The following is a 55462-nucleotide window of genomic DNA, read 5'->3' on the forward strand; positions in this document are numbered from 1 at the left end:
TCGGGGCCGTTCTGGATCCGGCCCCAATTTACAGCCACGGCCTGACCTTAAACCGGCCCGGTTTATCCCTAAAAGCATCGGAGCTGCGGGGTGCGGGTACCGGACACCTATCCCGAGAAGAAACCGGTGCCTTCGTCCCCGCAGCCCCTGTGTGGACCCGGCGCTCGGTTTTCCCGGGGAGAACCGGCCCCCACGACCGGGAAACCAGTGCCCGACGCTGCCCGGTGCCTGCGGCCGTGGGGTGGCGGTGAGCCCCGGTGGTGCGGTCGGTAAATAAACCGACGGTCGTTAAGAAACCAGGGAGCCCATTCAGCACCGCCGCAGCGGACAGCTCCGGGCACCGGCCCCGCGCTGCCAGGGCTCCACCGGGCACCGGGCAGGGGTACCGGCATTGGCACCGGGTACCGGGAACGGCAACGGACATCGGGCACCGGCACCGCATCGGGAGTCCCGGGGCTCCCATGTGCACCGGCTCCCTGAACCGGCGCGGGAGCTCCCGGGGCTCCAACAGCGCCAGCGCCAGGAACCGGCACAAGCATCGGCGCTGGCACCGGCACTGGCACCGGGCACCGAGCCGAGGCTCCATCGGGAAGCAGCACCGGCAACCGGCACTAGCCCCGGGCACGGCGCCGGGAGCCGACCGGCTTCTCGGGGCCGCCGCCGAGGAACCGGCCTTGGCTGCCACCGCCGCGCAGCCTTCCCGAGGCCACCGGCGCCGCGGCCCGGTGCCAGGCCCGGGCACCAAGCCCCGAGCTCCCGCTCCCAGGGGACCGCAGCGGTGTCACCGCCGGTGGACCGAGCCGGGCAGCCGCACCGGATCCCGGTGCCTTTATTGGTGAGGGGGGGACACCGCCTCCCCGGTCCCGGGGGGGACACCCGTGGGGCAGAGCCGCGTTATATCAGCGCCGCCGCCCCGCGGGCCGCGCATTCGGGCGGCGGGAGCGGCGCTGGCACCGCCGGGGGCGGGAGGGGGGCCTCGGCCCGGTGCCCCCGGTGCCCCCGGGGCGGAAGGAAAGCGGCGAAGGCGGCGGAGTCAACATTGAATATTTATTAATCGCCGTCGAAGGACGCTCGGTAATTACAGCCTCGCCGCGATCGCACCGGCGGCAGCTCGTCACGGCCGACGAGTCCTGGCGGGGCCGGGACCGGGCGGCGAGCGTCCAGCGGGGCCGGGGGGGGGGCGGCCCCGGGAGGGAGGGGAGGGGGCCGGTGCATGCAGAACGGCCGGGCCCCCGGCCCCGCGCCCCGCGCTCCGCCGCCGCCGAGCAGGGTCCGGGCGGCGGGGACGGGGACCGGGAACCGGGACCGGGGAGCGGGATCGGCGCCCGGCGCGGGGGGGGTCTTGCATATCGTTGGCCATAAATATTTATTAATCGAAATGAAACGGAACGGAAACACGAAAGCACTTCTGGTGTCGGGCAGCGGGTCCCCTTTGCTACAACGGTTTGTGGGTTTTTGTTTCTTTTTCCCTTTTTTTTTTTTTTTTTTTCCCGTTTTATTTTTTTTCCCCAAAACTTTTTTCTTTCCTTTTTTCCCCCCATTTTTTCTTTTTTTTTTTTTTCCTTTTTTTTTTTTTTTTTTTCGTTTTCAAAACATTTCTCAGAAATCCTCCTCCTCTCCTCCTCCCTGGTCTCTAAAAATGCTGGTTTTCTCGAAGGTGGTGCGGGCAGGTTCCGACAAAAAAATTCCCAAAAAACCAAAGAAAACCCAACCAAAAAAAAAGCATTATCGGCTTCCCGGCGTCTCCCGGCTGAAGGAATGCGACAAACCGGGACGGAGACCCCCGGGCCGGGCGCCGCGGGGGGGGGCGCAGCCCCGCCAGCCCCCCCGGAGCCCCGCTTGCATAGCTGCGGGCTGCGCTTCCCGGCTCCGCCAGCTCGGGAAAACCGGGGTGGCTCCGCTGGGGCGGGGGGGATTTTTATTTTTTTTAATTATTATCATTATTTTTTTCCTTTTTTTTTTTTTTTTCTCCTTTTTTTTTTTTTTTTTTTCCTTTTTTTCCGTTTCAAGTTTTTAAAACAGGTAAAAAACGTCCTGACACACGCGCTGCGAGGAGCTCCCGGGGCGGGGAGCGGGGCCGGGGCCCCCCCAAAGCAAAGTGCATCTCGGAGCGTCCGCCGGGCCGGGCCTCTTGCATAGATAGAAATTGGGGTTCGTTCCTCCCTGCGCCTCTTTATTGCTTCGGAAAGTTTCGCTCCGCGCCGAGCGCGGGCTCCTCTCGCTCCCACGGGCCGGGGCAGCGGGTGTCCAATGCCGGGGGGGTCCGGGGGGGTCGGGGGTCAGGGCTGGGGAGGGGAGAAACGGCCCAAAATGGGGGTGGGAGGTGGGAGAAAAAAATGTAAAAAGAAATGTATAAAATTTAATTAAAACGAATTAAAAACGAAACGAAGCGGCTCGACCCAGAGGGTCGTGCTGGGTAGCGGGGGGGCTTCGGTGGGCTGGATGGGGGGGTCGTCCCGTGCGGGGAGTCTCCCCCTGGAAAATAATAATAATAATAATAATAATAATAATAATAATAATAATAATAATAATAATAATAATAATAATAAATAATAATAGTTATTGTAATAATAGCGACGATAAAAGCGATAATAATAAAATAACTAAATAAATTACGTTAAATAATAAAGGAGTGGCAATAAATAATGAAAATTTTAAAAATAACGAAATCGAACAGAATAAAAAAATTAAGGAAAAGGGAAAATCCTCCCAAAAAAGCACTTTGTCCCCACGGGGCGCGGGGACCCGCCGCCGGGGCCGGGTCCCCATATTGCACCAAAGCCCACGGCGGAGCCCCGGGGGCCGGTCCGCGGGGCCGCCGCGGGTGGGGTGGGGGGGTGTGGGGGAGTCTCCCCCCCTCTCCGCCACCTCGGCGATGGGGAGGGGGTGTCGGGGGGGGGGTGGGGGGGGTCAGTTGTGGAAGAAGGCGTTGAGCTCCTCGTACATGGGGCCCCGCTCGTGCGGGAGGTGCATGTCGTAGGGGAAGATGTTCTCGGAGTGGACCCCCCCGCGCATCCCCGCCGACCCGAAGACCAGGTTATGGGCGGCGGGGCGGGAGCCGGGCAGCGCCGAGTAGTGCATAGAGTAGTGGTAGCTTTTCTCGTGGTCGGGGGATGAAGAGTCCTGCTTGAGGGAGAAGTTGCCGTTGATGCAGAGCGGGGGACTGAGCCCCCCGTCGTACTCCGAGCTGTTGTAGTCGGGGGAGGTGTTGCCGTAGAGGCTCTCGTAGGCGGAGGCGCAGTAGCCGTGTGTCCTCAGCCCGTGCGGCCCGGGGCCGGCGGCGGGCGGGCAGGGCGCCGCGGCCAGCCGCGAGCAAGGGTAGGGGTAGGGGTGCACGGCGAAGGAGGCGGCGTTGGGGCCGTGGAACCGACCCCCCTCCTGCCCCTGCTCCGTCAGGAAGTTGCGGGAGTTGAGCTGGAGGCAGCCGGCCACCAGGTTGGTGGTGGGCTGGGACAGCCCCTTGCACAGAGTCTGCACGTAGGAGACCAGGTCGGGCCGCTTGCCCGAGCGCAGGATCTCGGAGAGAGCCCAGATGTAGTTCTTGGCCAAGCGGAGGGTCTCGATTTTGGAGAGTTTTTGGGTTTTGGAGTAGCAGGGAACCACCTTGCGCAGGTTGTCCAGGGCCGCGTTCAGGTCGTGCATCCGGTTCCTCTCCCGGGCGTTCGCCTTTTGCCGCCGCAGCTTGGACCGCTCCAGCCGCGCCTTCGTCATCTTCCTCTTCTTGGGGCCGCGCTTCTTGGGCCGTTCGCCCTCCGCCTCCTCCAGGCCTTCCTCCTCCTCCTCCTCCTCCTCCTCGTCCCCTCCTAGCTCCCCTTCCTCCTTGCTCTCTCCCAGCGAACCCTCGGGCGGCTCCTCGGGGAGGGCGCAACCCTTCCCCGCCCGCTCCTCCTTCTCGCTCCGGGCATCCTCCTCGCACTCCTCGGCCCAACCGGGGAATTTCGGGACTTCGGGGACCAGGCTGGGCTCGCTGAAAAGTCGCGTCAACATGGTGGCTGCAGCGGGGGGCAAAGAGCCAGGCGTTACCGGCGGCCCCGCCGCCCGCCCCCCCCTTCCCCGCCCCGCTCCCACCCGCCGGGACCGGCGAAAACGAATTGGGCGCGGGGCCGCGAGCCGCCGCCCCCCGCCCCCGCTGCCCGACCTCGGGGCCACCGGGGCTCTCTCGGGATGCGGAGATTCCACCCCAACCCGACACCCGCCGGCCCCACCGCCGGGGTCCCCGCAGCCGCCGCCCGCGCCCCTCTCCCGCTCCTCCGCACACCCCCCGCGCCTCCCCCGCTCCCGGCCCGCCCGGTGCCCCCCCCCCGCGATGCCCCGAGGGCCAGGCCCGGTGTCGCCGGTCCCTCTTTGACGCCTCCAACTTTTCCCTGCCGCGGGCGCGGAGCGGCCCCGGTCGCGGCTCCGCCACAGCCTTCCCGGGGCCGGGGGGGTCAAGGCGAGACCGCCGCCCCCCCCCACATCCCCAGGTCCCCCCCGTACCTCCTCCGGCCCGGTCAGCCGCGCCCGGCTTCCCCTCCCCGCCCCGGGGCTCCCCGCGGCCGCCGGAGCGCGGCCCGTAAAATGCGGCGGCACCAACCGGGGGGCGGCGGGGGGCGGCGGGGGCGGCCGGGGCCCCCCCGGGTGGGCGCGGTGGCCGCGGGCGGCGGCGCTGCCGGGGGCGCCCCCGGGGCCGGGCGGCGCGGCGGGGCCGGGGCGGGGGGCACCGCCCGGGGCGAGGGCCGGGGGCGCCGCGGGGGAGCGGGGGGGCGGCTCCGCCAGGTCGGGCACCCCCGGGGCGGCGGCGCGGGGGCTCCGCGCTGATTTCGTTGATGCCGCTCGGCCGCCGCTGCCCGCTCCGTCCCACCGGGACCGCGGCGCCCCGGGCGCGCCCAGGCTTGTGGGGGGGGGCGGACACCGGGGGCCGTGAAACCCCAAGAACCCCCCTTGGGGGGCACTTCGGCGGGGGGGGAAAACCCCATCAGCGGGGCCCGCGGGGAACGGGAGAACCGAGGGCCGGGGGAGAACGAAAGATGGGGGGAAAAAAGGGCGAGACGTGGCGGAGAAACAAAATCAACATGGAAGTTGCCTTTTCTCCATTCAAGTTTCCTCCGCTGCCCTCCCAACCCTCCACTTCTTACATAACTCACCTTCGGGCGGACCGCAGGAATTCTTATTTCATTGTTCCCAGCATCTTCTGGGAGCGGGACGCGGCTCCTTGAGGTGCTCCAGCCTCCTGCAGTCCTCTATCCAAAAGGAGGCGAGAGTGGCATCTCTACCCAGCAAAGGGGGTACCAGCTCTGCTGCCAGTGCCATATGGTTGGCACGTCATGCGCGAGAGCTATCACATGAGAGCTAATGATTGACATGCGCTTGCATTCAGGGAGATTTGTCTCTCTGGGGAAGGAGGACTCGCCATCTGTCACTCTGTACTCTAAAAAAAAAAAAAAAAAAAAAAAGAAAAAAAAACCGAAAAAAAAAAAAAAACCTCTTCCAAATCTCCAGCTCTGCCTACACGCTGCAAAATGGGACCCGGGCGAGATGCAGGCGATGGCGGGGCCGGGAGGAACAATGGAGCCAGCGGGAAAAGCGGCCATCCCGGGCGGGCCGAGCGTGGCAGGGACACAGGCGGGAGCTGGGGTGAGGGGGGCGATGCCACGGGGACCCTCGCTGGGAGCTGGCATCTGCGGCTCGCCGCAAAACGCCGCCGCGGCCGCCCGGCTCCGTCCCCACCCTCAGCCGGCAGCCGAGAGGCGATGGCGAGGGCCTGGCACGGGCTGGGGCACGGCAGAGGTGCTGGCAGTGCCCGGTTTGGCCACGCCGCTGCTGGCAGGGGGCTGCAGGTGTGGCGTGGGCAGGGCCGAGTGTCCCCATGCGGGTGGCACCCCCACGGCCACACAGCCATGCCAAGGTCCCTCCACCCCGTGGCACAGCCCCACACGGCCCTTGGCACCCTCTGGGCACACACAGAGCTGCACACACCCCCTTGCACACTCACACCCTCCCTGGTGCACACGGGGGCTGAGCCCCCACGAGTGCCAATCCCATGGCGCTGGTGGCCAAGGCCCGGCCATGCCACGGTGCTGCCAACGAGGCCTTTGTCTGTCAGGAACCTCCTCAGTGCTCTGCCACCCTCCAGCCTCCAAATCTATCCCCACCACAGTGATTGGGCACCCAGAAATCGCTGCTGCCCTTTTGGTGGGCACCAGCTGGGCCACACAACCGCAGCGTCCCCAGAAGCCACTTCCCATCAGCCGGTGTCCCGGTCCTATCCCATGCCATGTCCTGGATGTCCTCTGTCCCCACAAACCCGCGGGTCAGGGCCTGCCTGGCTTGAGGGGTGGGGACAGGGGCTGGGTGCCACACACCAGCACGTGCAGGGCGAGGGTGGCACGGCCGTGACGTGGACACGGTGACAGTGGTGGCAGTGCCCACACGAAGACAAAGGGCCGGCCCTGCCCGGCCACCGGGGCTTTGCCAGGGCCATCAGCGGTGCCCTTTCCCCTGGTGCTGGTGCCGGGGCTGGATGTGACAGAGGGGCTCCTCCGGTGGTGAGCGTCCACCCGGCAGGAGCCCTCCCACTGTCACTCACGGCTGCGGCCGAGCAGATGGCACCTGGGCTGGGGCCGGCCCGCAGGGAGGCAGGGCCCACTCCAGCCCTGCCAGGGCCGGTGCCACGCTGGGCACCGACTCCCGGGCATCCTCCTGGCACAAGGCGTCCCTTCCCCGCGGCACCGTTCGGCTCCCTCTGCTGCCGCCGTCCTCGTTCTGCCGGTGGTGACCTGCGGGGATGGCGGAGCACCAGGAGCCCGCCTTCACCTGGTGCCCGTGGCACAGCCGAGCCGGCTCTGGGTGTGTCCCCACCGCCCTGCCATCGGTCCCCAGCCCTCGGAGGGTAGGCACAGCCCAGGTGTCAGGGCAGTGAAGCCACCGGTGCCCCGATTCCTGGCATCATAATTATGGCCCGTGGGGGACAAATGGGGGCCCTGATTGTGCCTGGGGATGAGAAGATACCACAGAGTGAGTGGCAGAGCTGGCCGGGGTGGGGATAAGGATGGGGACGGGGATGAAGCACACGCCCCTGGCCCAGGGTGCCCATTACAGCCTAATTAGCAGCCGGTGAGGGCGAGGGTGGGCTCATCAGCATGCGCAGTGCTTGGAGGGAGAAGAAAGTGGAGACATGAAACGGGGAGAGGAGATGAAAGGGGAGCAGGGAGATGAAAACCCAAAGCTCTGCCTCGGTGGGTACAGCGGGCAGTGCCAACGGCCCTGGGCTGGGCTGTGCCTGGACACGGCCCACAGAGAGGGCAGGAGTGCTGGGCACAGAGAGGGCATCCCAGTGCTGTCCCCTCCCTCGTGGCCAGTGGTGGCAGGGCCAGCCCCATCCCGGTCCTTGGGTGGCTTTGGGAAGGGCCTTCATCCACAGAGGTGAGCAGGGATCTGGAGCTCAGCGCCGGGGCTGGGTGAGCAGGATCCATCCCACGGGAATCGGGGCTGTCCTGTGGAGCAGGGGCAGCTGAGGCTGAGCTCAACACAGGGCCGGGCACGGATTGGGGGGCAGGGCTGGGTGCTGCCCTTTTGGCTGTGGAGGCTGGGGGGGATGGCCCAGTGACCCCAGGGCTCTGCTCCCCACCCCACTGGTGGTCCCCCTGTGCAGGGACCGGCTGTCCCAGCACTGCCACCTCCGGTCCCCGGCCTCTCCCTGGTGGCCACGGTGACGGGCAGGCACACTGAGGAGTTTGCCTGAGGCACGAAGCTCTTTCTTCCCCCAAATTCCACCCTCCACATCCCTTCCCTCCCTCCAGCAGGAAGCGCTGGGTGCAGGGGGGGACACTGCCTGCGACAGCGATGGCTCAGGGGACAAGTGCCACCAGGAGGGCCACGGAGAGGGCACGGAAGCAGGTCGGCACTGGCAGAGCCGGGTGCTGGGTGGTGCCGGGAGACGGCTGGGAGCCAGCTGGGCCCGGGTGGCTCCGGAGGCACCGCGTGGGGCCAGGCTCAGCCGCCTGCCACATCCCCTGCGTGCCGATGTCACCGCGGGCCAGGCCACGCTGTCCCCTCCCGGTGTGGCCATCCCGGCTGTCCCCCGTCACCGCTGCTGGCCCTCAGCGAGGCCCGGGCGATGGATCCGGCTTCGGCATCTCCCCGCGAGCGGTAGCGGGGGGGAGGCGGGGGCCGCTGCCAGATGGAGCCGGCTCCGCACTGCAATATTTCTGGGAGGTGAAGGCTGGGGAGAGATGGATGCGCTAACGTGCGGCGGAGCCACCGCCGGGAATGTCACTGAGGGGAGGAGAGCAGGAGCTGAGCCCATCCCTGTCCCCATCCCTGTCCCCGTCCTTGTCCCCGCTGCCTTCGGGCCGGGTCCCTGGAGCAGCTCCACCCTCGTAGGAGCCAAACCTGGGCATCCTCCAGTCCGCGGGTGAGCAGGGCCCCGGCTGCGGGGGGATGGGGAGGGGTGGGTGGTGCCCTGCCTGTCGCCGTGTCCCCAAATGTCCCCGCGGTGGTGACTGTGCAGGGTCATGGGAGGAGGAAGCTGATGGAGGAGGGAAGCTGAGGGAACAGAGGGGGGCTCTGGCTGGGCTGGCATCAGGAGGGTTTGGGGAACTCCTTCATCATCTCCAGAGGAGGATGAGGAGGTGCTGTGCCGGCCCTGGGGCTGTGGCATGGCTGCTTCACCCGCTGCTCCCAGGGCATCCAAATTCCTGCTCATATCCCCCACCTGTGTCCCCAATATGTCCCCTCAGCCTGTCCCATCAGCCTGTCCCCCACAGTCACACACACCCCAGGGACCTGACAAGTGCTTTTTAAGCCACACGTTGTTAATTAGGAAAGTGACGCCTGGGAATTGCCCGGTGGGAAACTGCCGGAGCTGCGGCTCCACCGGGGGCTGGGGACAGATCATCACGGGGAGGGGACAGAGAGGATTTGTCCCCCCTGCCCCACACTCCTTTGTCACCTGGTGTGTTTGCCCCTGCTGGGGTCAGATGTCCTTTGGGGACAGTGTGGCTGGGGACAGGGGACCCCAACCCAGGGCTGGAGGGAGTTGCTGTTGTGCCACCAGCAGAGCCGGCTGCTGCTGAGGTAACAAGGCCACCCTGGTGATGTCACAAAAGCCTGTGACATCACAGCTGGCCGGTGACATCACCAGGCTTCAGGTGTGGCCATGGGAGCCTCTCCATGGCCACTGTGGCCACACTGGCAGTGCCATCTATGTGGGCACAGCTGAGTGGGTGCTGCTGGCAGTGTCCCCAGCCCCCCTGGCAGGTGGCAGCTGCCTGGGCCCGTTTTGGGGGCTGCCAGGGCCCGGTGCTGGGGGGATGTGGCACACGGGGGTGGAGGGGGCTGCCCGTAGCCACGGCCCCCTCCATCACCCCCATCTCACTTGCCTGCCCTCCAAAACCAGGCACAGGCAGCCTGGAATTGCTCTGAGTGTGTCAGGCCTCAGCCAGAGGGGTGGGCACAGGGGAAGGGGCACCTGGGTGACACCAGGGACAAAGGCCAAGGGCTGGACTCGGAGCTGTGGGGCTGGGGGTGCCAAGCCCCACCCTGGGGAGTCTCAGGTCGCATCCCTTGGGCTGGGTCCAGCCCCGTGCTGCTGTCACAGAGCTCAGCTGCTCCCCCAAAGCACAGGGCACCCCAACATGGGGCACCCCGGGGTGCTCCCCCCAATCCCTGGGGACACCGGGCACCCCCATTCCCCCTCCCGACTGCTTTCGGGGACCCCCACTCCGAGGAGCAGCCCCCCCACCTCAACCCCGAGGTGGGGGGGCCCTGTCAGGGAGCGGATTTGGGGAGATGGGGAGGGTCTCCATGGCGACAGAGCGCGATGACGACAGTCGCCATGGCGAGGCTGCGTGGCCCGGCCCGTTGCCATGGCGATGCGCCTGGCACAGCCAGTCGCCATGGAGATGGCCGAGGGATGGAGCGGTCCCCATGGTTCAGGCTTGGGATGGGATGGGGGAAAGGGGGCGTCCCGCGGGCTGAGCCCCCCGACCCTCCACGCCGGGGCCTCGCCGGTGCCGCCGCCCGCCCGGCACCGCCTCGTGCCCGGTGCCGCCGCCGCCGCCCGGGATCGTTTTCACGAGGCTTTTCCACTCCAGTTCACACTCCCATCTGACAGGCCCAACTTCTCATTTTCAGAGTAATCACTCCACTGCACTAATTGCACATGCAAATATGCAAATTCGTATTAATTAATTACTATACTAATTAGTTCTGTGGTATTTGCGAGTAATAAATCATTCGGAGGGAGCGGGAAGCTGGAGACCTGGCCCATTTACACTTCGCATAAAAATTTAATAGGCGCTCCGGCTGATCCGGGACAGCCGTGCCATCGTGCTTAAAGGCACAGAGCTGGCCTGGCACGGCCTGGGAGGCACAAACCCCCCCGGCCCTGGCACAGTGAGGGCGTCAGGGCGTGCAAAGTGGGCAGGGAAAAGTGAAATTGGGGGGAAAGCGCCGGGGAGGAGGGATGGGGGATGGGAGGGGGTGATGGATGGGGTGGTGGTGGTGGTTTCCTTGTGGGGAAACTGAGGCAGGGAGGATAGGGTGGGGGTACCTACTGCTGGGAGGGGGCGGGGGTTCTCGCTTGTTCTCTCGCCCCTTCTGGCATCCAAGGATGGGAGTACCCAGGGGTGTCACCCTGCTTGGCAGCGGGGCTGGCTCTCAGCGGCCACCGCTGCTACACCGGCATGGTGACCATGCCTGAATGGTGGCACTGCCACCAGACAGGCACTGTGACCACAGTGACACTGTGACCACACTGGCACTGCCACCAGACAGGCACAGTGACCACACTGGCACAGTGACCACAGTGACACTGTGACCACACTGGCACTGTGACCACACTGACACTGACACCAGACAGGCACAGTGATCACACTGGCACCTTGACCATATTGGCACAGTGATAACGCTGGCACTGTGACCACACTGACACCGTGACCACACCATCAGACTGGCACAGTGACCACACTGGCACTGTGACCACACTGACACCGTGACCACACTGGCACAGTGAGAACAGCGACACTGTGACTACACTGGGACAGTGACCACAGTGACACTGTGACCACACTGGCACTGCCACCAGACAGGCGCACACTGACCACACTGGCACCTTGACCACACTGGCACTGTGACCACACTGACACTGTCAAAGACAGGCACAGTGACCACACTGGCACCTTGACCATACTGGCACAGTGACCACTCTGTCACCATGATCATGCCAGCACCACAACCACGACCCTGCTGGCACAGTGACCACATGCCAGCACATGCCAGCACGGTGACCACGCTGCCACACTGACCGCACTGGCACCATGACCACTCTGGCACTGCCACCACACCAGCACTGTGACCGTGCTGCCAGGGTGACCACATTGGCACCGGGACCAGGCTGGCACCGCCACCACCGCGCCAGCCTGGCGCAGCCGCTCCCCGCTGCCACCTTGGGGGATTTTGCGAGCCTTTAATTGTCGTAAGCACAGATTAATTAAGCAGCGATAAACACAAACCCATGCATTATTGATGAATAAGGGTGAGTTCAGGTTGGTGCGAGCGGTGTAATTAAATATAAACCTCAAGCTGCCCATTGTTAAGGGACAAATTACATTACTATTGTGACACGTGTCGGGGCGAGGGGCTCACGGCCTTGCACCTCCACCCACAGCCCCCAGAGAGGGGGTGGGGGGCAGCAGTGGGCACCCCACAATGCCAGGGCCGGGCCCTTTTCCGTCCTGGATCCGTGTGCAGCAAGGATGGTGCTCCACAGGGACACGTCACGGATCTGTGGGGACAGCAGCGGAGATGGGGTGTCCCCACTGGGGTGGGGGGACAGTGGGTGGCACAGCCCTGGATGCACACGCGTGAACACGCCTGGCACACACGTGCAGATGTGCACAGCCCTGGCACACACACGAACACACACGTGCCCATCCCTGGCGCACACACATCATCATCCACACCCCCCTCCCCAGACTCCTCCTTCCCTGCTCCCTCCTCCCCTACCCAAACCCCCCCCCCACAGCCCCGACCCCCCCTGCATGACCAGAGCCCCCTCGTGGGCACCACACTGTCCCCGTGGTCCCTCTGGGATCCCCCTGTGCCAGGCACCGTGGCCGTGTCCCCTCCCCGCCGGCACCGGGTTCTCCCCGTTAAATCCCCGGGGACACCCCCACACCCCCACGGGGACAAGTGACAATGACCCCGGGGGGTGCTGCGGGAGAGTGGCGAGCCCGGCTGTGCCCCCCTGGCCCCCCCTTGCCCGGCGCGGGGTGGGGGTGCCAGCTGGAAGCTATTTATTAACCAGTCATGGTTAAATTGGTTTATAAATTAACAGATGTTTTAACTTTATTCTTTCTTCTGGGAATGGAGGCAGCAAACTGGTCTGTGCTGGCGGCCGGGACCCCCTCGGGGGGGTCAGGGATGGGCTGGGGGGAGCGGGGCTGGGACCCCCCCCCCATGAGCCCACCCTGGCAGGGCTCCGTGGGGGCACCAGGAGGAGTTTTAGGATCCTTTGGGGGGTCCCACCTCGCAGGAAAGGGGGTGGGTGGGGCTTCAGGCGGTAGAGGACACGTGCTACAGGTGGGTAAACTGAGGCACATGGTGTGGCCCCCCCCCCCCCCCAGGCAGAGGAGACCCCCGGGCTGCCTCTCAGAGTCTCACCACTGCACCCCTTACCTGGAACCCCCCCAGATTTGTCCCCCCCCACATTCCCCCTTTTTCCTCCCTGGCTTCCCCCGCTAAGTTCCCCCATCAAGGTTTTGCCCGTTCAGCCCCTCCTGAGCCGGGCACACCCTGGCACCGGGCTCTGCGTGCATGACCCCCCCAAACCAGCACCCAAACCCTGCCTTGGTGGGTGCCCACCTCGGGGGTGCTGCCCCAAAACCCCCCAGTGCCCCTGATGCCACCCCGTGGTGTGGGTGTGAAGCTTGGCACGGGCCGGTGCCAACCAGGGCAGCTCCAGCCGCGGCTCCGCTCCGGCCACCCCGTGCCAAAGCCCTTGAGTCTCTGCCCAGCCCACGCGGCCGTGCCAGCCCCGGGTGGCCGTGCCAGCCTGGCCATGCCAGCGTCGGCAGTGACATCTGCCACCGCGTGCCGCCGACGGGCACACGGGGCCGGTGAGGGCACCAGGAGAGGGCACCGCCCGGGGGGCCGGGGGGATGCAGCCGCCTGCCCGCCCTCTCGGGGGTTCAATGGTGTGACTCCTTCTCCTGGAGCTGGGAACGTGGCCACCCCTGTGCTGCCAGGTGTGGGGACACAATGTCCCATCCTGCCGGGAATCCGGGGACACGGCCCCTCCTCATGTTCCTGCAGTTTTTGGGGGTAGGGGGGTGCAGACCACCCCACTTCATGCTACAAACATGGGGTTGGAGCCTCCCGATGGCGCTGGGTTATAGGGGTGCACGCCCCCAGTCCTGCCTCAGTTTCCCCATGGCACCCCCCGGTGCTGCCCAGTGTCCCTGAGCAGGGCAGGGGGTACCCCTTCCCCACCCCCCCATGAACCCCATTTAGGGACGGTCCCTAATGGTGGTCGCTGGGGGGGGTTCCCAGCAGTGAAGGGGTTAAGCCCCCTGCGCGCCCCCCCCCCCACCGCCCCCTCGGGCTCCCACGCGTGCTCTGCTCCCACGCGTGTTCCCACTCCCGGCACCCAGGGGAGCACCGGCCCCCACCCGCCGCCCCCGCTGCAGCTCCTGGGGGGCGGCTGCACCCACGGGGGGGTCTTGGGGTGCGGGGGGTCTCGGGGGGCTCAGCCCAGGGCGAGCTGGGAGGGGACACCCGGGAGGAGGGGAGGGACACCCCCGCAGGGCGGAGTGGGGGACACGGAGGGGGATACCGGGGTGAAGGGCGCTGAGGGGGGGTCCCGGTACCCCCGACCGGACCCCCGCCCATCCTGTGGCCACGCCCCCTCCGTGCACAGACCCCGCCCCCCCGGCACTCACCCTCGGACCGTGCGATCGTCCCCAAGATGCGCTGTCCCCGTAAGGCCCTGTCCCAGTAAGGTCCTGTCCCCGTGGCACCCTGTCCCTGATGTACCCCACCAACACTGTCCCCGGCACACCCTGTCCCCTCCACGCTCCATCCCTGGGGCACTTTATCTTCGTGGGACACTGTCCCCGTGCTGCTCCATCCCCAGCACACCTTGTCCCCACCGTGCCCCATCCCTAGGGCGCTTCGTCCCCATGGGACCCTGCTGGGCACGATGCTCCACCCCCAGCACACCGTGTCCCCGTGCTGTTCCACCCCCAGCACACCCTGTCCCCGTGGCACCCTGTCCCCACCGTGCCCCCCCACCACGACGCTCTGTCCCCATCTTGTCCCCTCCCCACGCCGGTCCATCCCCACACCCTCCGGTGCCACCGCGCCACGTCCGTGCCCAGGGCTCCGCGGTGGGCGCAGGCTCCTCGCCGGTGCCCGCTGGCGGGGGGCGAGCGCTTCTTCCCTCAACCTGCTGCTATTTTTACTCTCTCCGCGGGAGGATTCGCTGCTGCGCGGAGCTGCAGCCCCCGCGGCACCGCGGCACGGGCACGGGCACGGGCACGGGCACGGGCACGGCACGGGGTGCCCACGGTGTGCTTGTCCCGGCGACGAGGAGCGGGGCCATGTGTGCCACACGTGTGCCTGGAAGGTGCCCCCCGTGTTCCGGGCCCCCCCACCCCCCCGTGCCACTCTGCAGGTGCCACCCGCGGGTGACGGTGCGTGGGCGCGGGCGCGGGCGGCGCCTGCCGATCCCGGGGGGCTGCGGGTGCCGGCGCTGCCGCAGCGTCTTCGTGGGTGGGAGAAGCGGGAACAGCAGCGGGATGGAGCCCGGGAACCTGTTGCCATAACGACTCGGGTCCCGGGATGGGGACGGTGCTCAGAGCCTGGCAGGGGGACACCAGGCACACCCAGGGTGACAGAGGGACCCCTCACCTTGTCCCCAGATTTTGGTGTCTATGAAGACACCGGGCTCTGCTGGCGCCTGTCTCTGATTTGTCCCCATCCACGTGGTCACTCCGCTGTGCCACAGGCACAAGTTTGTCACCCAGAGCTGGGCTTTGTCACACAGAGCCAAGATTTGTCACGCAGATCCAAGATTTGTCTCCCAGAGCTGGACTTTGCCACCTAGAGTTGGCCCTCGCCACTCAGAGCCGAGATTTACCACCCAGAGCCGAGATTTGCCACCCAGAGCCAAGATTCGCCACCCAGAGCCAGGATTTGTCACCCAGGGCCGGGCTGTGCCGTGTTTTGCCGGGCTTTGCCGCGTGGTGCCGGGCGGGCGGGAGGCTGGTCCATGGCTCGGTGCCACTCGGGTAAATATTTTGCTGGAGCGGTGGCTGCTGGCCCAGGGCCACCCGCAGCCGTTGGAGCACCGGGAGATCCGGGGGACGGAGCCAGTTCCCAGCTCCCCCTTCCTCGTTCCTGCTCAGAGGCGGCTTCCATCGACACCGCCCCGGGACATCCCAGGAGGGGACGAGCCACGGCTGCGGCTGTGCCCCCTGCATGGGGACCCCCTGGTTGTGGCCCTGTGGGGCCGGGAGAGGTGCTCTCGATGTCCCCTGATCCCTGCCTGGCAGCTCTAGCGCCGAGCGTTGCCCTGGGGGATGAACCCCTCCCTTCCCCAGGGGAATATTTTGTGTCCCCTGGGATTTTCTGTGGGGAAAGTCTCCAAAAACTGGGCAAGAGCCAGGGCAGGTGGGCACAGCCCGGGGTGAAGACACAGCCCCCGCACCCCCGAAACTCTGGGGGCTGCAGCTGGGGGTGGGGGACCTCCGGCACACAGGGGATGGGATGTTTTGGAAGTCCCATGTCCCCAAGGGTAGGGACTCCCCACTTTCTCCAGAGCGGTGGCCCCGTCCCGTGTGGCACTGAGCAGCCGGGGGGGTTGGAATTTTGCCACTGCCCACACAGGGGTGGGAGAGGCTGTCCCTCTGTCCCTCTGTCCCCTGTCCCCCCATCTCTGGGGAGACTCAGGCATAAGGGACAGGGACACACACGGAGCCACCCGTCCCGGTCCCAACACAACCGCCCACCGCAGGCCGGGTCCCGCACGGCAGGGAAGGGGTTAAGGACCCCCCACAGGTTGGCTGAACCCCCTGGGGGGCTCCCCAAGGGCTCATTACCGCGGCCTCAGCCCCCCTGCCCGGGGAGGGGGGGATGAATAATTCAGCTCCTGGTAGGAAGACGTGTCCTCCCTCCCTCTCCTTCCTCCTCCTCCTCCTCCTCCTCACCGGCTCTGCCTTCCCCACCTCCCGCCACTCTCATTCCTCGCCGTACCGAGCCCCGGGTGCCACGGAACTCTGCTCGGTACCGGTGCCAGAGACCCCCCACCGGCTCCGGTGACTCCCGGCCAAGGCCATGGACCCCAAGGAGCGCAAGAAGATCCAGTTCTCCGTGCCGGCCCCCCCCAGCAACCTGGACCCCCGCGCCGTCGAGATGGTGAGGGGGGAGCGGGGAGAGGGGAGAGGGGAGAGGGGAGCCCGGGGTCCCTCCTCTCCGCCTGGGCAAAGCGCTGCCGGTGACCTCGGGGCAAGGAGGGACCCCCGGACCGAGCGCGTGGGACGGGAGGGGGACACGGGAGAGCCCCGGGGAAGGACGGGGACAGCAGGGACGGGATGGGGACAGAGCGGGACAGGAGGGAGGGGATGGGACAAGGGGGATTGAAGCGGACAGGAGGGACGGGAGGGGACCGGGAGAGCAGGACAAGGGGGATCGGAGGGGACAGAGGGGACAAGGCAGGGGATGGGACAAGGGGGATCGGAGGGGACAGGAGGATCAGGATGGGACCGCGAAAGCAGGACAAGGGGGATCGGAGGGGACCGGGAGAGCGGGACAAGGGATCGGAGGGGACAGAGGGGACAAGGCAGGGGATGGAAGGGACAGAGGGGATGGAGGGGGAATGCGTTGGGACAGATGGGATGGGACAAGGGGGAGGTGGGAGGGGACAGAGGGAGGGAGGGAGGGGATGGATCCGGGGGAGATCGGAAGGGACAGAGGGGACAAGAGGGAGAGGATGGGACCGGCAGAGTAGGACAAGGGGGATCGGAGGTGGCAGGGCATGGGACGGGAGGGACAGACCGGACGGGACTGCGTGGGGGACACAGAAAGGGACGGGGACAGGACGAGAGAGCTCCAAGGTCCCCGCGGAAGCTGCGGTCCCGCACAGGGAGAGTTGGGACAGGGACAGGGACAGGGATGGCACAGGACACCAGGGAAGGGATGAGACAGAGGACACAGAATGAGGACAGGGATGGGATGAAGGGGACAGAACACGCTGTGTGTCGGGGCAGCCACCCCCGCCGGTTGTCCCTAATCCGAGGGGACATCCCCAGCACAAGCTGGACCCAGAGTCCCCCCGGAGGAGCTGGCCTGGGGCTCTCGTGGGGCTGGGACGCACTGGGGACACCCCGGGGACCCCGTGCCGGGTGGGTTCGTGGCCCTGCACCCACAGGCGCACACACGCTCACACACGTGCAGACACGTGTCCCTGGGGCGCAGGGCAGGGGACAGGGGACCCGGGGCGTCCCCAGCCGGTGACACCCCGCTGTGCCCCAGATCCGCCGGCGGAGGCCCACGCCGGCCATGCTCTTCCAGCTCTCCGAACACTCGTCCCCAGGTGAGCGGGGCCGGGCTGGGACACGGGGCGGGGGACGGGAGGCTGTGGCAGGGATGGGACATGGTGGCAGGGATGGGACATGGTGTCTGTCATGGTGTCTGGGATGGGACACTGTGTCAGGAAGGGGACGTGGGGGAGGTGGGATGTAGTGTCACCTGTGGAATGGGATGTCTGGCAAGGAGGGGACGGGGTGTCACATAAGGAAGGGGGTGGCAGGGAGGGGTCCCCCGCGGGCAGGGTAACCCCTGGAGGGGGGTCGGAGGGTGGGCACGGCCCTGCCCGGCCCTGCCGGGTGTCCGTGTCCCGCTCACCTTTCTCTCCCCGGCGCCGCTGACACAGAGGACGAGAACCTGCCCTACCAGGTGAGTGGGCGCCGGGACCCCCAACAGAACCCCACTCCCTGTCCCGTGTCCCCCGGGGGGGTTATCGGGACCCAGCCCCGGCGCCCGGAGCTTATCGGCTCTTTCCCGGCACGGGCACACGGCGCCAGCGCCAGGACGGGGACACGGGATGGGGACATGGAGCCGAGCCAGGCTGGGGAGTTTGTGCAAAGCAGCGCGTGACCGTGGCGGGGTCACCCCCCCAGTGTCCCCAGCACTGTGTCCCCAGTGCCACATCCCCACGGAGACCCAAACACAAGGTCTCCATAACGGGGTCGCCATCAGGGGCAGCCCAAAACCACGGTCCCAAGGCAATGTCCCCATCGTGGGGACCCCAATGCCACATCCTCATGGCAGTGTCCCCATAATGGGGGTCCCCAGCATAGGATCCCCATGGCAGGGTCCCCACGGAGGGGTGCTCAGGACGGTGTCCCCACTATCCCATCCCCAGTGCAAGGTCCCCAAGGCAGGGTCCCATCATGATGTCCCCAGTGCCACATCCCCTCTGCAGGGTCCTCATTGCTGGGATGGGGGTGGGTGTCAGCCCCATTCTGAGACCCCCATCGCAGCCCCCCACCTCACCGGGGGGTTCCCGGCTCTCCCGGGGCCGCGGTGACCCCCGTGGGGGACACCAGGCCTCCCCATGCTGACGCCGCTCCCCCCGCAGCGCTCGTCGGGCGAGGGCTGCCTGCTCAAACCAAAGAGGACCAACCCGTGTGCCTACACCCCGCCCTCGCTCAAAGGTACCGCCCGCGGGGACACCGGGGACAGCGCGGGGGCTGGGGGGACACCCCGGTGCCCGGTGACACCGGCGTGTCCCCAGCGGTGCAGCGCATCGTGCAGTCCCACCTGGAGAGCGGCATGGGCGGGGGGGACAGCTCCGACGGGGAGCCCGATGACGGCTGCGACCCCGACAGTGCCCTCGAGTCTGGTGAGGGGACACAGGGACATGGGGAGGGGGCTGCTGGAGCCCAGGGGGTGTGGGGACATGGGGAGAGGGATTCTGGAGCCCAGGGGATGGTGAGACATGGATGCCAGAGCCTTGGGGACACAGGGACATGGGGAGGGGGATTCTGGAGCCCTGGGGAGGTGGTGACATGGATGGCAGAGCCTTGGGGACACAGGGACATGGGGAGGGGGATTCTGGAGCCCAAGGGGTGTGGGGACAAGGATTGGCAGAGCCCTGGGGACACAGGGACATGGGGAGGGGGATTCTGGAGCCCTGGGGATGTGGTGACATGGATTGGCAGAGCCCTGGGGACACAGGGACATGGGGAGGGGGCTGCTGGAGCCCAGGGTATGGTGGGACATGGAGGCTAGAGCCCTGGGGACACAGGGACATGGGGAGGGGGCTGCTGGAGCCCAGGGGATGTGGGGACATGGGAGGGGGATTCTGGAGCCCTGGGATGGTGGACATGGATTGCAGAGCCTTGGGGACACAGGGACATGGGGAGGGGGATTCTGGAGCCCAAGGGTGCGGGGACATGGAGGCTAGAGCCCTGGGGACACAGGGACATGGGGAGGGGGCTGCTGGAGCCCAGGGGATGTGGGGACACGGATGGCAGAGCCTTGGGGACACAGGGACATGGGGAGGGGGCTGCTGGAGCCCAGGGGATGTGGTGATGGGGTTGCTGGAATCTGCGGGATGGGGACATGGCACAGCCGAAGCCCAGGGGACAAGGAGACATGGGGACACAGACACGGGGGTGCCAGAGCCCTGGGGATGTGGGGACACGGGGACCAGAAGCCCAGGGTATGTGGGGACAAGATTGCTGGGAGCCTGGGGGACACGGGGAGGTGGGGACGGGGGTCATCATCCCCTGTAGCCCTCGGGGACAAAGCCAGGGCTGGCCCACGGGCTGGCTGGGCCACTGTCCTTGCTGCCCACGTGTCCCCCGCGGGGCCGGTGACGCCAGCCGGACCCCCGGCCGCTGTCTGACGTGGCCCCGGTGCCGCTCCGGTGCCGCGCGTGCCTCGCGGTGTCCCGGGCTCATCGACCCCCGCCCGGGCAGCCCCGGGGAGCCAGGGCAGAGCCGAGCGCAGCTACTTCCCCGCCGGGCTGAAGGCGCACAAGCGGAAAGGTAACGGGATGGGGACGCGGGGGGGGCGGAGAGATGGGGATGGGGGGGACAGGGATGGCAGGGGGGTGGGGGATGGGGGGATGGCAGGAGGACAGGCACAGTGATGGCGGAGTGACAGGAGGGGATGGGGTTGTGGAGGGGTGGGGAAGGTGGGGGACAAGGATAGGGGGGTGACAGGAGGATGGGGACAGCGAGGGGACAGGGTGGTGGAGGAGTGGGGAAGGTGGGGGACAAGGCGGCGGGAGGATTGGGGACAGCAGGACAAGGATGGCAGGAGGATGAGGATGGCGGGGACACGGGGACAGCGAGGGGACGTGGCTGCTCACTCGCTCGGGGACACCGGGCGGGCACCGGGGCTCGGTGCCGCGTCCCCCCCGCCCCTCAGCGGGGTCACCTCCCGCTGTGTGTCCCCGGGGCCACCGTGCCGGTCCCCACAGGCGGGCAGAAGGTGTCCTTCGCCGGCGGCATCGACGAGCGCGAGGAGGACCTGAAGTCGCTGACGGTGTCCGAGATCCCCGAGGACCCCGAGGGAGCGGAGGGTGACGAGGACGAGCCGGGCCAGGAGCAGGACGGTGGCACCGGGGGTACGTGCGGCTGTCACCGCCGCCATCCCCGCTGTCCCCGGTGCCACCGTGCCCGCTGCTAACCCTCCGTTTCCCTCCCCAGAGCGGCGACACGTGGGCTTCGCCGAGGTGCCCTCGCGTCCCATCGGCACCGAGCGCCATTCGCCCACCTTCCCGCTGGGCACCAGTTAGCTGGCACCGGGCACATGGGAACCGGCCCCACCCGGCCCCCCCGGCCCCCGCAGCTTCGCCCGTGCCCCCCGGCTGCCCCCCGCCCGCTGCCTGCGCTTCGTCTGCCGTGCGCCCTGTGCCGCGCCGTGCTGGGCCGTGCCGGGACACGCCGGGACCCCCGGCCCCCCCCGGCCGCCCCCTCCCCGCGGGCCTCGTGCCCCCCCCGGCTGCCGGTGATGGAGGAGCCGGGGATGGGACCCCCGGGTGCTGGCGGCCCTCCCTGGCTGCTGCCCCCCGGCCCCAAGCGAGCAGAGCCCCCCGCCCGCAATAAACGGCTGTACAGAGGGTGGAGAGTGGTTTGGGGGGGCTGTGGGCTGTGGTGACTTTTGGGGGGGGGGGGTCTGGTCCTTGTTGAGGGGGTGGGGCGCCCCATTAACACCCCCCCGTCTATAGGGAATGGTCTGTCCCTCGCCCCCATGAACACCCCCCTGTCCCATAGGGAATGGTCTGTCCCTCACCCCACTGACTACCCCCCCATGTGGGGAATGGTGTCTCCCAGCCCCACGGTCACCCCTCCACTGGGGAATGGTCTCTTCCAGACCCACTGGCACGCCCCCAAGGAGGGGAATGGTGTCTCCCTTTGCTCACCCTATAGACACCCCCCACCTCCAGGCGAGGAATGGTCTCGCTCTCACCCCACTGATTCCCCCCCCTTTGGAATGGTCTCGCCCAGCCCCACTGACCCCTCCTTCCTGCTGTGAATGGTCTCTCCCAGCCCCACTGACCCCCCCCCCCCGCGGTGAATGGTCTCTCCCGGCTCCCCCCGCGGCCGGCCATGGTCGCTGCCGGCGCAGCCTCGCTCTGGAGTTTCCCTTCCGGGGTCAGAGGTGGCGGCGGGCCCGGAAGCGGCGGCCGGCGGGACCCGGACCCGGCACCGGCACCGGGAGGTACCGGGGGGACACTTCGGGAGGGGCTCCGGTCCATTCCTGGCCCTGTTGGTTTCGGGCTCCGGTGGCGCAGCCTCGGTGCGGCCTCGTTGCCGCTCCCGGTAGCGGAGCCGCCGGTGGCAGCGGGACGGGACGGGGCTGTCACTGGGAGTCCCGGCCTCAGGCCCGGTTACCGGCACCGGGCCCCACGGCTTCGGGAAGCCTCGGGCAGCCGCGGGGCTCGGCTGGGGTCCCGTCCCCGGTCCCGTTATCCGCCCTACCGCCGCTTCACGGGGATCCCGGCAGCGAGACCCCGAGCGGCGAGCAGCGCTCCGGGCGTCTTTCAGCGGTGTCACCTCCGGGAACCTGCGGGGAACGGGAGAACCGGACCGGGGGGGAGGCTCCTTGGAGGGCAGAGGGGCTCGGTGTCCTCCCGGGGGTCCCGGTGTTCTCTGGGGGGTTCTCGGTGTCCGCCGGGGGGGAACAGGCTCCTGGGAGGTCCCGGTGTCCCCCCCAGGGTCTCTCGGTGTCCCCCCATGGTCTCAGTACCCTCCCAGGCGTCCCCGTGTCCCCACTTCGCCCTGAGCCAACCCTTCTCCGGTGCTTTGCCCCGTTGGATCCTTCCCAGTTTTGGTGGTTTTTTTGGGTTTTTTTTTGGCTGCAGTTTGTTTGGGTTAATTTTGATTTTTTTTTTTGGTGTTTTAGAGGGGCTCACACCCCTCAGTGCAGCAGGGGGGTCTCCATCGCTCGGGTTCTCCAGGCTCAGGGGTTTTGGGGTCCCTCTGGGGGTGTTCCTCACCCAGGAGAGGGGACAGGAGAGGGGACAGCAGGAACTGTCACATGAGCCCGGGGGAAGCGTGGAAGGAGAAGTGGAGTCACGGGGTGGGAAAAGCTCCTGAGTGGGAGCTGGGTCATTAATGAGCCGTGGGGCTAACGAGGGGCTCAGGGAGGGGGTGACACGGGCGTTTGGGGTGACAGCGTTGGGACATGCCTTGGCACTGCCCCGGGGGTGTTTTGGTGGCCAGTGTGCTGCTGGCACTGGGCTGATGGGTTTTGGGGTGGTACTGAGCTGTGGTGGCACTGAGCTGGTGGCACTGAGCTGTGGTGGCATTGGGCTGGCAGGGTTTGGGGTGGTGGCATTGGGCTGGCAGGGTTTGGGGTGGTGGCACTGAGCTGTGGTGACATTGGGCTGGCAGGGTTTTGGGGTGGTGGCACTGAGCTGTGGTGACATTGGGCTGGCAGGGTTTTGGGGTGGTGGCACTGGGCTGTGGTGACATTGGGCTGGCAGGGTTTTGGGGTGGTGGCACTGGGCTGTGGTGACATTGGGCTGGCAGGGTTTTGGGGTGGTGGCACTGGGCTGCTGGTGGCACTGGGATGATGATGGCCCTGGGCTGATGGGATTTTGGGGTGGTGGCACTGGGTTTAGGGTGGTGGCACTGGTGACAGGGTTTTGGGGTGGTGGCACTGGATTGGTGATGGCTTAGGGTGGTGGCACTGGGCTGATGGGGTTTTGGGGTGGTGGCACTGGCTGATGGTGGTTTTGGGGTGCTTGCACTGGCTGATGGTGGTTTTGGGGTGGTGGCACTGGGCTGGCAGATGGTGGTTTTGGGGTGGTGGCACTGGGCTGATGGGGTTTTGGGGTGCTGGCCCTGGGCTGGCAGGGTTTTGGGGTGCTGGCCCTGGGCTGATGGGGTTTTGCTGGGTGTTGGTGCTGAACACTGGATCAGGATTTCTCCACATCCATGTTTGCTCCTGCTGGGATCCGTGGGATGTGGTGTCACCCTCGTCCCTGCAGCTCTGTCACCTACTAATCCCCAAGCTGGGAGGTTTCCCTGGCAAAAATCCTTCCCCAAAATCTCTAAATCCCCTTTTTTCAAGTCAGAGAAACCCAGAAGGGTTCCTGAAGTGTCCCTTGGGCTGGAATCTGTCACCTGGGGTGTCCCCTGGGAGTGATCTGTCACCCAGGGTGTCCCCCTGGGATGTGATCTGTCTCTTGGGGTGTCCCTTGAGCTGTGATCTGTCACTTTTGGTGTCCTGTGGGCTGTGATCTGTCACCCAGGGCATCCCCCAGGCTGTGATCTGTCACTCAGGGTGTCCCCCAGGCTGTGATCTGTCACTCAGGGTGTCCCTCAGGGCTGTGATCTATCACTCAGGGTGTCCCTCAGGGCTGTGATCTGTCTCTTGGGATGTCCCCCAGGCTGTGATCTGTCACCCAGGGCATCCCCCAGACTGTGATCTGTCACTCAGGGTGTCCCCCAGGCTGTGATTTGTCACTCAGGGTGTCCCCCAGGCTGTGATCTGTCACTTGGGCTGTCTCCCAGGGCTGTGATCTGTCTCACACAGTGTCCCCTGGGCTGTGATCTGTCACCCAGCAGTGTTTGCCCCTCACTGGGATGGAATCTTGGGATCATTTAGGCTGGAAAAGCCCTCCAAGATCACCAGCCCTATCATGGGTTAAGGTCTGTCGTGCACAGCCATGTCACCCCCTCAGCCGTGTCCCCAAGTGCCACCTCCACACAATTTTTGACAACACCACCAACGCCTGGAGAGCCCCTGATTGTCCTTTCAGTGAATAAATCCCCCTGATGCCCACCCTGCCCCTCTCCTGGCACAGCTTGGGGCTTTTCCCTCTCATCCCATTCCTCATTCCTGGGGAGCAGAGCCCGACCCCCACCTGGCCCCTCCTTCCCGGGATGTGGAGGATGCTGGAATGCATAATGGAGCAGAGCTCAATAATTCATCTGTCACCCAGGAACAGCCACGTTTCTGCACACCCAGCCCCTACTCTGAGCTCTCAGCAGCCACAGGGAGCAGCTCCAGTGGAGGGGGGGGCTTGTCTGGGATTCAAACATTCCTGCTCTGCCCCACAGTTCAGATTTTCCCTCGGGAATTGGATGGTTTGGGAGTGTCCAAAACAGCCCAAACCTCCTTGGCAAGGCTGGGATTGATGAGGAGCTGCACCAGGGTGCTCTGGTGTTGTGTCCCCACATTCTGCCATGTCCCAACACCCCGTTGTGACCCCTCCTGGCATCCCTGGAGCCTCTCCGGGTGATTTTAAAGCGCTGTGAAAGTTGGGGCGGGGCTGCCTAAGTGCAAATTGCTGTAGGAGGGGAGGAGGAGGCGGCGGCAGCCCCGGCCAGGGGGGATTCATTATTTATCCCTCACAGATGTCCTTAACTTTTGTCACTTCCAGCCGGGCCCGGCGCGGGGAGTGGCTGATCCGAAGTGACAAGGATTCCAGCTCCTTCCCAAGCTCCTCTGAGAGGGACTAACAGGGATTTGACAGGAGTCCAGCTTTGTTCCCTTTCCAGCCCCAGCACTTCTCGGGGGTGGGATGCAAAAACCGCTTCCTCAGGGATCCAAACTGGCCCAAACTGGCCCAAACTGGGCTGTGCTCAGCTCCTGCAGGTGCTCCTGGCTGGCTGCACATCCCTTGGGATTTCCACTCCCCACTGATCTGGGCACAGCCTCGTGACCTTTTTTCCTTTTTCTCTGGATGCTGCAGCCTGCTGGGTGCCACGAGTGGGATTTCAAAGCTCACAGGTTTCAAACCTCACTGGTTTCAAACCTCACAGGTTTTTCCCAGCAGGCACAGAACTGCCGAGGCAGGAGCTCCCACCACAAGCAATCCAGGGGGATTTTTTTTTGGGAGGCAAACCATCCCTGAGCAGGAGGATTGAGCAGGGAAGGAGTTTGTGGCCGTGGCTGACTCGGAGGTGACGGGGCCGGGGCTGACAGATCCCTGGCCCGACCTGTTTTGGGATCCTCATTCCGTGTTTGTCCCCAGCCTGTCACCCTCCCTTCCCACAGGGGCCTCCTTGTGCTGCGCTGACGGAGAGGAAAAATCCCAACACAATGGTTGGCACGGCTGCAGGAAAACAGCCCCGGCCTTCCAACACCTCACTCGTGCCTGGATCGTGTGCCCGGCACTGCCAGGCGGGGCAGGACACGGGACAGCTCCTTCCCTGACACGGGGACATGGAGCAGCTCCTTCCCTGACACAGGGCAACTCCTTCCCTGCCCCTGGAGTGCAGAGCAGCTCCTTCCCTGCCCCTGGGACACGGGACAGCTCCTTCCCTGACACGGGGCACCTCCTTCCCTGCCCCTGGGATACAGAGCAGCTCCTTCCCTTCTTCCCTGCTGCTCTCTTGCTCCTGGGACATGGAGCAGCTCCTCTCCTGCCCCTGGAGTGCAGGGCAGCTCCTTCCCTTCTTCCCTGCTGCCCTTCTGCCCCTGGGACATGGAGAATTTCATTCCCTGCTCCTGGGACATGGAGCAGTTCCTTCCCTGCCCCTGGGAGATGGAGCAGCTCCTTCCCTGCTCCTGGGACACGGAGCAGCTCCTTCCCTGACACTGAACTTCCACTTCCCTGCACAGGGCAGCTCCTTCTCTTCTTCCTTGCTGCCCTCCTGCTCCTGGGACATGGAGAATCTCCTTCCCTGCTCCTGGAACATGGAGCAGCTCCTTCCCTGGCACTGAGACATGGAGCAGCTCCTTCCCTGCTCCTGGGACATGGAGCAGCTCCTTCCTTTCTTCCCTGCTGTCCTCCTGCCCTTGGGACATGGAGAATCTCCTTCCCTGGCACTGAGACATGGAGCAGCTCCTTCCCTGCTCCTGGGACATGGAGCAGCTCCTTCCCTGCTCCTGGGACATGGAGCAGCTCCTTCCTTTCTTCCCTGCTGTCCTCCTGCCCTTGGGACATGGAGAATCTCCTTCCCTGCTCCTGGGAGAGGGAGCAGCTCCTTCCCTGCTCCTGGAACATGGAGCAGCTCCTTCCCTGGCACTGAGACATGGAGCAGCTCCTTCCCTGCTCCTGCGAGATGGAGCAGCTCCTACCCTGCTGCCCTGCTTACACTGGAACATGGAGCAGCTCCTTCCTTGCCCCTGGGACACAGAGCAGCTCCTTCCCTGCTGCTTCCCCTGCTGCTCTGCCTGCCCCATCAGACATCAGGCCCAGGGTTCTCCCCTGGCTGTGCAGGCTGGGATCCGTCCCAATGGGATGCCCAGCTCCTGAGGCTTTGCCTTCCCTGCAGAGGGAAGGGTGGGATGGCTCCATGATTTCAGGGAGTGCTCCCAAAACATCCTCAGACCCCTTTTCCTGGGTCCACAGTGTCTCCATGGGGTTTGAGGCCCCTTTTTCTTCTTCCACAACATTTTCATGGGGTTTGCAGCTCCTTTCCATGCTGCCTTGGTATCTCCATGGGCTTTGGAGTCCCTTTTCCTACTGCCATGGCATTAAAGCATGGAAATATATATTCTTTAATATAAACTAATATTAAAGCTCTTCCAGTGCCATCCCTGCCATGGCAGGGACACCTTCCACTGTCCCAGGTTGCTCCAAGCCCCATCCAGCCTGGCCTTGGACACTTCCATGGATCCAGGGACAGTCACAGCTCCTCTGGTCACCCTGTGCCATGGCCTGACCACCCTCCCAGGGATGATTTCTCTCTGGGATCCGATTTGCTCCTGGGATTATCAGGACAGGAGCAGGGGTGTGGCAAGCCCTGAGGGTCCCCTGCTGTGTCCCCTACAGGTGACGCTGCCCTGGTGGCCGATGTCCCCGGAGGATGAACAAGCCCACGGACGTGCAGCACGACCTGGAACGCAGCCTGCCTGCCATCGCCTCCATCAGCTCCTCCCTCTCCCAGAGCCAGGGCTTCTCCCCCTACTTCCTCTCCCCGGAGAAGAGAAAAGCCATCTCGGATGTGAGGAGAACCTTCTGCCTCTTCGTCACCTTCGACCTGCTCTTCATCTCCCTGCTGTGGATCATCGAGCTGAATGTGAGTCGGAGGAAGCAAACCCGGGAATCTTTGCCCTTTTTAAACTCAGTTCCCTGCGTTAATTGCTCTGTTCCAGCCCTCCTAGGACAGATCTTTGTTTGCTGTTCCCAAGGAGCTGCTGTTCTTTAATATAAACTAAAGTCCAGCTCGTTTCCTGCCCCGGGGCTTTGTCGGGGCTGTCCAGAGTTGTTAACACCTCCCTTTGTTGTGCTGTAACAAGATCCAGGGCCTCTGGAATCACCAAGTTGAGCCAAATTCCCCTCCTGCTCCCCTGGGTTTGCTGCTGCAGTGTTCTCAGAGCATCAGAGGAGCAGGGGAGGATCCTCCAGGGGCTTTGATCCCAAAATTCTGCTGCTAATCTCAGCTTTGGGAAGCTGGAGGTGCTGCTCCACCTCCCAAGGGACTGTTGAGGGGGTTGTGAGTGGTTTGCTTCTCTCCAAAGCAGCTCACAAGCTGCTGTGTTTGCTCTGTGTTGCAATAACAGGGAAAATCCAGTTTATTTACCTCAGTCCCACCGAGTCCAAATCCCTCCCTGGGCTATATTTTGTTTTTATTTTCCCTGAACCGGCCCTGGCTGGTTTCAGGTACTCCATGTCCTCCCCTGGAACACCCAGAGCAGAGATGAACAGATAGACCCTGAGCTCTGGGGCTGCATTTATCCTGCAGCTCTTATCTCTGTCCTCCTTATCTCTGGGTGTCTGCACTTAACCGACTGTCCAGACCCTGCCCAGAGCCCCCTGCTCCCCACCCCCTTTAGGAAAAACCATCTCCCAGCCAGCATTCCAGCCATGCCGATGGTGTCCTGCCCGCCCACTTTGGACCCCAGCCCCCTGCCCTTGTCCCAATCCTCTCCCTGAGAGCTGCTGCGATTCCAAATTCCAGCCCCCAGGAGATAATCCTGGCTCGGTCACCAGGGTGATGCTGAGCGTGGGTCGTGCAGGTAGCCATTAATGAGTGACTAAGTGCTGATATTTGGGCCCCTGAGCTGAGATGCTGCATATTTAAAGCCATTAGAGCAGCTTATTTGCCTGGTTATGAAGAGCAACGATTTGATATCATGACTAATGCCTTTTTTTCTTTTTTTTTACTTTTTTTTTTTTTTTTTTACCCTACCGTTTCCTGCGCTGCTGTGAGATAAGCCCAGCAAATTGCCCCTCGTTAAAAGCAAACTGTAATTGTGCAGGCTGGGTGCTCTCAGAGCCAGGGAGATGCCTCAGGTGGTTCATCTGCCTGTGTTCAAGCTGAAAACACCCCTCAAAGCTTTTCCTGTGTCTCATCCTTCCTGCAGCATCCCGTGGAGTCAGGGTGTGGGGATGAGGCTCTTGGTGGCCACTCAGCAAAGCACAGCCCAGCTTCTCCCCCCTCTTTTTGCCCTTTTGTTTTATATTAAACCCCATCCCAGACTGGGAGGGATCCCTTCCCAATCCCAGTGGTTGCCTGTGCTGCCCTCAGAGTGCCAGGACACCCCTCTACCAGGGACTGGCACCACCAACTTGTTCCTCACTGCCCATCCAGCAGAAACACCTCCCAAAAATCATCACCCCAAGCTCTCCATTCCTTCCTGCAGCATCCCAGGGAGCCACAGAGGGGAGAAAGAGGCTTTTGGTGGCCACTCAGCCAAAACACCCCCCAAACACCTCCCAAAAAGCATCACCCAAAGCTCTCCCTGTGTCTCCTCCTTCCTGCAGCATCCCATGGAGCCACAGAGGGAGCAAGAAGCTTTTGGTGGCCACTCAGCCAAGCTGGCCTGAGTCCTGTGGCCACAGCCCAGTTTCACCCCCCTCTTTTTGCCCTTTTGTTTTATATTAAACCCCATCCCAGACTGGGAGGGATCCCTTCCCAAGGGGTGCCTGTGCTGCCCTTGGAGTGCCAGGGTACCCCTCTGCCAGGGACTGGCATCACCAACTCGTTCCTCATAGCCCAGCCACCAAAAACACCCCCAAAACCCATCACCCAAAGCTTTCCCTTCCTTCCTGCAGCATCCCATGGAGCCACAGAGGGGAAGAAGAGGATTTTGGTGGCCACTCAGCCAAGCTGGCCTGAGTCCCATGGCCACAGGTCAGCTGGAGGCAGAGCCCAGCTTCCCCCCCCCCTCTTTTTGCCTCTCTCTCCCTGGGTTTGAAGCCAGAGCCCTGACCCAGAGGGATCCTTTCCCAGTGGCTGCCCTTGGAGTGCCAGGACACCCTGGCTGCCAAGGACTGGCCCCAGCTCCACCAGCTGCTGGCTCTGCCAGCTCCCAGCCAGCTGGGCTCCATCCAAAGCCATAGCCTAAAGGTGAAGCATTTGTTCCAGTTACCTGAGCCCTCCACTTCCTCACAGACAGCCATTCCAGCCTCCCAGGATTTATGGTGGCCAAAGGAGCAGGGCTGTCAGACCCTGGATTATCTCAGGATGAGCTTTTTCCACGCTGCTGTCAATCCCAGAGAGTGTTTTTGCCTCTCTCAGATTCCCTTGCAGCCTGGGCTGTGCATCCCCCTCTCCTCTCTCTTCCCCTTTGCCAGCATGTTTGATCCTGCTGCTTCCCTTCTTCCATCAGATTTCCTGGAGCACTGCTGTGAGCTGTGGGAAGCCAGCTGGAGGGAGAAGGGACCCCTCAGTGCTTTGCATGAGGAGGATCTTTAAATCCCCCCAGCTCCTCAGTGACCCTGACAGCCCCCACAGGAAAGATTTCAGTGTGTTAGTGAAGGTTCCTGAGGAACATTTTTCCTGTGGTTTCACATTTTTTTTCCCATGTCTCCTGCCATTCCTCTGGAATCTGCCACCAGGATGAGGTGGGCAGCAGTGGCAGGTGTCCATCCAGGGTGTGAGGGACTGGTGGCACTGGCTGTGCTGAGCCAAGGATTTGGGTGTTGGAAATCCCCACCTAAAGGTGTTCAATGTCCCTCCTGCCCCACCCATGCTCCTGGGGGGAAACAGGGTGTGAATCCAGGCAGGAAATGTGCCATGAGATCCTCCCTGGAGCCCACACTGGGCCTGTGGGACTGTTTTTATTCCAGCTGCATTCCCTGACCTGGCCAAAACCCCGGGCACTGCTCAGCTCCTTCTCCCATCAGTTTCTTATCAGTGCACTCAACAGCTTCCTCCTTCCCTGTCTCCCTCAGACCAAGGTGGGCATCAAGGAGAACCTGAAGGATGAAATCATCAACTACAAATTCAAGACTTCATTCTTTGATATCTTTGTGAGTATCTCAGCTTCCTGCAGGGCCCTGGGAGCTCAGTGGGGCCGGGAGGGTCTGGGCTCTCCCCTTGCCCACCTCGGTGAATCCTCCAGCCTTGACCCATCTGTTCCCTGGGTGCTGGCACCTGTCCCTGCCCTCCCTGCAGCTGGCAGAGGGACAAGGGCAGTGACTGGTGTTGCTGGGTGTTTGTTGTTGCAGCTCTTGGCTCTGTTTCGATTTGTTGTGCTGCTCTTGGGCTACGCCATCGTTCGCCTGCGCCACTGGTGGGTCATCGCGGTAAGGAGCCACTCCAGCCTTTCCTCTGGGGGGTTTTCCCTCTCCTCCTGGCCCTCTCAGGCATCTGAGCTCTGTCCCCTTCTTTTTCAGGTCACTACACTGGTATCCAGTGCCTTCCTGATTGTCAAGGTCATCCTCTCTGAGGTTGGTTGCCCTGGGCTTGCAGGGAAGTCGCTTTGTGATTTCTCAGTGATGTTTTATTCCCTGTTTGGGTCATTCCCTGGGGTTTCTGCTTCTTTCCCCACAGCTTCTGACCAAAGGGGCTTTTGGGTATTTACTTCCCATCGTCTCGTTTGTCATTGCTTGGCTGGAGACCTGGTTCCTGGATTTTAAAGTCCTAACTCAAGAAGCAGAAGAGGAACGATGTGAGTATTTTTGGTCCTCTCTGGTAAGAGTTGGACAAATCCAACCAGGCCTGCTCTGGCAGCACCTTCATCTGACATTTCTGGGAAAGGGATCTCCAGGCTGGCTGGGATGGGAAGTGCCTGACTCAGCTCTGTTATGGTCAACAAGTCCCTTCAGGGGTAGAAAATACCAGATTATAAAAAGCATCTTTTACTTGAGGGGAGAAAAAATGCGCCCGATTTCCCAATGGCTGGATCCTGCAGCCAGACGTGCTGGAGACAGAGCTCAGCTCTGCATGGGAGAGTGTTTGGAAACAGGGAGGCAAATGCCAGGCAGAGTGTTGGACTCCCTGTCCCTGATATCTGTGTTTGGATCCGGCTGGAGCCCTTTCCAGGGGGGCTGCTGGAGTCACAGACACATTCTGTGGCACGGGGTGAATTACGGGGTGTGAAATTCTGTGGTCTCTGAGGTCACACTGAGCAGAGATTGGGGCTGACCTCATGCTTCACACATCACCCTGTAGCTTCCAGGGTCCTTCTAGGGAGCTTTGTCCCTCTCCTAGGAGTCACTGGCTGGGAAGTGACACCAAACTGAGAGGGGCATTTGTCAGGCAGGGCTCAATCAGAAATGCTCTGACTGGAAAGCACCAGAGGATGTTTGGGTCTTGCAAGGAGGCTTTAAATTGAAAAATGATCAAGTGTTTAATGCCTCTATTGGATTAGGCTCAGGTTCCAAATTGCTTCCAGGGGAAGCTCTTATTTAATTAGATGCTTAATCGCCTTTGGATTATTTGACAGGCAGAAGAGCCCATTGATCTCCGGGGCAGATAAAACATCTCAGACAAAAGATGAGGCAACAGGAGCTGAGGCTGGCTGGTGTCAGTAGGAAAAGACATGGGAAAAACAAGAGGGTGTTTTGGCAGGGCTAGGGTCCCACAGCCTGCCAGGTGTTCAATCCTTGTGCTCCCATTCCCAGGGTTCCTGGCAGCCCAGGCTGCAGCCTCGAGGCCACTGCTGTACCCCCGAGCCCTCTCCGAGGGACCGTTCTACTCCCCACCCGAGTCCTTTGCAGGTAAGGTCACCTGTGCCATCACCTCACTTCCCATGCTCATCCCACCATGGAATTCCTCACCTCCATCATCTCTGTCCAGAGCTCTGCCTCGTTATCCCAGCCTTGGCAGAGCCTGACACTGAAAAACAGGGTCCCCTGTCTGTGCCTGCACCTGGGCAGGGGTGGCACTGCCACACTCTCCACATTTCATTGGTGCTGCCCTCATCCCTGCTAGCCTGGCTGCAGCTCCCTGGGGAACTGGAGCCTTGTGTGGGCTTGGGATTAAATGCTCTGAGCTGTGTGCTTGGAATATGCTGCCCTGGGGTGAGGGCACGGGGGTGGGGATAAGGGCTGGTGGCACGTCACTGCCCTGTGCTGGCAGAGCTCTTGGCGTGGGAGGGGGACATCTCAGCTGGATTGTCCTGGTGTAGCTGACATCCAGGATGAGCCCAGCCCTCTGGAATAGTTGTCCCAGTGTAGCTGACACCCAGGACAAGCTCAGCCCTCTGGAACACTCGTCCTGGTGTAGCTGACAGCCAGGATGAGCCCAGCTCTCTGGAATAGTTGTCCCAGTGTAGCTGACACCCAGGATGAGCTCAGCCCTCTGGAATAGTTGTCCCAGTGTAGCTGACAGCCAGGATGAGCCCAGTTCTCCAGAGCAGTTTTTCCAGTGTAGCTGACACCTGGGATGAGCTCAGCCCTCTGGAACACTGTTCCTGGTACAGCTGACACCCAGGATGAACTCAGCCCTCTGGAGAGCCAAGCAGGTGTTCAGGGAGACAGTCCTCATCCTCACTGAGAGCCCTTCCTGCTGGATGAGGGACAGGGATCAGACCCTGTCCCCCGGGAGAAGGGAGGGAGGTGGTACGTGTGGGGTGTTCATTAACTGTGAGTTAATTGGTGCTTCCCTGTAGGCTCAGACAACGAGTCTGATGAGGAAGGTGTGGGGAGGAAGGCTTTGACAACTCAGGTAAACAGAGCATGGCCCTTCCCTCAGCTCCAGCTGATCTGGGGCTGTGGGAGTCTCCCCAGTCTTGTGGTCCCATCAGGTTCTGCTGCTCCCCCCATTCCAGACCCCTCAGCTCTGGGGACGTTTGGCTGAGCCCTCTCTGTGCCACCACCCAGGAGGGGTCATCTGAGCCCCCCAGATTTATCCCCCTTCCCCAGGGCTGTGTGCTCTCCCTACAGCATCCCACAGGGCTGTGTTCTGGCTCTGCTCCTGCCTGTCCCTTTCCCTTCCCCCTTCCATCCCTGCTCCTCTGGTCACATTCTGGGATGGGCATCACCTCACCTATTCCCTTGGCTTGAGGGTGACCCCAAAACCTGTCTGGGGACAGGCTCTGTGCCCTTTTCCAAGAGATCCTGCTCCTGTTCAGCCCCAGTTCTGGCTCCTCCAGGAAGGAAGCTGCACATCCCAGAGCCCTTTGCCTGCTGGAAACCCTCCTGTAAGGCAGGAGCCATCGGGAGCAGCTGGTGTGTGGATCCAAGCCAGGGCGGGGAGCGTGACTTGGAGCTCCAAAACGAGGCCTCTGTGACCCAAATTAAGAGATTTCTGATCCCCTTTCCCTCTGCCAGCCCGGGGAGGGGGGAGCAACCGCACACACACAACTCCTCAAGCTTCCTGCACACCCAGCTAATGAAATCTAAAGCTGAAATCCTCCCTTCTTGCCCAGGAAAAGGAGTATGTCCGACAAGGCAAAGAGGCCATGGAGGTTGTGGACCAAATCCTCGCCCAGGAGGAGAACTGGAAGTTCGAGAAAAACAATGCAAGTGTAGTTTGTTTTTTTTTTCCTCCCCAGCTGGCAGAGGGCATGGATGGCTTAGCAAAAACCAGGACAAACGAGGCTTTGGAAACCTCCTTGCACCATGAAAAATTAACAAGCGTTACAATTACCTGATTGAATTAGGAATCTATTCCAGTTCAGTTAAATGTAAAATCCCCTCTTATTTAATTAGACGTTTAATTGCCTTGCAGTTTGACAGGAGAGGGCCCTTCCCTCCTCCCTCTGTCCGGAGAGTGGGCAGGGGTGGCCAGGTCGCCTTTGGGATGCAGAGCTATGGGAAGGAGCAAGGGAATGTTGGTCCCACAGCTCCAGTCCTGCCCTTGCTCCATGGCCAGGTGCCTTTGAGCCTGCTGGGGGCCCAGACTGGAGTCTTGACCCATGTCAGGCACTACCTGCTCTTCCCACCCCCCAAAGCCACTGGTGTCCCCCTTCCCCAGCACCTGGAACCTGAGGTGTAAATTTGGGATGTGGCTCTGCCTACTCCAGACTTTTCTGGGGTGCACAGAGCTCTTTTTTTCTCTCTGAAGAGTGGAGAGAAAGAGGAGGGGTTTGCCCCCCAACCCCAACTTTGTTTGACAAGGTTCAAACACAACTGGGGGGTGCGAATCCTGCAAACTGCTGTCTCATCTGGTGTTTCAAATTCCCCTGTCAAGTGATCCTTTGTCTGATGCCAAACTAGCTGGGCAGATTGTTTTCTTTTTCCAAAGGGGGATGGATTTAAATAGACTAATCAGAGTTTAACACAGGGCTAATGATGAAAGGTTTTTCATCTGCCCATGCCCAGCCCCTCTGGGGAGGCTCCTCTCAGCCATAGGTAACACCGGCAGCTCTGGCAGCAAACCCCTTTTGCACCCCAGTGCTGCTACAAAGAGAATGTGACCTTGACGTGGGGTTTGCAGCCTGGCACGGGGTGGATTCTTTTTCTGTCTCATCCCTGCTGCCTCTCTGGATATTGTTTTGTTGATGGAAATTTAGGCATGGCCAACTGAAACATGCCCGGGGCGGTTTCTGTGCTGAGGTCGCTGCCTGGTCCTGGGGGCAGGGGGTGATTGGGGGCTGCAGGAACCTCAGAGTTTTAGCAAACTTCACCCTAAATAGAAACAATCCCTTTTTACTAATAAAAACACAACTTTCTCTTCTCTTGCACAGGACTTTGGTGATGTTGTTTACACTTTTGAAATCCCTTTCCACGGCAAGACCTTTATTTTAAAGGTAAGAACATCCTTGGGCCGATTCCTTGGTCTCTTTGGCACGGGGGAAGAGCCACAGCTCAGCTTTCAGCACAGGTCAGGCTGCAGAACACGCTCCCTGTGCTTGAGACAGATGAACAGCACTGGGGAATCTCTCCAGGAAAACCCCTTGGCCAGCAGACAAACTCCCCAGTAAATATCCAAGGCCCCAGACTCCACTGGTAGAATCGGGAGCAGGTGATTGCAAGACTCGCTTCCAACCCCAGCATCTCGGACTAATCTGACCAAGGAGGCTAATTGGAACTAATTGCCAGCAAGGCCAGGGCTGAGTGTGTGTCTGCTGCTGCCTGGCACCGGGCAGAGCAGCTCAGAAGTGCCTTGCTCTGTGCCCTCTCCCAAGCTGGAGTGGCTTGGCTGGGAACCACGCTTTAATGAAGCGTCGGTGCTGCCATGGCTTTTCTTTGTTCCAGTGCATATGTTGCCTTGCTGGCAGGAGCTGCCAGTGGAGCAGCTCTGTGTTCACCAGCACAAGCTGGATGGTCCCACTTTGCTGCATGAACCCTTTGCCTCTGAAGATCCCCGTTCCTGTGGGGATTGGTGGGGGAATGGAATGGATGCTGTCTGTGCTGGAGCTTGGAATGGCTTGGGAAAAAAAGAAACAAAACAGTAAAAAATGCAACTTCCCAAAGCAGTGGTGCATGAGGAGCTGCTGAGGGTGGGAGAGGGGCAGTCAGACAGGCAGAGCTCGGTGATTCCCAAATCCTGAGGTCTGTGTGTCCTCCCTGACCTCACGTGTGCTCCCCAGGCTCCTGGGAGCACTGGGTTGACAGCCATGGCTTTGCATGCAGGGGAGCCAGGTCAGCCTCACCCCTCCCCTCACCTATGTACCCACTTGTCCTTTGTGTTTTGCCCTGTTTTCCTTAAAAATAATCTCCCCCAAGGGGAGCAGAGGGGCTGGCTGACTGCTCTGGCTCTGTCCTCAGGCTTTCCTGCAGTGCTCCCCTGAAATGGTTTACCAGGAGGTGATTCTGCAGCCCGAGAAGATGATCCTGTGGAACAGAACAGTGGCAGCTTGCCAGGTGAGCGTGCTGGACAAAGATGGCTTAATCACAGGAGCTCCTTGGAGCGGAGAGCTGGAGCTTCCCCATCCAGCACAGGCTGCTGGCAGGGCTGGAGCCGAGCTGGATCCCAGGCACCGAGGCGTTAAATCTCATCCGTGCGCTCCGCGGCAGCCGGCTGCACGCCTGGGCCCGGCCAAGAGCCCAAGAGGTGGGCAGGGACAGGGGCCAGGGCTGAGCCAGACCTGCCTCTGCCTGCTGGGGGAGGGTCTGAGCCTCGTGGAGGAGGGCTGGAGGTGACACCTTTGCCCCCCAAAAACTCAGGAGATGAACTTGCGCTCATTGCCCTCTGGCCCAAAAGATCTGATGCTGATTTGGGGGAGGGGCTGTATCCTCTTGGCATGTGCAGGCTTGGAGGCACAATCTGAGCAAATCTCCCTTCTTTTGAGAGAGGTGGGCAGCGACAGGGGCCAGTGGGGGGGGTCTGAGCCTTGTGGAGGGGACCTGGAGGTGACACCTGTGCCCCCCAAAAACTCACAAGACGAATCCATGCACGCACCGCTTATCACCCTCCAGCCCAAAAGATCTGATCCTGGTGCTGATTTGGGGTAGGGGCTGTATCCTCTTGGCACATGCAGGCTTGGAGGCACAATCTGAGCAAATCTCCCTTCTTTTGATTTATTTCTCCTGCCCTTTTCCAGATCTTGCAGCGGGTTGAGGACAACACGATCGTCTCGTACGACGTGGCGGCCGGAGCTGCTGGCGGGGTGGTGTCCCCAAGGTCAGTTCATCCCACACTGCCCCTAAACACCCCCCAAACCATGGGGGGACCCCTCTGGGAACGCTCTGAGCTGCTGGTGTCACCGTGGTAGGGCTGGTTGGCTGTGCAGGTAACGCTCCCAAGGGTGAACAGCCCCTGAAATTTCTTCCATGCAGGATTCCATTTCTTCCTGGCAGGATTCTCAGAGCTCCAAACCTCACTCAGTCAGGCTCCCAGATATCAGCTCTTGGCTGTGCCTCCCTGTGTTGACACAGCCCTGCCACAGCCTCTCCCAGCAGTCCAAAGAGAGGGATCTGCCCCCCTCCACATCCCTGGTGTGTTTTTAAGGCCTTTCTTTGCGCAGGGATTTCGTGAACGTGCGTCGGATCGAGAGGAGGAGAGACAGGTACGTGTCCTCAGGGATGTCGACCACGCACAGCCTGAAGCCTCCGCTCTCCAAGTACGTCAGGTGAGAAGCAGGTGCTGATTTTTCAGCTGGGATCATGCACTTCTCCAGAGCTCCAAGGCAAAGAGCCACTTAACTGCAAGCCCTGCTGCCTTGCTGGCAGGATTTGCAGGAAGCTGAGCTATTTGTGGAGCTGAACCTCGCTTCCCTTGTTCGTCTCCTTTTGTTCGAGAAACTCTCTGGGCTGTCAGCGGTGCTGGGGCGTTTCCCAGCTCAGGGGAGTGGAGGTGCTGACCAGTAACAGCACAAACTCCATCCCAGTCCCACATCCTGTTTATGTAACAGTTAATTCCCAAACAGGATTTTTCTGAGGGGCAGTAAACAGCTGGCTGGGGCTCCGAGCCTCTCACATGCCTTTTGCTCCTTGTAAACCGAATTGGAGGCATTGAGGGATGAAACGAGGATGGAGCAGCTCCCAAAATCTCAGCAGGGCTTTGGCCTCTCCCCTTCCAAAGGGACAGGCTGGTGGTGGATCCCAGCAGGGTCAGGCTCATCAGACAAGGACTCCTTGTTCCTGCCAGGGCCCAGCTGTGCCGCTGCACACTCCGACTTCCCTTTTCTCAATAATCTGGTTAAAGTAATTGACATTTTATCTCAGAGCTGTTGGAGCTGCCTCAAGTCTATTTAGGAACTGGGGACTTCAGGGCCTGGAAAAATCCTTTAAGGAAGGCACACAGCAAAAATAGCGTGTTCTGAAGAGGGAAGGGAAATCTGTATTTGGGCTGTGTGTGCACAGCTCCCGTCTCAGAGACAGATCAGATGGTGCTGCGAAGGATCTGGGGGCTGGAGTGACAAGTGCTGAGCCTGTCCTGAGCACACAGAGCTTCCTGGGACCTCTTGTTTGCTCCCAGGGTTGTGCCTGGGAAAGCTTCCCGTGGGGAGCAGCTGGCACGATGCAGAGGCAGAGCTGCTGCTCCACCAGCAGCCCTGGCACCGGCGCTGCCAAGGCACCTGTGGGAAAGCTGCCCTGCCGTGCTGGCTCGTGTACCTGGAGCCAAGGCACACACCTTCCCAGGCTCCCAGCATCTGCTCCTGCCCCACTGGGCTCTGCCCTTCACTGCCAGGCTCAGCTCCATGCGGTGCATCCACAGAGAATCCCGGCCAGAATTCCAGCCTGACCCTCTTGGCTTTCCTCCACAGGGGTGAGAATGGACCTGGAGGATTCATCGTCCTGAAGTGTCCCAGCAATGCCAAGGTCTGCACCTTCATCTGGATTCTCAACACAGATCTGAAGGTAAAAGCCAGTTCCTGGGTGAGGCAGCTGAGTCCCTCCCCAGCACAGCCCAAGGATCCCAGCAGCCACAGAAGTGGCCCCTTAGCAAGTGCTGCCCTGAAGGGATTCAGGTTTGGCAAAGTGGGGGTTAAACTACTCCAAAAATCCCCCTCCTTTCCCAGTGGGAGTTTGGGGAGCTCATCCTTATTTCAGATCTCTCTTAGGGGTTTCACCTCTGGGTGCAGGACTGGGGCAGAGGAGTTTTTAATCCTCCTTGCTGACCAAAACCACTTCGAGCCACGGCAACTTTTGTGCCGGCAGCACTCCAGAGGGGCAATTCCCTGCTCCAGAACCCCCTGGCACGACCACAACCCCCCAAAATCCACCCCACCGCGGGGTGGGGGGCGAGCTGCCCCGGCTCCGGAGCTATTTGTGGAGCCGCGTGTCCTTGCCGGTGTCCCGGACAAAAGGCAGAGCACGGAGGGACCGGGACGGGGCGGATGCGGGAGCGGGATTGGAGTTGGCTCCGCTCCTTCCTCCGCCGAAGGTTGACGTGGTAACGGCGCTGCCGCAGCAGCACAAAGGCTCCATTCATCCCTCGGCTGTGCTGCAGCGCTGCTGCCCCCTCCTCTCTCCTCCCCTCCCCTCCCACGGCCCCCTCCCCTCCCCCAGAGCCCAGCGGCTCCTGCCAAACGCTTCGGGAAAAGGTTTGGGAAGCTCCGAAAGCAGGACGTGCCCACCCTGTTGTCTTTTCCTTCCGTGGGATCTGGCGCCCATCACGGGCAGGTTTTGGGGCTGGGGGATAACAAACCCCCCCCGCCCCATGGTGAGGCTCGGGAAGAAAAGAGGTTCCTTGTCCTTGTGCTTCCCGGCGCCGCCTCCGCCGTGGAAGGAATGCCGAGCTATTAATAACCCCCAACTGCTCCTACCGCCTTCCCCAGGGGCTCTGCCAGCCCAGCCCGGACCCCTCCGCAGCTCCTGGCTCTTCCCTTTGGCCCTGGGCGAGTATTTATAGCCCTTGGCTCATCCCTTCCTGCTCCTAGGGGAAGGGAGCATCCCGCACGTGTGTGTGTTTGGGTCGGGGAGCGGCTGAAATGGCCCCTGGAACAGCGGCCTGGCACTTTTCCTGCCCCTGTGTCCGAGGGAAAACCCCCCTCGAGGAAAAGATCTGTGCTGGACCACCCCAATCCCAGGGGAGGGAAGCGCCCTGTGCCTCCCTGACCCTCGGGATGGTTTTCCACTCATCCCTCCGTGCCCCTGGAGCAGTTCCCAGCCCTGCCTCAGCTCCCTCCTCCCCCCCAGAGCCAAGGATTATTATTTTTTTCATGGATCTCCCACCTCGGAGCCGAGGCTGAGGCGGTGGGGGGTGAGTCGTGCGGGGCTTTTTTTTGAGAAATCCAAGCACATTGCAGTTCCTCCCCCGGATGGGATCGGAGCTCCCCGGGAGCCGCAGCTCCGCCCGGCGGTGCTCCTGCAGCCCCGGGGCCCTCCGGGGTGGGACAGGGAGGGGTGGGATGGGGTTTAGTGGGGGATAGAACCCAGTCCTAACCCTCATTCATGGCTCCTGCATCCCCAGATCCCTCTGGGGTGGGACAGGGTGGGATGGGGTGGGGGCAGAGCCCAGTCCCACCCCTCATTCATGGCTTCTGCACCCCTGGAGCCAGATGGGATGGGATAGGGGACAGCACTCAGCCCAGCCCTTGCTCATGGCCTTATGTCCCCATCCCTGGCACCCCCCAGGATGGGACAGGGGACATCCCCCAGCCCAGCCCTCACCTCTGCCCCTGGAGCCCTCCAGGGCAGGTTGGGTGCAGCCCCCAGCCCCAAATCCTGGAACACCCTGGAGTGGGATGGGACCAACCCCCAGCCCTCATTCACAGCTCAGTGTCCCTGCAGCCCTCTAGGGTGGGATGGGGACAGTCCCCAGCTCCAAATGGTCCCTCAGGAGGCCGTGTCCCCCTTGTGTGTCCCCAGGGTCGCCTGCCCAGGTACCTGATCCACCAGAGCCTGGCTGCCACCATGTTCGAGTTCGCCTTCCACCTGCGCCAGCGCGTGGCCGAGCTCTGCCCCAAGCCCTGAGGACATTCCAGGGCCATCTCTGCTCTCTGGCCATGGGGACAGGACCCTGCACCCCCCCAGCCAGGGAGGGGTCCCCCCACTACCAGCCAGGGGGGCTCAGCCTCTCCTCCCACCACGGTTGGCCCCCCTGATGCTCAAGGGCTCTGGACCCGACTGTTCTGTGCCAAATCCCTGCCCTGGGGGCTGCGCAGGCCCCCCCTCCCCAAAAAGGGGTTGGGGACTCAGCTGGCACCCCCAGATTGCTGTCACTGCTCCCCAGTTCCATGAGGAAGAGGGGACAGAGGTGTTGCCCATGTCACAGCTGAGGCTCTGCACCAGCAGGGGGAAGGGCAGAGCACAATTTGTGACCCTCCCCCACCTCGGGGCTGTGCCCCCCACCCCGGTGACAGCACTGGGGACCCCCAAAACCTCCCCTTGGCTCTGGCTGAGCCCCCTCCTCCCCAAACGTGCAGCTCCGGGCGGAGCCAGCGCGGGATTTGCCTTAAGCAGAGACTTTGCTCCTTTTTGGGGGTGCTGGGGGGGGGGGGTGTTGGGGGTGGGGGTGCGTGGGGGGGGGTGCGGGGGCGACTGCAGCTCCTCCTCTACCTGTGAGCTCCGTGTGAGCTCCGTGTGCTGCTCTAAAAACAGCAGCAGCAGCAGCAGCAGCAGCAGTGTGGGGGCTGTGCTGGGGAGGGGGCACCCACAGCCCACCCTCCCCCCCGGCCTCTCTGCACCCCCCTGGGGGTCTGGGGGGGTCTGGACCCCCCCAAAATCTGTGGGGGATGAATTAAAGCCTTGCACTGTTTGCAGGTCTGTGTCACCTGTGTGGCTTTTTCAGACAGTGAATGGAGGGGTGGGGGCAGGTGTGGGGTGAAGACCCCCCCCAGTGCTAAAGGGGGGGCTCCAGGCTCCCTGGGTCACTGGCCGTGGGTGGCACTGTCCCCCACCCTGTGATGGCACCAGCAGCTCCATCCTGGAGCAGTTCTGTCTGTCTGTCTGTCCCCAGTGCCCCTCCAGCCCTGGGTTTATCCCCTGGGGTGGGACCCCTATGCCTGGGGGCAGCTCTGGGGGCTGTCACCAGCCTCATCCTCTCTGTCACCAGCCTCATCCTCTCTGTCACCAGCCTCCTCCACGTGAGCCCTGGGTCACTGCCACCCGACTGTTGGCCCTACAAACACCCGTTTGGGGGTCCCTACAGCCCCACCCCCCTGTCCTGGGCTGGGGGGACCCCGATGTCCCTCTGAGCTCGGCCCTGTGGCCGCTGTGGGTGGCACTGGGCTGGCACAGAGGTAACAGGGAAAGGCCAGACGTGCCCTGGGCAGGTGCCAGGGCGGGTCCATCACGTTGCTGGCAGAGTCTGCCCCGCGTCCCCAAGGCGGGAAGGGGAGGGGACACACCCGTGGGTGCCACACACGTGTCCGAGGTGCCACCCCCCCCCCCCCCCCCCCGCCTTGGCAGCGCTCGGTGCCAGCGGCGCGTCCCAAAATAGCCCCGACGGGGCCATAAAAGCAGAACGGGCACGGGGGGGTGGGAAAGAGGCACCATGGTGGGCCCTGGCATGGTGGGGGGCTCCAGGGGGCTGCTCTCGGCCCGCCTGGGCTGCCATGTGCAGGAGGAGGACGTGGGCAGGAGGGAAACCTTCAGCGCCGAGTGGCTGGACCTGGAGCTCAGCTCCCGACCTGAGGAGGGGTGAGGGGCACGGCCAGGGGGGTGCCAGGGGTGCTGGGGGCACGGGGGGCACCGGGTGCTGGAGGATTTGAGGGGCTTTTTGTGGGGATTCTGAAATGTGGGGTTTCCGTGGGGTTGTGGAGAGCTCCAAGTGGTTCAAATCGTGAGGGCTCCAAAGGGGTTTGAGGGGCTCCAAGGGTCCCAAAATATGGGGTTTCCATGGGTTTGGGGGGTGGTTCCAAAATTGGGGGTTTCCATGGGAGTTTGGGGCTGTAGGAGACTCCAGTGGGGTTTTGGGCAGCCCAGGGGTCCCAAACTTGGGTGTTCCCGTGGGGTCTTGTGTCCCAAATTAGGAGGTTTCCAGGGGGGTTTGGGGGTTTCCAAGGGTCCCTGTGGGGTCAGGAAAGCTCCAGGGAGGTGGTGGGGGGTACCCAAGAGGGATTGGGAAGGTCTCAGGGGTTCCTATGAGGAAATGGGGGTCTCTATGGGGCTGGGGGAGGCCGGGGTTCCACAAGGGGCCAGGAGAACGTGGGGGTCTCCAGCTGTTCCCGTGGGGCTGAGCTGGGACTTGGGGTGGTCTCCCATGAAATGGGGCGGCACATGGGGGTCTCCAGGGGTCCTGGCGGGGTGGGGTGACCCCAAAGGGTCAGACCAGGACGTGAGGGTCTCTCCGTGCCCAGGTGGTGCCGGCGGGAGGAGGACACGCGGCGCCGGGAGACGCTGGAGCAGCGCGGGGCCGTGCGGGTGCTGGAGCAGCGCTCGCCCTGGGGGCTGCTGCGGGTGGGGGTCCTGGGGCAACCCCTGGCCCAGCACCTCCTGCCCTACGCCCGCACCCTCCCCGTGCCCCTCTTTGCCCCCTCAGACCTCCGCGGTGCCAAGGGGGGGATCCCCCGCACCCTCTCCCGCTCCCTCTCCCACGAAGCCCAGCGGGGCTGAGCGCGGCAGAGGGGCCGGGGGAGGTCGGGGTGGGGGGCAGGACGGTGATGTTGGGGGGCTGGGGGGACCCACACGCCTGGGTCTGCTCAGCCGCCCCGAAGAGGCAGCACAAGAAGGAGGGGGCAGGTGGGGGTGGGCTCCCATTCGCTTGGGACCCCACCCCGCTGCGGGCGTGGTGGAGGCCGGTGGGGATGAGGACCCCGCGGGTCGGGGGGCTCCCGCCCTTCGGGGGGCTCCCGGCAGCTCCGGCGTGACTCAGTTTCCCTGGCGAAAAGAAGGGAATGCGAGGATGAGGAACGCTGAAGCCCTGGGGGGGGGGGGGGGGGGGGGGATGGAGGGGGGTGGGGGGCTGCGGTGGGGTTGTACAAACCGTGGTCTTTGTACGGCAATAAAACGCCTACCTTGGCACGGCAGCGTCTTTTTGGGGGGGTACGGGGGGGGGGCAAGATTTAGGGGGAGGGGGATTGTGTGTGGGATGGGGGAATGGGGGCACACGGGGAAACTGAGGCACAGCAGCTGGAGGGTGTCTTATGGGACTGGGGGGGTCTGGGTGGGGGGGTTGGGATTATATAACCCCCCCCCCGCATCGCCCACCCGGTGCCAGGTTCTGCAGTGTCCAGATTAGCTGTTCCCACTCCGGATCCCGCTGTCCCTGGGTCCCCGCCAGGCCCTGTCCCCTCCTCCGGCCCCATCCCGCTTTTTCTTCCCAGGAGCCGCCTGTCCCTCCACCCTCACCCCCTGCAGCTCGGGCGCGGGAAGGATTTGGGGTCTTACAACCCCCCAGCCCCAAATGTGGGAACCACCCTGCTCCTTATCCCGGGGTGCCGGGAGCACTGGGAGCACTGGGAGCACTGGGAGCTGGCAGAGGTGCTGCTGGCTCCTGCCAGAGCTGGGCTGAGTTCAGCACGGGTGATGGGGAGCTCAGATGGGCCCATCCCAATCCCTTCCCATCCCCATCCCAAACCCCCCACATCACTCCAATACCTTTCCATCCCCATCTCAATCCCAATCCCCCACATCATTCCAATACCTTTCCATCCCCATCTCAATCCCAATCCCCCACATCATTCCAATACCTTTCCATCCCCATCTCAATCCCAATCCCCATCTTGTTCTAATCCCTTCCCATTCTCATCCCTGTCCTAATCCACCTGAAACCCTCCACACTTCCATCCCCATCCCATTCCAATCCTTTCCCACCCCAATTCCACACCATTCCTGTCCCTTCCCATCCTCATCTCATTTTTGCCCCTCTCCCAATTCCTCTCCATTCTCACCCCTCTCCCAATCCCCCTCCATCCTCATCCTTCTCCCACCCTCTCCATTTTCACCCTTCTCCCAATCCCCCTCCATCCTCACCCCTCTTTCACCCTCTCCATCCTCACCCCTCTCCCAATCCCCCTCCATCCTCACCCCTCTTTCACCGTCTCCATCCTCACCCCTCTCCCAGTCCCTCTCCATCCTCATCCCGTGGGACACTCATGAGCTGGGGCAGCACAGCGGGGGTCACAGCCACATCTCGGGGTTGGGGGGACAGAATCTCCCGGGCGCAGGGACAGAATTCCTGGATGCCCAGATCCCGGCAGGAGCGGCGGAGCCGTTATCAGCTCCGGGATGGATCCGGCCGCGGCCCCGGGGCGCTGGCGCTAACCGGGTTAGGCGGGAAGGATGATGGATGGAGGGATGCGGGCTGGATGATGGATGGAGGGATGCGGGCTGGATGGATGGGGCCGTCGCGGCTCCCCGCGGCCCCCCCGGGCCGGGCAGGGATAAAAAGCGGCGGCGGGGCCGGAGCCGCAGCCCCTCGCCATGAGCAGCCCGGGTGCTCTCCGAGAGGGCTACGAGCACTTCGACCCCCGCGCGTACCTGCGCAACAATTACCTCCCGCCCCGCGCCGACTTCTCCTCCGAGGAGTTCGTGGTGCCCTGGAAGCTGCGATGCCTGGCCGAGACCTTCGCCAGCGGTGAGAGGAAGGCGGCAGGGACCCTCAGTGGGGTGGGGAAACTGAGGCACGGAGCAGGCGGGGGCAGCTCCTCTGCTCCTCCCTGGTTTTCCCGGTCCCCCGGATTGTTGTGGGCATCCCCCCCTACATGTCCTGTACCCTCCCAGGTGAGATCCGAGGGCGGACGTTGATCGATGTGGGCTCGGGCCCCACCATCTACCAACTGCTGAGCGCCTGCGACCACTTTGAGGAGATCGTGGCCACCGATTACCTGGCGGTGAACCGGGAGGAGCTCGGCCGGTGGGCGCGGGGCGAGCCCGGAGCCTTCGACTGGAGCCCGTTCATCCAGCACGTCTGCAAGATCGAGGGGCGCGGGTAGGGGGACACGGGGGGGCGCGGGGGAGCAGGAGGGGGGTGCTGGGGTGGTCCCTGCTGGATTGTGTCCCCAAAATCCCCGGGATCACAGATCCAGGTCCTCACAGATCCCTGTAGAACAGTGTCCCTGAATCCCGTGGGATCACAGCCACGTTTTCCAACAGGTGCTGGGGGGATCCCTACAGGACCCTGCCCCCAAAATCCCACAGTATCAGGGACCCACATGCTCACAGACAGTGTTCCCAAATCCCATGGGTTCACAGGCCCCTGTCCCTGCAGGATCCCAGCCTCAGAAATCCATGGAATCCTGTCTCTGTGCCTGTGGATGAAGGGTTGATCCCCACAGGCTGTTCCCAAATCCCTGTGGCTCTTGGGTCAATCCCTCCTGGATCCCATTTCCCCACATCCCCACATCCCTGCAGCTGCTGAGTTGATCCCCAGGAGATTCTGTCCCTTTGTCCCTGTGTGTGTTGGGTTTGCCCTGGTGCAATCCTGCTCCTGGGTCCCTGTGGGTTCTGGAATGGGCATCCCACCCCAGGATGGGCATCCCACCCCAGGATCCCTGCAGGATCCTGTCCCCACATCCCTGTGTGTGCTGGATTGATCCTGTCCCTACCTTCCTGTGTGTCCCAGGTCAATGCCCACCCAATCCCTGCTTCCCTGCACAATCCCACCCCAAATCCCTGCAGAATTCCATCCTCACCTCCCTTTGTCCTCTGGGTTCTTCCCATCCCCACACCCCCATGTGTGCCAAATCAATCCCATCCATACATTCCCCTGTGTGCCAGGTTGATCCCCTCTCCTTATCCCCGTGGATACTGGATTGGTCCCATCCCCACATCCCTGTGGGATTGATCCCATCCCCACATGCCTGCCTGGATTGACCCCATCCCCACATTCCTATTGATACTGGATTGATCCCACCCCCACATCCCTCTGGATACTGGATTGACCCCATCCCCACAGACACTAGATTGATCCCCCCACATCCCTGTCTGATCTAGATTGACCCCATCCCCACATCCCCTTGGGACTGACCTCATCCCCACATGCCTGTCTAGATTGATCCCATCCCCACATTCCCGTTGATACTGGATTGATCCAATCCCCACAGACACTAGAGTGATCCCCCCACATCCCTGTCTGATCTAGACTGACCCCATCCCCACATCCCCGTGGGATTGACCTCATCCCCGCATGCCTGTCTGGATTTATCCCATCCCCGCGTTTTCCGGGTCAATCCCTTCCCACATCCCCCAATCCCCTTCCCACATCCCCACCTCCCCTTTCCCCTGTTTCCCCCGCTCCTCAGGGAGCCGTGGCAGGACAAGGAGCGCCGTCTCCGCCAGCGTCTCCGCCGGATCCTGCCCATCGACGTTCACCGGCCGGAGCCGCTGGGAGCCCCGCTGCGCCCCCGCGCCGACGCGCTGCTCTCCGCCTTCTGCCTGGAGGCCGTGAGCCCCGACCGCGCCTCCTTCCAGCGGGCACTGGCCCATGTGGGGACCCTGCTGCGCCCGGGGGGCCACGCCGTGCTGCTGGGGGCCCTGGGCGAGTCCTTCTACCTGGCGGGTCCCGCTCGCCTGCCCGTGGTGCCGCTGCAGGAATCGGACGTGCGGGAGGCGCTGGCGGCCGCGGGGTTCGCGCTGCGGGAGCTGCGCAGTTACGCGATGCCCCCCGCGCTCCGCACCGGCGTGGATGATGTGGACGGGGTGTTCTTCGCCCACGCGCAAAAACCGCTAGAAACGTGAGGGGAATTCCCGGGAAATGGCCGGGAAATGGCCGGGAAATGCCACCCTGCCCGGCAGCCCCGAGGGTGCGGTGGGATGGAGTCAGCTCTGGCTGGATGGTGACAGAAAAGGCTGAGGTTGTGGCACAGGATGGTGAGAGAAAAGGGCACAGGATGGTGACAATAATGGGCAGAGGATGGTGGCAATAAGGGCTGGGGTTGTGGCACAGGATGGTGACAATAAGGGCTGGGGTTGTGGCACAGAATGGTGACAATAACGGACAGAGGATGGTGGCAATAAGGGCTGGGGTTGTGGCACAGGATGGTGACAATAAAGGCTGAGGTTGTGGCACAGGATGGTGAAGGGCACATGGTGACAATGGAGAGGATGCGGTGGCACAGGATGGTGACATTAAAGGGCAGGGGATGGTGACATTAAAGGGCAGGGGATGGTGACAATAAGGGCTGGGGTTGTGGCACAGGATGGAGGTGCTGAGGGTGTGGGGAGGGGGCACATGGAGATCTGGGGGTGTCCGGGACCCCTGGGTGGGGGAAATGGGGCACACAGAGGGGGAATGGGATGAGAGCAGGGTGGGAAATGGGGTGCAGGGCAGGAGGAGGGTGGGATGGGAGGGTGGGGTCTCCACAGGGGGATTTGGGGCACAAATGGGGGGCAGAGAGCAAGAACAGGGTGGGAAAGGGGGTGCAGGGCAGGTATGGGGTGTGCTGAGGGGATTGGGGAACACTGAGGGGGTTTGGGACACCTGGAGGGAATTTTGGGGCACGTGGGGTGGGAGAGGGTGAAAGCAGGGTGGGAAATGGGGGGCAAGGGGTGGAAGCAAAAGGGAATGGGGTACACTGTGAGTGGGGGACAGACACGGGGGCTGGGGGCACAGGGTGGCCTTGGGACAGGGAGGGGACACGGAGAGGGGACAAGAAGCCAGCGGTTCACAGATTAAACTCAGCTTTATTCACATCCCACAACACACCCAGGGAGGGGGGAATGGGGGGGCACAGCCCCTCTGGGCTGGGAGGGGGCACACCCAGCCCCAAGGCACCCACACAACACCCCCCCCACCCCTGCCAGAGCCCTCCCATGCACACAGGACCCCTCCCCATATCACCCATGTGTCCCCCAGCAGCCACTGTCACCTCATGGGGGGGTCCCCAGCTCAGCACGGGGAGGGTTTGGGGGGGCTCAGCTGTCCTGGACCCCTCTGTGCCCAGCTGTGGGGGGGGTCCAACCCCCCCCGGGGAGATGGGGGGCACGGGGGTCTGGGGGAGTAAAACAAACCTCAGAAGGCAACCGGGGGGGGCAGGAGGCTGTGGCCAGGGGGGGCTGGGAGGTCGCTTGGCACAGGGCAGGGCACAGCCCTGGGGGGGGCACGAGGGGCTCTGCCCACCCCCCCCAGCAGCTCTAGTCCACTTTGAAGAGGTCGGAGTTGGCCTTCAGGAGGTAGAGGCTGTCGTCCATCAGGAAACTGGGGGGACAAGGGGGGGGGGGTTTAGGGGAGCCTTGAACCCCAACATTGAACTCAGCAATCCCGGGGTCCCTCCAGCACCCCGACTTCACGGGGGGGGGGTGGTCTGTGCATGCCACAGGGACCAAGAACATCTCATGGGAAACTGGGGGGGTGCTGAGCACCCCGATTTCAACAGAGGGGCTCACAGCACCCACAGTGGGGTCCCCAACACCTCTGCTTCAAGGCTGGGACTTCCAGCACTCCATGGAAAACTGTGGGGGCCCTGAGCACCCCAGTTCCAAGAGGGGGACACTGAAAACCCTGAGCTCCCCAACTAAGAGGGGAACACTGAGAGCCCCACAGCCCTGAGCCCCCCAATTCCAAGAGGGGGACACTGAGAACCCCACAGCCCTGAGCCCCCCAGTTCCCACAGCCCTGAGCCCCCCAATTCCAAGAGGGTGAGGCTGAGAACCCCACAGACCACAGCGGGCCCTGAGCACCCCAATTCCAAGAGGGATCCCCCAACAGAGTCCCCAACACCCCCCAAACTCCAGCAGAGCCCCCCAAACCCCCGGGGGGAAGCTCTGCACCCCCAGACCTCCCTGGGGAACACGGGGAGCCCCTCACCCCAATTTTAATTTTATTTTAGATGGGATGGGGGGGTCGCTGACCTGTAGAAGAGCACGTTGAGGGGGATGGCCCCCAAACTCCAGCAGAGCCCCCCAAACCCCCGGGGGGAAGCTCTGCACCCCTGCACCTCCCTGGGGAACACGGGGAGCCCCTCACCCCAATTTTACATGGGGAGAGGGGGGGATCACAGACCTGTAGAAGAGCACGTTGAGGGGGATGGTCCCGATGTGCCAGAGCGCGTGGGCGTCCAGCACCCAGAGCAGGGGGGGGAAGTCGAGCAGCTCGAGCAGCGCCAGCGCCTGCAGCAGCAGCACCGCGGCCGCGCATTTCCACACGTGCGGGAGGCGCCGGCCCTGCCGCAGGCACCAGCGCAGCCACCACGCCACCGTCAGCATGCCTGGGAGAAGGGAGAACAGCGGCACGGAGGGCTGGGGGGCGGCCGAAGCACGGGGGGAACTGCTGGGGGAACAGCGAGGGGGGGAGCGGGGACAGGGAAGTGCTCAAAGTGGGGTCAGCATTGCTGGGGAGACAGGAGGACACAGGGACAAAACCCAGTCAGAATTCCTGGGGAAGACGGGAAGAATCAGGGAGAGGGGGTGCCCAAAGCCTGTCAGTATTCCTGGGGAAATAGGAGAACATAGGGACAGGGGGGTGCCCAAACTCTGTCAGAATTCCTGGGGAAACAGTGGGCATCAGGGACAGGGAAGTGCTCAAAGTGGGGTCAGCATTGCTGGGGAGACAGGAGGACACAGGGACAAAACGCCAGTCAGAATTCCTGGGGAAGCACGGAGGATCAGGGACAGGGGGGTGCCCAAACTCTGTCAGAATTCCTGGGGAAACAGTGGGCATCAGGGACAGGGAAGTGCTCAAAGTGGGGTCAGCATTGCTGGGGAGACAGGAGGACACAGGGACAAAACTCCAGTCAGAATTCCTGGGGAAACAGTGGGCATCAGGGACAGGGGGTACCAAAGCCTGTCAGAATTCCTGGGGAAATAGGATCAGGGACAGGGGGTGCCCAGACTCTCTCAGAATTCCTGGGGAAACAGTAGGCATCAGGGAGAGGGGATGGCCAAACCCCAGTCAGAATTCCTGGGGAAACAGGGAGGATCAGGGACAGGGGAGTGCCCAAAGCCTGTCAGAATTCCTGGGGAAACAGAGGAACACAGGCACAGGGGGTGCCCAAAGTGTGGTCAGCATTCCTGGGAAAACAGGAGAACACAGGGACAGAGGGGGGTCCAAACTCCAGTCAGAATTCCAGGGAAAACAGTGGGGACAGGGGGGTGCCCAAATTGTCAGAATTCCTGGGGAAACAGGAGAACACAGGGACAAAACCCCAGTCAGAATTCCTGGGAAAACAGTGGGGGGGGATCAGGGACAGGGGAGTGCCAACCCCTGGGCAAAACTCCACGAAAATGGGGAGCTCAGGGACGTGGGGATACCCAACCCCTGCTCAGCATTCCTGGGAAAATGGGGGCACAGGGACAGGGTGGGGAGGGCACAGACTGACCCCTGACACAGCCCCAGTCCCTCCCAGTGCCCCCCAGCCCACCAGCAGCAGCGTTGGCCACCAGGTTGTAGCCGTAGTCGAAGCGCACGAGGCTCAGGTAGGAGATGTGGCCGGCGAGGAAGAGCAGGAGGAAGGCCCTGAAGATGCTGATTAAGGCCGGGCGCTGCAGCCCCAGCGTCCTGTGGAGAAGGGGCATGGTCAGGGTCCTCCCAGTACAGCCCAGGGTCCTCCCAGTACAGCCCAGGGTCCTCCCAGTACAGGTCAGGGTCCTCCCAGTGCGGCCCAGGGTCCTCCCAGTGCAGCCCAGGGTCCTCCCAGTACGGCCCAGGGTCCTCCCAGTGCGGCCCAGGGTCCTCCCAGTACAGGTCAGGGTCCTCCCAGTGCGGCCCAGGGTCCTCCCAGTACAGGTCAGGGTCCTCCCAGTGTGGCTCAGAATCTTTCCAGGTGCTCCAGTGATGCCCAAGCTGGCCCCAGAAAGGCCAGAACCTTCCCCAGTACAGCCCAGTAGCCCCCAGTACAGAACCAGCACGGCCCAGTGGCCACCAGTATAGAAGTGGCAAGGTCCAGTGACCCTTCCCAGCACGACCCAGCGCCTCCCAGTACAGCCCAGTGCCTCCCAGTACACTCCCCAGTCCAGCTGTAGCCAGCCCCAGTGCCCCCTAGTCCATCCCCAATCCCCCCCAGTTTGTCCCAGTGCCCCCCAGTCTGTACCCAGTGCCCCCCAGTCCGTCCCCAGTGCCCCCCAGTCCGTCCCCAGTGCCCCGCAGTATGCCCCAGTCCCCCCCAGTCCGTCCCCAGTGCCCCCAGTTCACCCCCAGTGTCCCCCAGTCTGTCCCAGTGCCCCCCAGTTTGCCCCAGTGCCCTCCAGTCTGTCCCCAGTGCCCCTCAGTATGCCCCAGTCCCTCCCAGTCCGTCCCCAGTGCCCTCCAGTTCACCCCCAGTCTGTCCCAGTTTGCCCCAGTGCACCCCAGTCTGTCCCCAGTGCCCCCAGTCCATCCCCAGTGCCCTCCAGTCCGTCCCCAGTGCCCCCCAGTCCGTCCCCAGTGCCCCCCAGTCCCTGTCCCCAGTGCCTCCCATCGTCCGTGCCCCCAGTTGCCCCCCCCCAGTTTGCCCCAGTGCCCCCCAGTTTGTCCCCAGTGCCCCCCAGTCCGTCCCCAGTGCCCCCCAGTCTGTCCCAGTGCCCACCTGACCCAGCACAGGTACACGGAGTGCAGGATGACGGCTGAAGCACAGAAATAATCCAGTTTCTGTGGGATTTGGGATGGCTGAGCCGTGCTGGCAGGGTGGGAAATTGGGGGGGGGGGTCTGGAGCACCCCTGGGGACTTGGGGACACTCAGGGGGTGGCACTCTGGGGGGTTGGGGACACTCAGGGGGTGGCACTGCCTCACCTCTGTCAGCGCCGTGTCCCTGGTGTGGAACACGGTGGACCAGAACCAGGCGTTTAAGGAGACCTGGAAAAGGGGGAAATTTGGGATTTTCCATGAAAATCAGGGTCCCCCTTGGGTCAGGCCCCCCTCATTTGGGGGATGAGGAGGGGGAGAGAGAGGGAAAATGGGGGGGGGAAGGGAAGGAGGAAAAGCGAAGGGAAAGGGAGAAAAAGGGGAAGAGAGTGGAAATGGGAAGGGGAAGGAGGAAAAGGGAAGGGAGGGAGAGGGAGAAGGAAAAGAAAGGGAAGGGAAAGGGGAAAAGGAAGAGAAAGGAGGGGGAAAGGGACAGAAAAGAGAAGGAAAAGAGGGGGAAAGGAGAGGGAAAAAGGAGGGAAAAGGATGGGCAAAGGAGGGAGGGATGAGGGAAAAGATGGGAAATGATGGGGAAAAGGGAGGGAAGAGGAAGGGAAAGGAGGAGGAGAAAAGGGAGAAAAGGTATGGGGAAAAAGGGAGGGGAAAAAGGAGGGACATGAGGGGAAAAAAGGACGGAGGACAAGGAGAGAGAAAAAGGGAGGGGGGGAAACGGGAGGGGGGACAAAGGAGGGGGGAGGGGGGAAAGAAAAAAAACGGGAGGGGGGAAAAAGGGAAAGGGAGGGGAAGAGGGGAAAGAAAAGGGAGGGGGAAAAGGGAGGGGAAAAAGGGAGGGGGGAAAAGAGAGGGGGGAAAGGGAGGGGGAAAGGGAGGGGGGAAGAGGAAAAGAGAAAAGGGGAGGGAAATGGTGGGAAAAGGATGGGAAATAATGATGGGAAAAGGGAGGAAAAAGGGAGGGAAGAGGAAAGGGAAAAAAGGAGGGGGAAAAAGGGAGAGAAAAAGGGAGGGGAAAAAGGGAGGGGGAAAAGAGAAAAGGATGGGAAAGGGGAGGGAAACGATGGGAAAGGGAGGGAAACGATGGGAAAAGGGGGGGCAAAGGTTGGGCAGATGGCAGCAGGGCTCACCCAGGCGAAGGCGACGCAGGTGGGGTAGGTGGGGGCGGCGGGGGGCACGGCCGCCCGGTAGCGCAGCAGCATCACCAGGCTGGCCAGGCCGTTGAGGAAGGAGGCCAAGGCTGAGGCCGGCTCCTGGACAAACAGGAACCGGGAGAAGGGCCACTGGGAGGGGCCCGGGGGGTCAGCGGGCACGGGGGGAGCCCGGCGTGCCCCCCAGCCCCGCCGGGAGCCGCGCTGACCTTGCCGTGGAACTGGGGCACGCGGTGCCCGCCCTGCTGGTACAGCCGCACCGTCTGCCACATGCACTCGTACTGGCACTCATCCCGGCACGTCCAGCCTGCAGGGAACACACCAGCACCTCCCAGTCTGCACCAGTGCCTCCCAGTATCCACCACGGGAGAGCGCCAGCCCAGCCCAGGGCAGGGGGAGCCGGTGGGCTTCACCCCCTGGCACCCCCAGCCTCACTGAGCAATCTGGGAGCACACCCAGCCATCACCATGGTGACCAGCAGCATGGACCAGTAGCTCCCAGTATGGCCCAGTGACTCCCCAGCATGGCCCAGTGTCTCCCAGTATCCACCACAGGAGTGCCCCGATGCAGTGCAGGGCAGGGGGAGCGGGTGGGCTTCATCCCCTGGCACCGGGGGCACCCCCAGCATCACCCAGGGATTCCCAATCCGGCCCAACTGCCCAGCCCAGGGGCTCCCAGCACTTCCCAGTTCATCCCCAGTGCCTCCCAGTATGCACTACCGCAGCAGCCTGGCCCAGCCCAGGGCAGGGGGAGCCGGTGGGCTTCACCCCCTGGCACCCCCAGCCCTACTGAGCAATCTGGGAGCACACCCAGCCACCACCAGTAGCTCCCAGTATGGCCCAGTGTCCCTCCAGATAGTTCAGGGATGGCCCAACAACTGTCCTGGCAAAGTCCAGTGTCCTCACAGTATGGCCCAGTGTCCCCAGTATGGCCCAGTGATATCCCCAGTAAGCCCAGTGATTCCACTTCATAGCCCAGCACCTCCCAGTATAGACCAAAACCAGCCCAGTAGCCACCAGCATGCCCCAGTGACAACCAGTACAGGCCAAGTGACCCTTAACACCGCCCCAGTGTCCCCCAGCATCACCCAGGGCTTCCCAGTTCATGCCCAGTCCTTCCCAGTCCTCCACTCGGGGGCGTGGCTTCAAGAGAGGCGTGGCCCCGAGAGGAGAGGCCTGCCCATAGGGGGCGGGGCCTCAGGTCCATCAGCCAATGGACGCGGAGGGGCGGTACCTGTCAGGCCCATGTAGAGCGGCTGCCGGGCGCGGAAGTGCCGCAGCGCCGCCCCGGAGCAGTTCTGCCGCTCGCAGCGGCTCAGGCACTCCCGGTACAGCGGTTCCCGGTCCCCCTGCGAGCCCTGGGCCGGGCTCGGCGCCGCCGCCGCCATGAGAAGCAGCAGCAGCGCGGCCCGCGCCGCCATTGCCGCCCGGCCCGGCCGCTTCCGGCCCGCCCCGGAGATTGGGGGGGGGGGGGGGGGGGGCGCGGGGCACTATGGGATATACCGCCCCCGCCGGCCGCGGGAAGTGATGGGATACATTCCCCCGAAGGGAGGATTATGGGATTTATCCCCCCGGTGTACGCCTTGTAGAGGCTCATGGGATATATCCCCCGGTGTACGCTCTGCAGAGGTTCATGGGATATATCCCCCCATGGGGCCCGGGGATCCCGGGCGCTGAGGGGACCCTCCGGTGTCCTGCGGGGACCCTCCGGTGTCCTGCGGGGCTCGGGGACACTTCAGGGTCCGGAGGCAGCGCAGCCTGAGGAGCTGGGCTGTCCCGGCCATGCGGGACCCCCGGCAGCGGCCTGGCCTGAGGTGACAGTGATGTGCTGGATTCTGTCCCCAGGGCAGGTGGGACCCCAACACCGGGAGTCCCCTCTTTGGGGCAGTCTCGGTGGCACATGTGGAAGCACAGACTGGGGTGACCAAGGGTACAGGGGGGGCAGAACCTGCCCTGTCACATCCTGGTCCCCATCCCAGC

The 55462-nt window shown here is 63.0% G+C and overlaps 7 protein-coding genes across 8 annotated transcripts; 4 read left to right on the forward strand and 3 right to left on the reverse strand.

The window, feature by feature from the left end:
• Positions 1-2910: 2910 nt before the first annotated feature.
• Positions 2911-3987, reverse strand: NEUROD2 (neuronal differentiation 2). Its single transcript, XM_050985824.1, has one exon. It carries the CDS (start codon positions 3985-3987, stop codon positions 2911-2913), a length of 1077 nt encoding a protein of 358 aa, XP_050841781.1.
• Positions 3988-12347: 8360 nt separating this feature from the next.
• PPP1R1B (protein phosphatase 1 regulatory inhibitor subunit 1B) lies at positions 12348-21112 on the forward strand. 2 transcript variants are annotated; one of them, XM_050985827.1, is made up of 8 exons: positions 14719-16395; positions 17512-17572; positions 17912-17934; positions 18620-18695; positions 18776-18883; positions 19965-20033; positions 20471-20617; positions 20700-21112. In XM_050985827.1, exons 1-8 carry the CDS (start codon positions 16315-16317, stop codon positions 20786-20788), a joined length of 654 nt encoding a protein of 217 aa, XP_050841784.1. In that variant the 5' UTR covers positions 14719-16314; the 3' UTR covers positions 20789-21112. The 2 variants fall into 2 exon arrangements, 1 of the variants encoding a protein (XP_050841784.1); XR_007780244.1 differs by lacking the exons at positions 17912-17934; positions 18620-18695; positions 18776-18883; ... (1 more) ...; positions 20471-20617; positions 20700-21112 and having other exon boundaries at positions 12348-16395; positions 17455-17546.
• A 492-nt stretch (positions 21113-21604) lies between these two features.
• Positions 21605-40917, forward strand: STARD3 (StAR related lipid transfer domain containing 3). The gene is made up of 15 exons (XM_050985798.1): positions 21605-21714; positions 27227-27473; positions 30575-30652; positions 30851-30928; positions 31019-31072; positions 31176-31293; positions 32249-32344; positions 33238-33293; positions 33997-34089; positions 35257-35319; positions 36281-36376; positions 37057-37136; positions 37480-37584; positions 38722-38815; positions 40769-40917. The coding sequence occupies exons 2-15, from the start codon at positions 27261-27263 to the stop codon at positions 40871-40873; spliced, it is 1329 nt and encodes a 442-aa protein (XP_050841755.1). The 5' UTR covers positions 21605-21714; positions 27227-27260; the 3' UTR covers positions 40874-40917.
• On the reverse strand, positions 23263-27205 carry LOC127060871 (uncharacterized). The gene is made up of 2 exons (XM_050985825.1): positions 25785-27205; positions 23263-25702 (listed from the first exon to the last, which is right to left on the reverse strand). The coding sequence occupies exons 1-2, from the start codon at positions 26632-26634 to the stop codon at positions 25485-25487; spliced, it is 1068 nt and encodes a 355-aa protein (XP_050841782.1). The 5' UTR covers positions 26635-27205; the 3' UTR covers positions 23263-25484.
• Positions 40918-42344: 1427 nt separating the features above from the next.
• TCAP (titin-cap) lies at positions 42345-43760 on the forward strand. The gene is made up of 2 exons (XM_050985836.1): positions 42345-42541; positions 43201-43760. Exons 1-2 carry the CDS (start codon positions 42396-42398, stop codon positions 43454-43456), a joined length of 402 nt encoding a protein of 133 aa, XP_050841793.1. The 5' UTR covers positions 42345-42395; the 3' UTR covers positions 43457-43760.
• Positions 43761-45265: 1505 nt separating this feature from the next.
• Positions 45266-47521, forward strand: PNMT (phenylethanolamine N-methyltransferase). The gene is made up of 3 exons (XM_050985521.1): positions 45266-45419; positions 45566-45773; positions 47086-47521. Exons 1-3 carry the CDS (start codon positions 45266-45268, stop codon positions 47519-47521), a joined length of 798 nt encoding a protein of 265 aa, XP_050841478.1.
• A 925-nt stretch (positions 47522-48446) lies between these two features.
• Positions 48447-54935, reverse strand: PGAP3 (post-GPI attachment to proteins phospholipase 3). The gene is made up of 8 exons (XM_050985826.1): positions 54717-54935; positions 53693-53790; positions 53463-53615; positions 52489-52551; positions 52285-52346; positions 51142-51278; positions 49785-49989; positions 48447-48980 (listed from the first exon to the last, which is right to left on the reverse strand). Exons 1-8 carry the CDS (start codon positions 54901-54903, stop codon positions 48917-48919), a joined length of 969 nt encoding a protein of 322 aa, XP_050841783.1. The 5' UTR covers positions 54904-54935; the 3' UTR covers positions 48447-48916.
• Positions 54936-55462: the final 527 nt, after the last annotated feature.

This window comes from Serinus canaria, chromosome 27 (genome assembly GCF_022539315.1).
Source record: "Serinus canaria isolate serCan28SL12 chromosome 27, serCan2020, whole genome shotgun sequence".
NCBI lineage: Eukaryota > Metazoa > Chordata > Aves > Passeriformes > Fringillidae > Serinus > Serinus canaria.

Coding starts and splice junctions, on each gene's coding strand:
- LOC127060871 (XM_050985825.1), bottom strand. CDS start 26,634: ATGGGGCAGGCAGAGCAGCAGGGGAAGCAGCAGGGAAGGAGCTGCTCT. Junction 25,703..25,784: donor TCCCAGGGGCAGGGAAGGAG/GTGCCCCGTGTC, acceptor GCAGGGAAGGAG/TTGCCCTGTGTCAGGGAAGG.
- PNMT (XM_050985521.1), top strand. CDS start 45,266: ATGAGCAGCCCGGGTGCTCTCCGAGAGGGCTACGAGCACTTCGACCCC. Junction 45,420..45,565: donor GGCCGAGACCTTCGCCAGCG/GTGAGAGGAAGG, acceptor GTACCCTCCCAG/GTGAGATCCGAGGGCGGACG. Junction 45,774..47,085: donor TGCAAGATCGAGGGGCGCGG/GTAGGGGGACAC, acceptor CCCGCTCCTCAG/GGAGCCGTGGCAGGACAAGG.
- NEUROD2 (XM_050985824.1), bottom strand. CDS start 3,987: ATGTTGACGCGACTTTTCAGCGAGCCCAGCCTGGTCCCCGAAGTCCCG.
- STARD3 (XM_050985798.1), top strand. CDS start 27,261: ATGAACAAGCCCACGGACGTGCAGCACGACCTGGAACGCAGCCTGCCT. Junction 36,377..37,056: donor GAACAGTGGCAGCTTGCCAG/GTGAGCGTGCTG, acceptor GCCCTTTTCCAG/ATCTTGCAGCGGGTTGAGGA. Junction 38,816..40,768: donor TTCTCAACACAGATCTGAAG/GTAAAAGCCAGT, acceptor GTGTGTCCCCAG/GGTCGCCTGCCCAGGTACCT.
- PPP1R1B (XM_050985827.1), top strand. CDS start 16,315: ATGGACCCCAAGGAGCGCAAGAAGATCCAGTTCTCCGTGCCGGCCCCC. Junction 17,935..18,619: donor ACGAGAACCTGCCCTACCAG/GTGAGTGGGCGC, acceptor CTCCCCCCGCAG/CGCTCGTCGGGCGAGGGCTG. Junction 20,618..20,699: donor GCAGGACGGTGGCACCGGGG/GTACGTGCGGCT, acceptor TTCCCTCCCCAG/AGCGGCGACACGTGGGCTTC.
- PGAP3 (XM_050985826.1), bottom strand. CDS start 54,903: ATGGCGGCGCGGGCCGCGCTGCTGCTGCTTCTCATGGCGGCGGCGGCG. Junction 53,791..54,716: donor GCTCTACATGGGCCTGACAG/GTACCGCCCCTC, acceptor TGTTCCCTGCAG/GCTGGACGTGCCGGGATGAG. Junction 52,347..52,488: donor GGGACACGGCGCTGACAGAG/GTGAGGCAGTGC, acceptor CAAATCCCACAG/AAACTGGATTATTTCTGTGC.
- TCAP (XM_050985836.1), top strand. CDS start 42,396: ATGGTGGGCCCTGGCATGGTGGGGGGCTCCAGGGGGCTGCTCTCGGCC. Junction 42,542..43,200: donor AGCTCCCGACCTGAGGAGGG/GTGAGGGGCACG, acceptor CTCCGTGCCCAG/GTGGTGCCGGCGGGAGGAGG.